Raw genomic sequence first — 72,089 nt, forward strand, 5'->3', positions numbered from 1 at the left:
CTTCTGCTCTGCCTCCCTGTTGGGATCCTTTCACAGTGCCTTTGATGTCTGCAGGGCTGTCACTGCTCCTTGGCCGCCAAGGCTGACCTGCTGCTGGGCCACTAAGGCTTAGCTGCTGCTGGTGAAAAATTCCATGACTTTAGTCTGATCCCCAGGCCTGGATGGCAGCATTATTTGTCTTATTTCTTCAGCAGCTCCTGGTGTCACGTTGTGCATAGTTCCTTATAGCACCTGCATGCCACGCAATGGTGCCCACCACACTAGAGAGAAGTCCCATTTTGTTACAGGGATCCCAAAAGAGATTCCTCTTACTCCCTTCTAACTTACATATGCTCATGGACAGTAGGCTGATGTCCCGTCCAGCGGGATCGTTAACACAGACCTCGGAGGAGGGGGTGGGAATTTAGAGAGACAAGAGACACAAGAAATGGAGACAAGACAGTATCCTGATCAAGTCCCGTTTAATGGCGGCGGTGCAATGCCTTATATAGGCTGGCAGGGAAGAGGAAGTGCGGCAGAGCAGGCGGGGAGGAGAATAATGAGAGGTGTCACCAGGCGCATGCTCCGTAGACTTAGTCTTTCCCGGCGCGGGAAGTTATCTACGCGAGAGCAGGAAAAGTTCGCGCGCACGGGAAAAGTTGATGATGAAGAACCAGGAAGTGCGCCATCTTGTCTCCGCAATGCGGAGCTTAAGCAACAGAGGCCGTGGCAATTTCCGGGCCTCACGGCTCCGGACAGGCTGATAAAAGTCTTCATCCTGTGTTCACAACCACCTTAAATCTTCTCCACTTCTGGACCTTGTCCTTGGGCCAAGCGGGGGTGCTCCTACTCTCACCCAGACTGGTGAGATTTTTTTTTCCCAGGAGGTAACTTTGTTTCTTCCCATGGCAGAAGCCTTGACAAGGCCACAGTGTGTCATTCTGCTCAGAAGTGGCTGCTTCCCAGAGTGAATCTACGCTTCAGCTAACCTCGTTTTTATTTGAAAGCTTTGCTTCCCGGGTCCCAGGAGTCACATGTTCAGAATGCAAGTCCTATTGCAACCATGATGAGAATGATGGTGATGATAATAATAAATCTTTCACACATATCAGACTGCACAAGAAGCACTTTTAGATACATTATCATATTTCATTTTCTCAACAACTCTATGTGATACATACTATTATTATCCTCGTTTTACACAGGAGAAAATTGTGATTTAGGAAGGGTAAATCGGTCCATGGTCATATGGCTGGCAAAGTGCAGAGCTCAGCTACTCCTCTACAACTCAGACTGGGCATTGAGCCTGCCTCACCTCGGCCTCCTGGCTTCCCTGGGCCTCCTTCCAACTCTGCTTTAATCCTTTCCAAGCCCTCTCCCCAGGGTCCCTATTGTGATCCACAGGTGGGTGGTCACACCTTATCTGAAGGCCTCCAAGATGGTGGAAACCCCTAAGCTTCCACCTCCTGCTTCCCACATCATCTCTGCGCTCCCTGGGGCTTCCTGGAGCAATAGGATGGGAAGCTTTATCAGCAATGGAGCCCCCTCTTCAGCCCTCTCAAGACTTCAATGCAGCAACCTGCCCTCATCTCCCTGAGTCTCTCCTCAGATCCAGTTCTGGAGCCAGAAGGTGGTTTCTGCTCCCAAAAAGGCCACCAGCATCCTGCATTACATGGTTAAATTTTGCCTGACCTTAGTGGGTGTTTTTAATTGAATAAAGAATTCAAGTCTGGGTCTTAAATGCCATAGAAAAATAAGAAGTTACTGTCTTTTCAGAATGCCCATTGTAATTTGTCCTTAGAGTTTCTCCTCCCCTCCCCTCCCCAATGGTCCTTTTCCCCCTTGAACGGACAAACTGAACTGCCAGAAAAATACAGCTGCAAAGTGAATAATATGGATATGATTTCTTTCCCTCATTCATTTGCCTTCCTAGCTTTACCAAGTCAAAAGAAAAAGATTGCTCACCCTTTCTTTGGCTGTGTCTTCATACCACAAAGCCAACAGCTAGTCAAGCAATCTTCATGATTTGAAACATTTGAAAGTGAAATGTAGGGAGTGACTTAGCCTGATCGATTACATTAGTCATTGTAACCAAGTTTCTGCCATGAGGCTCATCTCATGCAGGGTGGTGGCCTCTGTGTGTCCTCTCCGTACCTCAGTTTCTCTGTCTGTAATATGCAGGTATTGAATCCAGGATCTTTGAGGTCCCTGAAGCTTCTCGGGGTCTTCATTTTGTAGTTACAGAACACATCATTTACAAGTCAGTTGATTTAGGGGGTAACTTGGAATAAAAACGATCCTCCATAAAACTTTTACCACGTAATTATTTTATGGAGCAAGTTTCTACTGGGCACTTGAAGCAGGGTTTAGTGGACAAAAACCTGACTTGCAGCCAACTTTTAAGCGACACTTTCACTGTTTAAAGTGAGGCTTGCCCAGAGGTCACAGCTTCTAAATACACTGTCCTCCATTCCCTCCTCCACAGAGTCCTTGACAGTGAAGCGTTCGTAGAATATACTTTAAAATCATGACTTCTCTTGAATGAAGAGTTTTTCTCTTTCCCTTCTGTAAAAAACAGCACACAGTATTTACAACCCCACAAAAACTGACTTAGTGATCATAACCTACTGGTCCTTTTAAAACACAAACCAGATAATATCACTCCTCTGCCTGATTCTGCAGAGGTGTTCCATTGCTCTGCAGATCATGAGCCAGACTTTATGTATGCTGTTCCCTCTACCTGGAGTGTTCTCACCAACCCTCACTGCTACTCCTCCTTACCTCTGAACTCAGCTCAGTCACTGCTTCTTCAGAGAATTGGCCCCTGACTTCCTTGACTAGGTTAGATCTCTTTATTAGAACTGCAAGGTGTAACTGTAAGTTATTTGGCTGGGCATGACCATGAATGGACCGTACACTCTGCTGTTGCTGGCATAGCCACCCAGGTTGCCTGCTACATGCACAATGCTACATAAGCCTTGGGTTCCTAGCAGGGTCCCTAACTTCGTGGACCTTGCAGTCTTCTGGGGTAAACAGACAGTTATCAAATGTGAGAATGCACATGAACGCCACTGTCCCCTGCAAAGAGCTTACAGAGAACTGAACGAGGGATTGAAGTTAGCATGGGGCCAGCTGCATGAGCGAAAGGGTAGAATGGCAATACTTTGAGCTCTGATGCAGAATGAGGTTATGTCAAAATAGCATTTGCTCAAGCAGTCCTTTTAATACTGTCAGTCTAACAAGCTAGAGGAGAAAGGATGGCCGCCTTCACCATAGTGAAATAACCCAGGGGACTGTTTTCCTCCTCTTCCTCCATCCCAAGAATCTTCCTACTTTCTTGCACTAAACTACCCCACCCCAAGGCCAGGGCCTCTTGATTGCTTCTTTAAATGAATTTTCTTTTCCAACAGCCCATCCTCACCTATCGAGTACATGAGTAACATAGCCGATCATTTTCATTTAATTCCAGAATGTCTCTACTATCATCCCCATTTTACAGACAGGAGAATAGATTCAGTGAGTTCACAGCAGACCTGGGTTCTCAAAGCCAGGTGTCTGGTTCCTAGTCCAGCATTTCCTCCACCATGTCACAGCCTCGGGACTGAGCCAGGCCTTTTTCAAAGCCCCAGGAAGCTAGAGCTGGCCGCCTCCTGCTGGCAGGGAGTTCCTTCCAGGCTTCTGGTGCTACTGCCAAAGAAGGGAGGGTAGGAGAAGAGAGGGAGGTGGATTATACACAGAGAGGGTCCGCACTTCTGTTTCCCTTCCTTGTCACGGAAGGAGAGAATGAATTACATGGGGGACCCAGGGGGGATAGGAAAATCAATCATTCATGACAGTTAATAAATGTCAGAAAAGTATTTACTCACATTTATCCCCTGAAAGTCACATTCTTCATCTGTTCTGATTTGTCTTTCACTGATGGCATCAGCCAGGTAGGCTCAGCAAGAAACAGCAAAAGATTTTAGCCCAATGTTGCGGAGAGAGTTTCATTTAACTTCATTTTTTTCCAGCCAGGGCTGGCTCCAAAGCTAGTTTTTCTTACTAGGTTGTTTGCTACATGAAAAGCAGACTCCCAGAGGTTTCTGAGATTGCCGACATCCTATGCAAGATGACTGCTCCCACCACCCGCCCACCCACTCACTAATAAGACATAATGCCGTCCTATTTTTGGTAACAATTAAAGGGCCTCCCGGTGAAAGCAGAAAGCTGTTTATTTTCTGTGACATCACTTCACTTTGCCTTCGAAGGCTGGTCTGTGCTCAGTGTTTTCGTGGTGATGCAAGTCGGCTCTCTCCTCCAGCAGTTGGATCCCTCCCATCTCACAGTACCTCACAGGTCTCTTCCCCCGAGCAGTGCATTGCTGGAGCGAGGAGAAGCTCACGAATCAGCTGCAGGTCTCTGTTTTGAAAAAGCAGAGATACAGAGGCAGAGGAAAAGGGTGGACTCCTATGTGACCTGTTCTTAGAGCAAGACAATCACCATCTGAATTCCAGAAGCCCTGTTCATGGTTGGGGATATTTTCTCGACTGCATGGAATCAGAAAGAAGCAAAAGGATGGGAAATGCCTGCATTCCCCTGAAAAGAATTGCTTATTTCCTATGTCTCTTATCTGCGCTTTTGCTGACTGAGGGGAAGAAACCAGCGAAGCCAAAATGCCCTGCCGTGTGTACTTGTACCAAAGATAATGCTTTATGTGAGAATGCCAGATCCATTCCACGCACCGTTCCTCCTGATGTTATCTCATTGTAAGGCCCGTAAGCATTTTGATATCTAATTTACGATTTAAAAATTCCAGCCGGTGGATTTGGGGCTTTGCATGTATTTGTAGAAGGGCATGGAGAGAGAGATTCCTCTTGCATGCATGGCCATTTGACAGTGCTAACATTTGCTGCATTTAGAATTTTTGATTTTTTTAGCTGCTACTGAACATGCTTAGATACCCCCAGCCCTGAACATTATCATGAGAAACCTGTAGCCGATTCATTTCTCTTACTTCATCTGGGAAGGAATAGTATCGTACTTCATAAAATAGTGTCAAAATAGTCACTGTTATGCTAAACCGGATTAACATAAGGTTTGTTCTTTGTGTGTGTGTCTCTTTGTGTGTGTCTGTTTGTTTGTTTTCTGTTTTTTGTTTTCTTTCAGATCCTTTGTGAGATCTGGTTTTACTGAAATCTCAGAAGGGAGTTTTTTATTCACACCATCGCTGCAGCTCTTGTGAGAAATATTTATATCATGACTATTTTTAATATGGCATATATTTGGATAAGCCTTCTAGTAAAATGATCTCAATATTAATTTTGTCAAATGTGATTCTCTTTCTGAGAAAACAGAATATCAGTAAAGTGAGAGGTAGATGGGTTTGTTTGCGACTTCACACCAACAGTGCAGATTGAGTCTTACAATGGTAAATTTGTTAACCTGTCGTGCTGTCTACTTTAATGGCTATTTATGAAGTTGTTGGAATGTTGCAACAATGATCCCAATTCCATTCCACTATTTTACTTTCATTTTTAACTTGGGAACTTTGGTTCTTTTGCCCTGGAGTTTTTGAATTAGTCAATACAGAACCCAGCATAACATATGTGTTCAAGATGTTGTCTCCCGGGGATCTGGGGCAGGCTGCTACTCTGTATGATTTACCATGTGGGGGAAAAAAACACCTCAGCTCTTTCTAGGTAATTCCTTAAAATATCAATTCTCAAGAGACTGTTTTTAAATCTCATCTAATTTATAACTAGTTCCCTTACAAGGAGGGAAAGAAAATATTAATATAGAATAGTGCAAAGGATTACTCTCTGCTATGTGTTTTGAGTTGGCCACAAGGGAACCACATATTCAGTCTATGCCTGAAAATATTCAAAAAAATAATATTTGACTAAGAAATCAGATCTGTTCACAGGCATAATGGAACACGTAAAATTTGTTCTGATGTGTAATGTTTGGCAATTAGAGTCCTACTTCTTATAGCGGTATCACATGGGGGTCAAGAGGTCTCCCAGGACTTAGGTATCAGGTCACAGACTTGGCTTGTAGCTGGAGGGATATGGGCAGAACTAGCCAATTGTGGATCAGCTGAGTCTTGGCTATCTTAACTGCATGATTCAGGACCCAAGCCTTTCACTTGTTTGTTTTTTATTTTTTTTATTTTCTTGCCTTACCTGGCCGTTTTGGCTGTTTGAAGTTACGTACACAGAGGCAAACAGCGTGGAGTGAACGTTGGAGACAAGTGTTTAAACCTCACCCTGCCACTCATAGAACCTAAACATGTAGTCTTGTGCAGATTACTAAATCTAACTAAGCCTCAGTCTTCTTATCTCTGAAATGGAAGTGAGAACACATATTTTCAAGCTAAAAAGCTAAAAGTCACTCAATCTATTGTTTTGTCTATATGAAATTCCTAAACTGGTTTGACTGTTTAATTGAATTCACAAACTTGATCAGTTGTTTGACGTTATGTAATGTTGTTGGCTAATGTCCTTCTACTGGCTGATGTCTTCAAATGATTAACAATTGACTAGATATTCCTAAGGAGTTTATCTATTTGATTGATGGCTCGTGGTGTGACTGGGGGAAGTGTTAGTTAGCACATCAAACAAATCCAAAAAAGATAGATTCTTTCCCACAGAAAGGGACAGAGTCTGTAATGCTGAGATCCTTCCATAGGATAAGAATTTGCTGTGTCTGAGAGAGTGATAAGTTGTATTTATGGTGCTCACTTGTTAAATGAATAAATGGCTCATTTAAAAAGCATCCTTTTGATATGCTAAGGCACCTCCCTTCCCCTAGGATAGTTACATAGATCAGTCCTTAAAATTCTAGGAGTAGTGTCAGTAGACACTAGATGGACATTAGCTGTGGCACAGAAAGCCTGGAGTGATTAACCTAATCAGTTACCACATCTCCGCTTTGTTTCTGTTGGGTGGACCCAGTCACGGCAAGCACAGATGCTGGACAATGTTATAGAAATAGTTACCGGCTGCTGCAGGGTAATGTGATTACACGTATTTAGAATCACAGAGGGAAGCCAAGGGACTGGTTTTTAAATAGCCCAACCGAGTGTGTGCCATGCCCGTGTCCCATGCTCCAAGTTCCTATGGAACATTCCAGCCTTTATTTCTAAAAGCAGTTCAGGTTTCAGAAATAACAAAAAGCGAGTAATTCTCACCCTGTGTGTTCTCGGTTAACTCAGATTGGCTAACCTCAACATGGTAGACTTGTGCCAGTGCTGATCTTATGCAAAATTGTCAGGGGCCAAAGTTTGTCCCTAATCTCCAAGACCCTGTGCCTAAAGACTCTGCTCTCCATCCTTCCTGCCCAATGTTCTCTGCTTCCTCCTATCCTCAGGAAAAGGCCTAATAAACTCATGTGCAGTGAGTAGGAAATGGATGAGAAGGCTCTGAATACGAACTATGAAGCGATCATAACCATTGTGGGAATGCATGGATCCCAGACAGAAAGGTCTCTTCTGTGAAACAGGGCTGTCCAGAGCCCTGAAAACCCCATATGGGCCGCCAATCCCCCATTGGAACATGAAGACCAGCAGCATTGGACCACCAGATTAGGCCTAGATTGCACAAGCCGTTGAGGTTTGCAATGAATTCCAGCAGCATTTGTGATTGTGAATTACCGCACTCACCCTTCATACACTGTGAAGAGATAAATTTCAGAATCAATTCAGCGTGATTGATGTAGGAAGACAGTTCATTGGTTTCTTGATCTGTTGTTGGAAGGGTTAAAGCAAATGTCCTATTTCCATCATCCACCCTAAAAATCTGATAATGTTGTTATGTCCCCAGATGCTTTTTCAGAGCTTCTGCAAAAGCCATGATGAGAAGTACTTGTTGAAATGTCAGTCTGGGGTACTGAGGAAAACAGACATTGTATCTTCAGTTACATGCAGTGTTTGGGAAAAGATCCTGGTAGGCCGTGGTGGCTGGCTGTTTGTGTTAGAGAACAAGAAAAACAGAAACCCACATTCTGTAGAGAGGAGAGAGAAAGAATAAAATTATTTAATACAAATTCATCAGATTAGTTGTAAAATACATTTTTTAAAAAATCTCATTTATGGTTTTAAACGTAACAACAAAAACCTTTCCAAAGCAAATGCAATTTCATTCATGTTTTACATAGGACAAGTTTTGAAACATAACCAATGACAATGATTATGCATTCTAACTTGCTTTTAGTGATAGAAAGTGGTACTTTTAGTGAATGGAATTTAGAGAAATGTGTTTTCACACATTACAGCCCTGTTCCTTCTCAACTGCAGACTGAAATCCCCAATGATATGGGCTCATGATGGAAGTGAAATTCCAATTTAAGAGGACAAAATGTGGCCACGTCGATACCCATTTATAGCTTATTTTAATTAACTAAACCCCTGTAATTCCTGAGAGTGTTCTATTTTCAGGGAGTGATTTCCAGGGTAGTTTTAGTATCATACTCAAATAAAATAACAGAAAACAAAAACACTGCATGTAAGAATCCGATGTGACCAGAAAAAATTTCTTAATATTCCAACTGGATGTGGTCTTGTTTGAAAGACAGAATTGATCTTTGATCTTTCAGGGTCAAAGGGGGGGAATGGCATTATTTTAAAAAATAATCCACAATCAACACATAAATACATGATCCATAAGAAATTAAAAAATAAAAACAATGGAAAAGCAAAAGACATGAACAAAGGAAGGAATAAGTCCATCCTTACTAAGGCTTTATCATTTAGTCCTTCAAAATATGATCTGTCCAGGAAAAAATACCCATGGCCTCCTTTACCTTTAAAGCAATTGCTACCTTTTTCTCTTCCTCCATATATTACAAGCCTATAATTTAGCAGTCTTCAATGACCACTCAAGCCAGACCTATCAGCCAAGGGTGCTTTTGGAGGAATTATTAGCTGGTTATAGATGAGCATGTTTTGGTTTGTACCCAGCTGATGTCCCCATGATGGACCAAAAAGCATCTAGGCTGTTTTGTCTACAATTTGCCCGATGATCTAATATTTAACTTTTTAACTAATTACTTCTTTTTGTTTTTACTTTCTTAAAAATCATTTTAACTTTTATTTTAGATTCGAGGGTCCATGTACAGGTTTGTTATTTGAAGCAAATTAATTCTCATAACTGCACAAACTAGCGCTCACCACAGATGTTTTCTCTGAAAGCGTATTTCATCCTTTCAGTTATTCAGACAAGAAATTTCAGAGTTACCTGACCCCTCTCTTTCACTGTCCACTTCCACCTGGACACGTATCCTGTCCAACAGCATGAGAATCTGCCTCCTCCTCTTCACCACAGCACCATTGCCTTCATCGAGGCTGCATTTCATTCACTGTTTCACAGGCTATGGCAGGAGCCTCCACGCCTCCCTGTTTGCTTTCAGTTCCCATCTGACCCACCTCCATTAGCGTTGCCTTTCCTGAGACACAGCTCTCCGTGCTTTCATGACTCCCTAGAAACAGAGAAAATCCAGACACCTGAGCTGGCGTCCATAGCGTTTGGCCCTTTCTATTTGTCCAGGGTTATCACTCACACCATTGACTTTACACACACACACACACACACACACACACACACACGTGCCCAAACAAGTTCTGCAGGATCTCATTCTATGACCTCTGTTGATTCTCAAATTCTCTAGACTTTACTGATGTCTGGCACTGTGTGCCATTTATTAGAGCTATGGTGCTTATATCTGCCTGTGTCTTTCATGGAGGATCACCCATAAGCTGTGGTCCCAGAGAAAAGCCTAGACATGGCTTCCCATATATTTGTTGAATCCAGTTTATGTTTCCATTGATTTTGTGCTGAAGGCTCCTGTGTTACTCTCAGCAGATAGTGCTGGTCATGTTCACACTCTTTCTGATGTTTGGTGCGCCCTATCTGAGTTCATGTGGACTAATGGTGTGGAGGTCTAGGAAGGGAGCCAAACTAAAAAATCTCGAGGAGATATTTGCTCATGAAGTTGTGAATTCAAACTTCCTCAGCAGAGATTTCCAGCATACCAGATTTCAAACACAAAGCATCTAAGCCTTTCGTTAGACCCACCGCTTCAATCTCTTTTGTCCCACGCTGACTTCACATTTGGCCTCCTTGGTTTTTAGTTGGACTGCAGAGGCTGACTAGTCTGTCCTGGGAAGGGTAAGATGCTCCTTTATCCAGTCTGACAGGACATCCAGAGGGAAATGTTAGTTAAGCACTATTAATATGAAAACAAAAATCATTAACACAAAGATAATTTCTTTTTTGATTTATTTAAGTACCTGCTTAGCCAAAACAAGTATTTATTTATTGTATAGTTGCAAGCAGCAACAAAATGAAAACAAAAGCCTCCCATTTTAGCAGACATGTTTTGAGACTCTACTGGGTAGCAGGTAAAATGTTGGGCTTTGTGAGGGACACAAAGATGAGTGACACGCTGTCACTTTTCCCCCTGATATGGCAGTTCCAGGCTGGTAGTGATTCTTGATATGGTAAATTATACTTTGCCTATATTTGAATGCATTGGTTTCATTTAAAAAATTATTTTTATGTAAGTAGAGATGAGGTCTTGCTATGTTGCCCAGGCTGGTCTTGAACTCCCGGTCTCAAACAATCCTCCCACCTCACCCTTCCAAAGTGCTGGGATTACAGGTATTTGCCTGGCCTGCTTAAATGTATTATAATGTAGTCTTGATAAGCGTTCTCATTTTGTTCAAAATGATATTCAGTTGATTAGTGATGATGGTGATGCTTGCTGGTTGTTGATCCTGTGGCTAACATGGGCTACAAAATGTCTGCAAGGGCTTTACAGCATCAGCTGTAATATCAAAACAGCTGACCCTGGTGAGCTGGCAATGAGGCAGACAACACAGGCTTGTGGGCAGATAAGCATGTGTTCAAATCCCCACTCTGCTGCTTACTAGTTGTGTGATTTGGGGCAAGCTTAATCAAGCCTTGATATCTATATCTACAAAATGAGGAAGAACCATAGTACCTATTGCACAGATTTACAGTAAGGACTAAGTAAAACAGTGCATGGAAAATGCTTGGCAAGGTTCCTGTAATTCAATACACAGTAGCTTTACTACAGTATCTGAAAATCGCTTTAATTGGAACTACCGTAACATCAGATTCGTGTCTGATTGTATAATCTGCGTTTGCCAATAATCTCAGCTTTAAACATTTTGTGGTTCTATACACAGTTCTCCAGCAGAACTTGCTGAGAAATCTTTTCTTTAAATACTTCTCGCAGGAAACATGAACTATTTACCTTTCAAAAAAAAGTCATAACCCTCTCCTTTCTTCCTCATGAATAAAATGACTGGCATCACATTTTGTAAAACGTGCCAGATTTTGTTTAAATAATTAACATTGGCAGTCTTCAGGTGAGTGGATCTATGGTAGCATAGAAAGGGGCCTGAAGTAGAAGTCAGGAGATATGGGTTTGAAATTCAGTTTGGCCACTATTGGGCTGCATGACCTTGGGTAGGTCACAAAATATCACTGGACCTCAGCTTTTATTGCATAAAATATTAAAGGTAGATTAAATTGTGGTTCTGAAACTCAAATGCTAGTGGGGTTTGAGGTGGTGAGATCAATGAAGGAAGTAGTTGAGTATAAGACAATAGGGAGTAGTGGTGACTGAGGTAAACCAGAGAAGACATGTCTTACCTAAATATGACGTCCCCTGCTCCAACTGACTATTGCTGATGGGAATGTGGTACGTACACGTGGAGCCCTACCTTCCTAATTTTTAGGGGAAGGTGGAAATCTGGAAATAGATTTGTAAACAGGATAAAGACCAAACAAACATAAGTTGGCATTTTGAGACCCTTGCATTTGATTACATCTAAGGTCTCTTCCTATCTTAAAATTCTGTTGTATTCTACAGTTACTTTAATATAATAAAGAAATAGCATGGTTAAAGAAATGGACAAAGGTGGCTGGGCGCGGTGGCTCACGCCTGTAATCCCAGCACTTTGAGAGGCTAAGGTGGTCAGATCACGAGGTCAGGAGATTGAGAACATCCTGGCTAACACAGTGAAACCCTGTCTCTACTAAAAACACAAAAAATTAGCTGAGCGAGGTGACAGGCACCTGTAGTCCCAGCTACTTAGGAGGCTGAGGCAGGAGAATGGCGTGAACCCAGGAGGCAGAGCTTGCAGTGAGCCAAGATTGTGCCACTGCACTCCAGCCTGGGCAACAGAGCGAGACTCCATCTCAAAAAAAAAAAAAAAAGAAAGAAAGAAAGAAAGAGATAAAAAGAAATGGACAAATATTATTGAATCAGTTCTAACAAGCCGATACATTAGGTTGTTCATTGAAAGAACCTCATAATATGAAACTGGCTGTTGTTAAGATTATTAATACAATAATTGTCATTCCCAATCTCCCAAACAGTTCCAAAGGGACCTTACCAGGCTCTCCCTGTGGTAGTTGATGATAAAATGATGTTTCAGTATCCCTCTCATGAAGCAAGGATTGGAAAAAAATTGTTAGGCCCATTTTTACATAGCAAGATGGCAGGTGCTTGCATGTGTAAACTGTGATTAAAAGGCAATGAATCTTTAAAAATACAAACTAGAATGTATACGTACAAATCACTCTTGACTTCATGGAGGGCCATAGATTTTGCCCAACTGTGCTTCCATGGCTAAAGATTTCTGGACCCTCCTTTGAGAACTGTCTTTACTTCCAGTTTACAAGCCATGCAATAAAACCAGGCAAGGTTTATTAGAGGCATTAGTTATTTTTGTATTGCTTGGTGCTAAGCATTTTATAGATCCCATTTTTAATGTCATCATCATGGTAACCTTTTGAGGTAGATATAATTATCTCCATTTTGCAAATGAAGCACTGAGTCCTAAAAGGTAACCTCCTCAATGTCACGCCGCTATTAAGTAGAGAGCTGGGGTTTAAACTCATGTCCTCACTTTTAACCACTGCTGTCTACTTCTTCCTGAACATGAATCATCATGCTTGACTTTGCATAGTTTTGTTCCCAAAATCAAATCCCCTCTCAAAGGGTCAACCTTTGCCATTAACAAGGGTATTCAGGAGAATTTGCCCTAATTCCTGGAGACAATGACTGAAAGGAGTTTCAAAAGCCCTTTGAAAGAGTGGCCGCGTTGCTGGCAAGAGCAGCTAGTTTCCCTAGGTTGCAACTCTCATTTATATGTGTAAGCTCTGATCTCCTCGCTTAAACAAAAATAGAGAGAAAGAAAAGAAAAAAGAAAAAGAAAAGGACTTACTTACTTTAAAGTTATACCTTAGACTACTGTTGTCTAAACTTGTGTCCTGTGGAGCAGTTGACCTGAAAGAAAAGAGTTCTGTGCTCAAATAAATTTGGGAAACTGCATGTTCTATCCCCTGCTTGGTTATTTACAATGAAGGTACCTTGGCATAGAAACATCTCTGAAATTATTCAAAATTGTTTACTTTTCTTAACATCTCATAGAACATTGGTTCTATGGAACATACAGTACTTTGGAAATATATGCATATGGTAATTCACTTTATTTTTAGCTTAATTATTTATACCCCACCTCATTCTAGAGAGGCTGGATAGCAAAGGATACGCAGGTGGGAAGAATCCCATCCTAATGGATACATTAAACGGTCTGTCTCCACATAAGGAGCAACTCGAGACCATTTTGTTAGTGTGGATTTGTTGATGTGCCTCTGGGAGTCAGCCTCCCCAGTAGGCTCTCTACCTGTTCAAGGGATTTAGCACATACCCCTTCTTTAGGGACCTCCCACTAGATCCCCAACTTTTGGAGGAAGGAGATGACTGCTTGCAGCTCATTCAACAGGAAAAGCCTTCTGAGTATAAATATATACTCTCACTGTTTTTATTTGGAGCAGGTTTCATCACAGCTATTTTCTTTTCTTTTTTATTTTTTTAATTTATTTTTTATTTTTATTTTTTGAGACAGAGTCTTACTCTGTTGCCCAGGCTGGAGTGCAGTGGCACGATCTCGACACACTGAAAGCTCCGCTTCCTGGGTTCACGCCATTCTCCTGCCTCAGCCTCCTGAGTAGCTGGGACTACAGGCACCCATCACCATGCCCGGCTAATTTTTTGTATTTTTAGTAGAGACGGAGTTTCACCGTGTTAGCCAGGATGTTCTCGATCTCCTGACCTTGTGATCCGCCTGCCTTAGCCTCTCAAAGTGCTGGGATTACAGGCGTGAGCCACCGCGCCCGGCCTCATCACAGCTATTTTCTAAATGGCTAAACAAGCATTTTGCTGGGTATGTTCCATGGAATATTCATTTTGCAGGAAGCTCAATGATAAAAGAGTCCCATTATCAGTGAGGTCAGGAAACCATATATTGAATTTCATTTTGAAGAGTCTCAATTTACTTAAGGATAGAAAAGGCATAGTTAAGAACTCTGATTAACTTCTTTAACCCACTTTTCCTAAATGTATCCGCCAGTCTTTGTGCACATATGCTCTGGGCAAGGCTATTGTAGGTTTGCAGCAGATACAGGGCAGGGCTGATACTAAAAAGAGGGAGTTGGCTTCCTCATGGCCACTTATGAGTCCTGGAGAAGTCGGGAAGGGAGAGAACAAGCCTTAGCCTGGAATCCCAGCTCTGCCACTTTCAAGCTTCAAATCACTTCACCTCCCTCACCTTGGTTTTCTTTATCTCTTACGTGGAGAATGTAAAACCTACATCTTAGTGTTCATCTGAGGATTAAAATCAGATGTCAAACTGTTGAAGATGAGGCTGGCATGGAGTAGGCCCTTCTCCTTGGTGTTCCAGGACCCGGGAGATCCAGGTTGATTTTATAAACACATGGGGAGGGTGGGCTGCTGACTAGTTGTGCCAATTCCTAGAAGAGAAGAGTTTTCACTGCCCTGGGATGAGAGATAATCCCAGGAGGATTGGGGATTACCAAATAGGGGTTACCACTCAAAACGGAGTGGGTCCATGCTCAAATGTTTGCTAGTGTGCATGTCAAGGACATCCCTGCAAATCTAAAATCCACATCCTAATCCTAGCCCCACCACTGACAAAAGGTGTGACCTTGGTTAAATCTATTAACCTCTGCCAGCCTCATTCTCCTCTTCTGTAAAAAGAGGAGTTGGACTACGTATCTCTCTGGAGTGCCCCCACCCTCAGGTTAGTGTGGAACCAAATTTAGGTCATTCCAGTCAATCCAGTTTGAAGAGTTGGTAATCTAATTAAGGATCAGCTGAATTTTCAAGATTGAGAGTCAAAAAGAACTGTCAAATAATGTACTTGTGTGTGATGCTTCCAATTTTAATGCTTTTCTGTATTAGGAGCATATTTTAAAATATTCAAATGTAAATTATTCACATGGCACATGCACTTAGAATGTGTGCATTTAACTAAAGTGAATCATCAGCCTATTATTAATTATCATTTAACCAGCCCTATTCTTTTGGATAAAGGAGAATATTAGTAAAAACCAAAGGGTTTGAATCATTTAAGCAAAGCCAGCTTTAAACAATTTGGCAAGCCCCTGCAGCTATCCCTCCATATCTTCTAACAGCTGTAACCTGTGCATCTTGTGCTCTTTCATTTACATATATATATGCAAACAAGCCCATGTTCACTTGGGAGTGTGCACACTCATGTTTGTACACACTCTCCATGTCCTACCTAATATCCAAGATGTCAATCAAAGTCTTCTTGGGGCAGGTGACATCCTCACGGGACCTGAGTTTCCTTTGCAGTAAAACATGTGTCCTTTTCCTAGATCTAAGAGCTCTTCCAGCTCCGACATTTGATGTCTGTGCTCTTTGCTTAGCTATTCCTTGGCAGAAGCATTGGAGCCAAGATCATACACATTATCTCACATAATTTTAAAAATCATCCAGAAAGTCTTTTTGCATCCTCAATCCTATTTTAACAGATGATGAAACAGATTTACCTACTTAATGTGTAAACATACAATTATAACTGGCAGTTACAAGCTTAGAAACCTGATTCTCTATTCTGAATCCAATCAATTCATTCTCCAAGTGACAACCAGGTGCTAGCTACTCACTTCTCCCTTCTTAATCAGAGTGGTTTTCACGGAGTTGGGAATCGTTTGGAAGAACCCCCTAGATCATCTCCCTCCATAGCCAGGAAAACCTGCTCTGGGCTGGAAGATGGGATGCAGGCCACTCATGGGCCAGATACAATTCTAATGGCAATCAAGATATTACAGGTGACTGGAGAGGGTCTGAAGAAGTACATGTCATGAGAGCCAGGGTGCCTGGCATGGGACCAAAGAGCAGTCTAGTTTGAGACAATGGGAACTTTTCTCAGCAGGAGTCACCCTTCCCCCAACTATTCAGCCATCTGCAGACCCGCCTTTCCACTCCCCAGACTCCACATGCCTACTCTTCCATGAATGAAAGCTGCAGTGCTATAAGGATAGACTCATACATCTTTAGAGCTACAAGGGACCTCACAAATGATCTAGTCTAGTCTCCTTGCTTTATAACATAGAGAGAAGTGGTATGCTCTAGGACACAGAATTTATGGTCTAGTTTATATTAGGACCCAGGCTTCCTGATTCCCTCTTCAGTGTGCTGCTTCCCTGGCCTCTGGAGAGGTGAGGCCCCAGGGCAGGCAACCACCTCAGTGGCGCACCAGACTTAGCACCAACACATGAGCCTGCCCAGTCCTTTCGCTCTTATGCATTCCCGTCTCTGGGCTCTCACCTGGAATGTAGGCAGCCTTGCCCTTGACCCCCTGTAGCTATATCTTCATTCTTAGATCTTCTGCTTCTTCATTTACTTCTCTGTTGCTGGCCCTGGGTTCCCTCTGAACTCTAAGCTCCATGCTAAGCCTGTTGCCTACTTTTCCGTTCCTTTTGAAGTAAATTGTGTGTGTCCTACCTCTCCGTTCAACCAGGAATCCCCTAACAGCTTTATGGCCTTAGTGTGAAAGTGTCACTTAGTCATGACGCATCCCTATAGACAGCGGAATCTGGAGGAATTAGAGCTTAGTGTTAGCATTTTACAGGCCACATCCTCTGATCCCAGTTTAGTATTAATAATGAAATTATGAAAGCTTAAAAAAAAACAATTACAGGGAATTTTAGGAATATTACTCTAAATTCCCATTGAAATGAAATACACAATTTAAAAAGATGAGCATGGAGCAAAACTTACTGGATACATTACACAAGGTAAAGTTCCATTTCTAAATACTTTCATTTTTTATTCAGAAAGAATAAAAGTATATGATTGAGCACTAAACTTAGTAAGTATCCTAAGAAAATTAGGAGAAAAGCAGTAAAGAAAAGATAAAATAATAAATTAGAAAACAGTGGGAATAAAAAATAAATCCAAGATTTGATCCCTGGAAAATGGCAAAAAAAAAAAAAAAAAAAAACAATGGCAGACATTTGAAGGATATCACACACTTGAGTAGGGGAGATTCTGTAAATTCTGTTAATTATTCAACAGAAAGCTTTGGGTAAATTTAGGTAAATATTTAGAAAATAACAAGGCAGTGTCTTCCCTCACATCATACATAAAAGTAAGTCCCAAATGTATTGAAGAGTTACATATTAAAAAGAAAATGTTAAAGGGAAGATGTAGGCAATATTTCCTCGATCTGAAGACAGGAAAGGATATTTAAAGAATGAAATCATGTCTTTTGCAGCAACATGGATGGATTGGAGGCCATTATCTTAAGTAAAATAACTCAGAAAGTCAAATACTGCATGTTTTCACTTATAAGTGGGAGCTAAATAATATGTACTCATGGACACAAAGTGTGGAATGATAGACATTGGAGACTCAGAAGGGTGGGGGGGTAGGAGGAAGGGAGAGATGATGCAATACTTAACGGGTGCATTGCACACTATTCGAGTGATGGTTATACCAAAAGCCCAGACTTCGCCACTACACAATATATCCATGTAACAAAACTACCCTTACACCCCCTAAATTTATGATTTAAAAAAAAAAGATTAAAAAAAGATTTTAAAAAAAGAATAAAGGCAGGCCGGGAGCGGTGGCTCACGCCTGTAATCCCAGCACTTTGGGAGGCCCAGGAGGGTGGATCACCTGAGGTCAGGAGTTCGAGACCAGCCTGACCAACATGGAGAAACCCTGTCTCTACTAAAAATACAAAAATTAGCCGGGCATGGTGGATTACATGCCATGGTGGATTACATGGATTACATGCCTGTAATCCCAGCTACTTGGGAGGCTGAGGCAGGAGAATCACTTGAACCCAGGAGGCAGAGGTTGCAGTGAGCCAAGATCATGCCATTGTACTCCAGCCTGGGCAACAAGAGTGAAACTCTGTCTCAAAAAAAAAAAAAAAAAAAAAAATTAAAAGCAAAGAAATAATACATAATAGGAGTTGATATATTTTGTTAAATAAAAATTTAAACTTCTTTTTTTTTTTTTTTTTTTGAGACGGAGTCTTGCTCTGTCGCCCGGGTTGGAGTGCAGTGGCCGGATCTCAGCTCACTGCAAGCTCCGCCTCCCGGGTTTACGCCATTCTCCTGCCTCAGCCTCCCGAGTAGCTGGGACTACAGGCGCCGCCACCACGCCTGGCTAGTTTTTTGTATTTTTAGTAGAGACGGGGTTTCACCGTGTTAGCCAGGATGGTCTCGATCTCCTGACCTCGTGATCCGCCCGTCTCGGCCTCCCAAAGTGCTGGGATTACAGGCTTGAGCCACCGCGTCCGGCCATAAAAATTTAAACTTCTCTATGTTAAAAATCATTAATGAAAAGGCAAATCGGTAATCAGTAAGAAAAAACTTTCAGCATCAAAAGAAATAAGAAAAGACTAAGTAATATCCTTAATAAATAAAAAGTGCTTAGAAAGCAACAAAAGGAGTCAAAGAACATGATTTCATAGAAAAAGAAATAAAATGATAATTTTATATGTTGGTGAGGATATGATCAGATAGGCATTTCCATACTCAGAGTTGGACATGTAATTTGGTACAAGTCAGCAGTGAAGAACTAGAGATTTAAAAACCATCTGTAATCTAATAATGGTACTTTTAGAAATCTATCCTAAGTCTATCATAAGGAAATAAGTAGAGATAGGAAAAATATTTATATATGGGGATGGTTATAATCATTTTTATAATAGTAAACATTGGAATCAATATTAAGAAAAAATTACATCATGATATATCCATAATACAAAACTTACTAATCTATGGAAACTGTATTTTTGAAAAATTGATTGTCATGAGAAATTGTTCATGATATAATAAGCAAATGAAAAGGACACACAATAATATAATATGATGTCAATTTTAGAAATACATTTGTGTATATGCCATATGTGTATTATGCATATGCATATCAGTGTCTTTGGGCAGTATGATTATGGTGCACTTCATTTTCTTCTTTAAGCTTTTCTGTGTTTTCCAGAATTTCTACAATGAGCATATATTATTTATAAGCAGAAGTCACCAAAGTGTATTCAAGGCTGGTTATGGTGGCTCATGCCTGTAATCTCAGCACTTTGGGAAGCCGAGGCAGGTGGACCGCTTGAGCCCAGTAGTTCAAGACCAGCCTGGGCAACATGGTGAAACTCCGTCTCTCTAAAAAAAAAAATACAAAAATTAGCCAGGCTTGGTGCTGCGCTCCTGTGGTCCCAGCTACTTGGGAAGTTGAGGTGAGAGGATTGCTGGAGCCAGGGAGGCGGAGGTTGCAGTGAGCCGAGATCATGCCACTGCACTCCAGCCTGGGTGACAAAGCGAGACTTTGTCAAAAAACAAAAACAAAAAACTGGAAAAACCTCACAAAGTGTGTTCAAAATTTTTAAACTTTCTACTTGAAAAACACAGATTGATATGATCTGGATGTGATTTTAAGACTGCTTACGCTGATTAATTAATTCCTCTAAGAAAGGCTTTATTGTTTAATTACATTTCTTAAATCCATATGAGCTGAGTGGTGGCATTATGGCTGCTCGCCAGAACGTGGTTATTATGTCATTATGTGACCTGGGACCTATGCTGAGAGGTCACTCAGTGTATGGAAAAGGGTACTGAACCGGGGGTCTTGGGCCTTGTGACCTCAAGGAGAGCATTTAGTAGCCTTCTGGGCCTCAGTTTCCTCTTCTGTCAAGTAGATCTTACCTGCTTTACTACTTTCATAGAGTTGTTCTAAAGACCAAATAAGATAATCCAGGCAGGAGTCTATGACATGTAGGCTATTATGAAGGCAAAGGAAAAAATCCTCCCCTCTCCTCCCACAGCCCCTTTTTTTCCTGAATTAATAAGTGCACAGCCCTTGGGGGAGGGTATAGACAGATCAGGCACACCCGTGTCCACCTCCACCAAAATTCTAGGGGAAAATGCCTGGCTTCTTAGGAAAATGCTTCCCTAAAAAAAGAGGAGAAACCTCAAATGTTCCCATGGAACTGGGGCAGAGGGCAAATTCTGCACCACCTCTGCACAAACCCACGGGCTGACTGCTCGGCAGGCCTGTAGGGTCCAGATCACTGATCTGTGGCTCAGAGTAATGAGGTCATTTGGACAGTACATTGGTTTCACAAACCCCTCCATGATGCTGCTGCTGTTGTGAGGACAGTTGTCACTTCCAACTCATATTATTGCAGACTCCAGGCTACATGTAGTTATAGGGACAAGAAAGTCCACAGCTCCTCCACGCCCCACAGCAACTGCTCCAGGCAGACTTGCTGCAAGGAGCAGAGGCCCCTTGGTCACCACAGGTAAAGGGGACAGTGTTTTGACTGACCTGAGAAGCTTACCATGTGCAACCCTGGCTGCATATGAGTCACCTAGGGAGCTTTTCAGTAACCCAGGCGACACCCCAGGTTTAGAATTTAACCAGAATCCCCGAGAGTGGGAACCAAGCATCAGTATTTTTAATGCTGTCCAGGTGATTCCAAGAGCAAGCAGCATTCAGAAGCATTGGCTCAGGTTCCAACACAGATCTAGGAATCTCTCCCATACCAGTCTTCAAAAAACTTCCCTTGGTGAGGTCTCCACGACCATTCTGCACTCTCCCAAGCATTCTTTGCACATACTTTTACCTACCATGGATCCAACTCAACCCTAAGGCATCCTTTATCCTTTAGCTTCTCTACCAGGTGGCTGCATTTCTCAGTCAGCCAATTACAGATCCCCAACAAGGGTCTCATCTTAGCCCAACTCACCTTTTTAAACCAGGCTACTTGGGCCATGGGATGCTGGTTGATTTAGAGACTGGCTACCCTGTGGAAAGGGACAGAGGTTGTGTAGTGTAAAACACGGCCACCCTGATCTGCCCCAGTTCTGTTTTTTGTGTAGGTGGAGTGGGTTGGGCACAGTTTCCCTTAATAGAGACTGTGGAATACTTTAATGTGTCTGGTTCAATAACAAATTATAATAATGAAATCAAACATATTTAGAAGAATCCATACAAATTAAGGGTCAGAGTTTCATCCTCTGTATAGAATATGATGTAGGAGTCTTTTTAAGTATATGTAGGATAATAAAATGGATAGCCCACTCAACTATCTTTAGAATGTATGTCTAATTTTATACATCTTTTTCCATAGAAACTACAATTGAATTTAGAATTGAGAGATTATGGTATTCATTATTATCTTAGCCAGAGGGTGTTTTTTTTAGCTTTTATAAGAAACTTCTAAATTGAAGTATAATATACGTAAAGAAAAAGTGCACATGTTATAAATGTACATCTCAATGACTTTTTACAAAGTGAATACCCTTGTAACCAGCACCCAGGTCAAGAAATTCAGTATTATCATTACCCCAAATGATGCCCCTTGTGTTCCCTTCCAGTTGCTCCTTGCCTCCAGGGGTAACCACTCTCCTGATTCTAGCAGCATACATTAGCTTTTGTACTTTATATAAGTACAATCATATAGGATGTACTTTATTGTGTTTTGGCTCCTTTCCTCGAGTATTCATCCATAGTTTTGCATATGTATTTGTAGTTCTCACCAGAGGTTTTAGTCCTTGAAATGTAGCTCAACAAACATTATTCCACCAGGAGCTGTGCTCGGGGCTGGGGACACAAAAACAAATAAGGGCAAATTCCTGCTGTAAGAAATATTTAATCCAGTAATTTGGTAAGGATCAGAATTTAATGTCAAATGAATTCCTCTTTGTTCAACAAATATTTATTCAATGTCTACTATAGGACAGGTGCTGTATCACAGGTGCTAGGGATAAGAAATGAACAAGCAGACAAAAAATCTAGCAGACATCCTCTCTTTTCTTCCCGTGACATGCATGGGCAAGTTCCGCCCACTGATACTCATTTCCCACTCTGTCCTGCATCTGATTTAACATAAAGGGAAGTAGCAATGGAAACTATTTCTTCTAGCAACTTGGAGTATGAGATTATGAAGTCCATGGTCCATGGGCCATTTTTCAAATCAGTGATTGTGAGAGGTATAATATTTGTATATACCAATTTCTGCCTTATTCTATTCTCTCCACCACTGATGCTGCCTGTACTGAATGCAATGAAAGTCTGGAACCTAAGGAAGCCTTTGGATGTTAGCTTACCTTGGAGTCAAGCTGAGGAATCTTCTTGATTTCCAGAACCATGAAGTGAGAAGAGACACAATTGCCAAAGCTGTGATGGAAATCATACAGCTTTGAATTTGTTTTAGTAACATGGAATTCTAACATGTATCACTATTCATTAGTGCTGGCTTTTCAGAACCTAGTGAATTATCTGGGTACAAAGCCATGACATTAGAGGCCTAAGGGATTAGAAGACAATCCAACACCACTCTAGGATTGATAGTTTAGGAAGAAATGCAAGAAATCATCTCCTTTTGTTTGGTTGGTTCATTCCTATCCCTCATTCTCCGCATTTTTATGAAAAATTTTAAGTATATGTAAATGTAAAGAAAATAGTAAAATTCACTTTTATGTATCCATCTTTCAGCTTCAAAAATTATCAACTCATGCCAATTCTTCTCTAACCCCTTGCTGTCCCCCTCCTCTGATTATTTGAAGCAATCCCAGATGACAAACAGATGACTCATAAATGTTCAGAAAGTGAGATCTCCTAGTTTTAATTCCTCTAGTTCACAGGTTCAGAGGTGAATTCAGTGAGCTAGTTCGTGGTAGTTATATTTAATCCCCGGTTTCAAAGTAAAAGTGATAAGCTTTACTAACAGAATTACTATTATTATTATTACATTATGACATAATATATTGTCGTACAGTTTAGCCTAAAACTACCTCTTTTAAGCCTCTCATTCAGTTCTCCAAGGAGTTCAACAGGGTGTGAGATGGCTGATTGATGTTCTTTTTCAGCAGTAATTTCAAAACCAAATCCTTGTGGATTTTGAAATTGCAAATATATTTGTCCAAGTAAAAACTTCAACTATTCAGTGATAAAATGGGTCTAAGACTCTTCCCGAACCTCATGTTTCCCATTTTCAGTCTGTTTGCAAAGGAGGAGGCTGGTTGGTGTTCATGGAGCCAGTGTCAACTGCCTGTCTTTTATGAGATATCACAGCACAACTGGGCATGCAGCTTAATTTTTTTAGGTTTCCCAGGCTCAAAACCCCAAGCACCATTGTTTTTGCCAGTCAGAACACTCCAAGGTTTCTAGAATAAGTAGAAAAGATTGTTAGTGCCTTTGTCATGAAAATATGTAAAATCTTGGTTTGGCTGCTTCGGCTGCTCTGATTGTATCTCAAAATGCCACCCAGGGCAGGTGGCAGTCATTGTGAGGAGTGGGGCACCAGGCACCCCTTGATGAGCCTTTGATGAGGAGATGATTAGGAGTAAAAAAATGCTGCATAGATTATCTGCATAACCAACACTGTAGCAGACAGCCATGCAGGCATTTTTCTGTATACAACTCCCACTCATTTTTCTGAGAGATAAAAGCAGCCAAGATTGACAATCTGTCAGTTTCACCATTTTCATTGTGTACTTTTTCTGGGCAGGTTATTCACATCGAACTCCTTTGATGTGATCAGTGATGATGCTTTTATTGGTCTTCCACATCTAGAGTATTTGTAAGTAAAAAAGCTTTTTTTAAACATGATGATTCAGGACAAGTACTCTCAAGTTCCTATAACTGTTTGACAAAAAATATTATAACTTATTGCAGATTCATAGAAAACAACAACATCAAGTCAATTTCAAGACATACTTTCCGGGGACTAAAGTCATTAATTCACTTGTAAGTATGAATATTGCTATTACGTTTTAAGCTTGCTAATGGACAATGCAGTTTGATCACCTGTGGTTAATGCACCTACTTTATGAGTGTCCATAAAAATTTCAGAAACCCAAATGATTTCTTTCCATGCACACTTGCCATCTTTCCCTGTCATCTGTCAGAGGGTGTTCAAGAAATTGATTACTATTAATATTTGTATCCTAAACCAACCATAATTAGAAAAGCAATCTAATGCAGGGAAATTGTGTGCCTGAAATAACTTTATTTATTATCTACATCATTACTTGCTTCATGGATCATTATGGGTTGACTATGTAATTTGATATCAGCTTTTCTTTTTCCTCTATAAGCCCTCACTTTATATACATTTAAACATAATATAGCCACAGACAATGTCTTCATTAGTACCCGATCAACTTGTTTATCAGTGAAATATTTAATTATTCAATGGGTGATTACAGCTAACAGCAGTTGTTCTTAACAGGGAACAATTTTGTCTCCCAGGGAGCATTTGGCAATATCTAGAGACATGTTTGGTTGTCACAACTGGGGAATGTAATTGGCATCTAGTGGGTAAAAGGCAGGGATTCTTCTAAACATCTACTGCATAGGACAGCCCCTCACAATAAAGAATTATCCAGCCTAAAGTGGCATCGTGGGCAGGTTGAGAAACCCTGAACAACATGACCCAAACAATTTGTTTCTTCTAGCCTCCCTCACCCTCTACAGAGAGACACATTCGCACACACACACACATGCAGGCGCACACGTGCATGCACACGCACATGCACACACACATACACACTCTTACATACGCACAGATTGTTTTAAGGAAACTAGAAACACATAGAAAGAAAAGGCACTAACATTTACATCACTTTTCATTTAATCCTCTCAATAATCCTGCCAAACAGGCACAATCATCCCCATTTCAGAAATGAGGAAACAGTCTTGGAGGGGATAGATGCCTCATGAGCTGATCAGTTATGGAATTATGAGAACATCTACTTAACAGTTGAATTGCAGTGACGCTTCATCCTTTCAACAGCTGTTTCTCAACCTACCTAATAGGTATCTTATCAGTTCTAGATACAGATGCAAGAGATCCAAGTGTCATAGTCATTCTGTCAAGTTTAACCTGTTCTCTCATCATGCTTCATTCCCAGCTCTGCTCTAGGCCCTAGGACGCAGCAGGGAACAAAGGAGACAAAAATTCCTGTCCTTTGACTGAGCCTGATTTCCAGCGTGTCCATGCGGTTGTCCCTCTGCCTCCACCAGGCCCCTTTCTCTCCTGTTGCTTGTTTTGTAGCAAAGAGAAGCTAATGACCAGATATGTTTTACAAAATCATACCTTTCAAGGCTTCTGTGTAGAGTTATTATAATAAAAAAACAGTGTTTGCAATACTACTCTTCATGTCAATGACATGATATGATTCTAAGATGGCTGTTTACAGAATAAATGTTATGCAGTTTTGTCACAGAGCCTAACACTGCCAAACCTCATTTTTCAGACAAAATTAAACAAAAGAAGCAAACATATGGAAGGAGAAATGGAAGTTCATGACCTCAACTTGAAATCCACTAGATTTACATACATCCCAACCCACATGGCCTCTGTCCAATGCTTAGCATCATGAGAGCTGTAGGGAGGATATAGGACTCAGGTGTCCTTTTGAGGAACCCAGATATAAGCTTCACCTGCCCAATTCAGTTCAGCTGTGTCTCCTCTCCAGCCTAAAAGCCTGTGGTTTCCCTCAGGCTCCATGCACAGAACAAGAAAAAATGTTTCCCTGTCTTGGAAGGAAGGAAGGAGGGAAGGAAGGAAGGAAGGGAGGGAGAAGGGGAGGGGAGGGAAGGAAGGGAGGAGAGAGGAAAGAAGGGAGGGAGAAAGAAAAAGAGGAAGGAAGATGAGAGGAGAGAGGAAGGGAAGGGAGAGGAAGAAGGGAAGGGGAAGAGGAAAAAGGCAAATAAAAAAGTCTGTTTGACATCCTAGTGTAGGACACCCATTTTGTTTAGTGGAGCCTATTATGTTTATCAAATGAAAAAGGAATTTAAATGTGGGTCTTAATGATGCCCTTTCTTTAGCAGTATGGAGCCCATAAGAGAGAGAGACTGGTACAGAATACACTTAATATCCAGAAAATTTCAGGTTCAAGGAACACCAAGGGCAGCCCTCAAAGAGAGGCATGACTCTTACAGGCAGTGAGAGAGAAGTCCCACCTCTCTGAGCTGGTGCTGGAGGTGGGAAGGTGTTATGAGGGAACAGGGGTTAAGGCTGGCTAAATGAATATGACCCTTAGGTCTCTTGCATCTTTAGCTAACACTTATTAGGTTGACTCATATGGCATTGCCAATGTTAGGCTATTTTTTATCTACAAAAATGGCAATGCCATATGGTTCATCTTAAATAGTTTCTAGGATGTGACACATGCTTTACAAGGAGTAGGGCCTACAAAGATGAGTAAGAGCTAGTCCCACCTTAGAGAAGCTCAGGCTAGCAAGAGAAATTGGACAAATATTTTCTCACTGAGGGCCTTTGTCCCCAAGTTATGTTCCCCTTTTGAATTATGCTATTCTTCATTTTACAATTCCTTCCTTCCATTCTTCCTTCTTTCTTTCCTTTCTTCCTTCCTTCCTTCTTTTATTCCTTCCTTCTTTCCTTTCTGTCTTTCAAGGAGAGATGGAGTAGGGAGGATCTGAAACCCAAATTTCCCTCTGCCGACTCAATAAGTCAGATTCATTTTCCATTATTTATGGCTTATTAATAAATCTGGCATTTGTCTGAGCCATTAGTTTCCTTTTTAAGACATTAGGCTTCAAAGTGCACTTTTCTCTACCTCAGATCAATCCTTCCCAATCAAGGCAAACATTTGAGCTGTGAGGAATTAGCACCTCACCCTCTAATCTGTATGCGCTGCAGGAAGAGGTTACAAAGCTTTCTCATATTCTTGGCTTCATCATAGTCTCCTGATGACCCCATGAAAGAGACAGGGCAGTAGCACTACATTCATAGACAAATGAGCAAGTGGAGGTACACCATGAGTTTAAGCTGCTCCCCAGTTACTAAGTGGTAAAGCCAGATATCTCCCACAGTCTTTGATGAGACGTCCGGTGCTAGCTCCACTGTGTCAGTTAGAGCAGGACCAGATAGCTTTTATTGAGCTGGCTGGATCCTTCCATGGGACATGATTTGAGGAGGAAATACGACTAGAGAAGAAAGAAAAGATCCTGAAAACAGGAGCCCCACCCACATACTTCATCTCAAAATGCAGATAGTTGGGATTAGACGTATACTTTCAGGTCCAGCTGGTTCCCACTCTGGCCTAACATTAAAGCCACTCCCTTACCTGTGCATTTATATAAATTTAGTTCATGCCTAAAGGAGCAACGCACTTTCTCACCTTCTTATACAGAGATGTCAGTAGATTTCTCTTCTAAGAGACATTTACAGACAACTTAAAAGTTATTATAGGCCAGGCGCAGTGGCTCACGCCTGTAATCCCAGTACTTTGGGAGGCCGAGATGGGCGGATCATGAGGTCAGGAGATCGAGACCATCCTGGTTAACACGGTGAAAACCCGTCTCTACTAAAAAAATACAAAAAATTAGCGAGGCGTGGTGGTGGGCGCCTGTAGTCCCAGTTACTCGGGAGGCTGAGGCGGGAGAATGACATGAACCTGGGAGGTGGAGCTTGCAGTGAGCTGAGATAGTGCCATTGCACTCCAGCCTGGTCAAAAGAGTGAGACTCCATCTCAAAGAAAAAATAAAAATAAAAATAAACAAATAAATAAAAATAAAAAAGTTATTATATATACCCGGCTATCAGGCGAGATCCCCAGTCCCCTGCAAATTAACCCTTAAAACCCTACAAATTAACCCTTAAAAAGAGAGAGAGACTTCTTAAAGTTAAGTCCTTTCAAAGCCTGTCAAATCCTGAGATTCTCAATTACTTTATTTTGAATCATTGTCCTAATGTTATGCATGTTTCACTTTAATGTTTGAATGGTTTGTATATTTTAGCAATCGTTTGTATATTTAAATTTTTCTGATGAATATATGTTATTTTGGTAATCAGGAAAACATGAATAAAAAATAGTTTATGAATAAAAATTAGTTTATGGCCAATGATGACAAAATCTTCAAACATTATGTATTGGCTTCTAGTAATACCCACGAGTCTTTAATAATGATTGCTTTGTGTGCCATGTAAGTGTCACTGTGGATAAGGCCCAGTGGAACCAGCATTGTTTGCATGCATATATATAAATATTTGGAGAAAATTATCATCAATCTATATGTATTGTAGAGTATCCAATGGTTGCTCAGCACTGAGGGCGTACAAAGAACTATATAACAGTCCCCAAACTCGGGATGCTTGCGTGTTCCCAATCAGTTGCACAGGATGCTTTGTTTTAGCCTTCACGTTGCCATGTATTTAAAGAGGTAGTGCAATGTAGCAGCTAAGAGGGTGATCTCTGCCACCAGACTGCCTGGGTTCAACTGTCTCTCTGCCAGCTCAATAGGTCAAGTTTATTTTCCATTATTTACTGCTTATTAATAAAGCTGGCATTTATCTGAACCATTGGTTTCCTTTTTAAGGCTTTAGGCTTCAAAGTGCACTTTTCTCCACCTCAGATCAATTCCTCGGCTTTGCACCTTAACAGCTGTGGAATTTGGGGCAGGCCATTTAGCTTCACTATGCTACAGCCTGGGCATGTAAAATGGGGTTATAATAATAATCTTTTAAAATGGGATGAGGAATAACAAGGCAATTAAGAGTATTAGTGCCTAAGGTCTTGAGATTAAGTGAGTTAATATATGCAAAGCGCTTAGAACAGGGCCTGGTATGTAGTAATCACCACTGTGTAGGAATAAACTAAAATTCACTGCATAACCTCCATTAGTCCTGAATCAGGATTCTAAATGGTAGAGTGTATATCCCCTTTAAACACTTTCTATGAAATTAAAGTAACTGCACTTGCACCGCCGCAGGCTCAGAGAGACACAAACCCAAGCTGAGAATCTGCATTGCAGAGGGGCTGGGTGCACCCCAGATGGCTGTGGGCGATGCTCTCTTAGCAGAAGAGCCCGGTGGCACTGAAACAAATGTGGTGTTTGAGCCAGTCTGGTTGCCTCAGAGAGAAGACTTTCCAGTGGCTTCCACAGTCATAATTGGAGGTTTTATTGAGTAAACGATGAAAACACCAAAGGGCAGGAAATGGTCATCATTTCTGTCAAGAAGGAATGGCCACCTGCCTTTGAGAACACTTGACCTTACTCAGCCAGTTTCAAGGTAACTAGACGTTGAGCTGTGCAATATCTCAGTTGTTTTAAAGAATGTTTCTTAGGTAAACTGTGAATCGGGACCTAGAGAATGGTACTTAGTTGAAGGCACACTTTAAAGAGCCTCCACATTGCCTTGGGATTTCTACCACAGTGGGGCTGTGGGGAGGGAGGGTCCTTCCTGAAGGAGTCCACACCAGCTGGTGGGGACTGCACTAGTCACTCACGGGGCTTTGAGCTTTCTCCCTCAGTGCCTTGGCACAGGGGGCCTCAAAGGAGCATCCTCTGCTCTTTTCTTTGCCTAGATATGTACGCTTCCTCTCATCTACTCCAGCCTGCCTCATTCATTCATTCATTTAAAAGTGTCTATCATGCCTGTAATCCCAGCACTTTGGGAGGCCAAGGCGGGCAGATCACTTGAGGTCAGGAGTTCGAGACCAGACTGGCCAACATGGTGAAACCCCATCTCTACTAAAAACACATAAAGTAGCCGGGTATGGTGGCGCATGCATGTAATCCCAGCTACTTAAGAGGCTGAGGCAGGAGAATTGCTTGAACTGGGGAGGCAGAAGTTGCAGTGGGCCAAGATAGCGCCACTGAATTCCAGCCTGGGTGACAGAGTGAGACTCCATCTCAAAATAAATAAATACATAAATAAATAAAAGTATCTATTGAGGGCTTACTTTGTGCCAGGCACTATACTAGACCTACAGATAATGGAAAGAGAACCATCCTTCCAGTGCTCATTGCAGAATTATCCTAGAAATAAAGGAACATTGATTAAATGTTTCCTCAAGTCTCTCACTGACTGTGTCTTCACCCCTGTCCCAATCAGCTCCACCCCACCCCAGTCGGATATTCTGGTGCGACCCAGTGCGACCTCCATCTCCTGGAAAAGCCTGTTGTCAAACACACTGACCCCTAAGTATGTGGCCTAAAGTATCACCTATCCTAGTGTCATCTATTAATTTTAAAGATGAAGCCATAAGCCTCTCAGTGAAAATGACAAAGATGTGATTCAAGAGCAAGAATAGAACTTGGAGATCGTTCTGACCCAGTGATCATTCACTTTATAGAAAAGGGAACAGCCAGAGCTCAAACTCAGATATCCCCTTCCCTGTTCACGTCACCCCTGTACTCTGTGGCTGAGTTCTGGGCCCTAAAATGAGTCTGACTGGCAAGGGTTCAGCTTCAGCCAACGCAGGAGCCTGGTACTCCTTAAACCATACCATATAGAAAGTCTTTTTCCTGACAATTCTGGTGGCTACCTGGGACTCCTTGCCTCTCTGTCCTTCATAATTTTTCTTCCTCCTATTCCTAAGAATCAAGAATTCTTACATCTAGTATTAAAATTCAGCTCTGTTTAACCCTCACCCTTGGCTAACAGATCTTTGCAGAGGAAGGAGGGTCCCCTACCGCAATTCAGGGTGACACTCTCTCAGTCATGACACTCTAGAGGTAAGAGAAGGCGTAGACACCCTGGGGGGCAGGACTAGCAACATGGCTTTCCAGAATCCCTTGCTTTTGATGGGCTCTGCGTTAATGGCCGGAAGAAAACATGACTAAATCTTAACAGTGGTTACTTCTCCTATGATAATTATTATTTCTCTCCTTTTTTAAAAAATAATTTTTGCACTTTCCAGTTTTTCTTGAAGCGAAGAAATAATTATTATTACATATATATGTGCATATGTAGTATGTGTATATATGTGTGTATGTGTATATGTGTATCAGTAAAAGTAAAAGATGGAACTTTTAAGAATACCAAGGCATAGGATTTTCCTTACTAAGAGAGGCAGAAAGAATAGATGATCTCAGCTTCCTGAAGTGAATATTTTAAAGTGTTTAGATATTTAATATCACTGTTTAATGACTATAACAACAAAGAAAAAGATTAATTTTGTGGTGTTAACACATAAGGTTTAAAAATTCACCTGCAGATACAGTTTTTCCTGGAATCCATTACAAAGATAAGTATATAAAAATATTAGTAACTACATGTGTTAATTCTCACAATAAGTGAAATTCATACCCTTTACTCAGTTTTGCAGATGTCAAAACAGAAACCCAGAGAGGTTAAATTAAGTTGGCTAAGGACACATTCCAAAGAGTGATGACGTTCAAATTTAATCCCTGGTGGATTTGGATGAAGTTGGCACTTAAACCACTACACTACACTAAGTGATGCAGGAAAGAATAGCTACAACCAGTTTTACAAACACATAGCACATATAGCAACGAAAGCTTCTGTTGAGGAAAAGTTAATAATAATATTAAGTCACTACTCTGTGAAGCTGGGAGTGGGATGAAGGCAGAACTGCGAAAATTTTATCCAGGTATTTTGCTTTCTGGTGGCAAAACTCAACGCAGAGGTGGAATCTGAAGAATCAAATAATCCTAATATCAACCCTAAAATAACCTTAACTCTAACCCACAAAGTGCTATCTCAGTCTCTCTAGCTGTTTAAATTCCCTGATAAACACCAGATTTCATTCTATTTACCCTGTTTTTATGATTAAATGCTGAGGAGGTTTCAGGGAGCGTTGCGTGACTTGCCCTTTTTTTTCCTGTTGCCCCTGGTCCCAATGCTCTCAGCAGCTCTCTCCTGCAGGGAATCTCCCTAAAGCCCTCAGATGCCCATGATGATTTGTGGAGGCAACAGGCCCTCATCACAGCTGACTTTAAGCTGGGGCAAAGAACCATAGCAGTGGCTTCAAGCCTGGACAACCTTGTAGTCCCAATCTCCATAGAGGGTGAGGGCCTGAAACTGCATGGGCATTTTTTAGAAAACAGGCAGCTCCCTCCTGCAGGAGATCTTGTGAAAGACATTTGCATGATCTGACCACTCAGGCCCTGGAGTTCGGGCCGTGACAGTAATTCCTAATCTAATCCTGTAGGGAGCTTTGGAAGTTGAAGAATGCAGCCAAATGATTGATTTTGAATGACTGAACCCTCACTGGACAGAACCATACTTATTTACAAGTACTAAGTAACAGGATCCTTTCAAAAAGTCAACTCTATTCTTTGTTTCTTCTGATTATAAAATAATAATATATGCTTGATGATAAAAACTCACAACATAAATATGTATTTACATAGAAAAGTGAAAGATTCCAGTAACCATACGCCAAGATACGACCTCAATCAACAGTTTTTATATCTTCTGATAGAGTTTTCTTTGTGTATCCACAGACATCTATCTGTCCTTCTTGCTCCAGAGAGATGACACTCTATACTTAGGTATCACTTCATATTAAATCATAGAGACCTACCTCATTTTTAAAATCTCCTACAAAATATTCCATGTTACATATGGACCATCGTTTATTTACATAATCCTTTATATATATCTTTTTTTTTTTTTGAAACAGGATCTCACTGTGTCACCCAGGCTGGAGTGCAGTGGTGCAATCATGACTCATTGCAGCCTCAAGTTCTGAGCTCAAGCCATCCTCCCACCTCAGCCTCCCAGAGTAGCTAGGACCACAGGCACACAGCACTCCCAGCTAATTTTTGTATTTTTTGCAGACACAGGATTTTGCCATGTTGCCCAGGCTGGCCTCGAACTCCTGACCTCAGGTGATCCATCCACCGCTGCCTCCCAAAGTGCTGGGATTACGGGCGTGAGCCACCGCACCCTGGCAACCTGTTATATTTTTTGCAGAATAATTCTCAGGCTCTGTCAACATTGCTTTCCTAAGTCGTTCTCTGCCCAAATCCCACTGCCTGCTTTACTTTTATCCAAATGTACCCTGATGTCACTGGGACCTCCCAGAGACTTAGGGAAGCTGTCTGAACTCCAGCTCCCCGGCCTTGGGTGTCTGGAAGCCCTGCTCTCATGTCTGAATCTTACTTCCTCTTGATTCTGCTTCTCTTAGTGAATCCAGGCAGACTTCTCATGCCCATCACTCACCAAACCTAGACATGAAGCTTCATCCTTTCTCCTCTAAGAGCAGTCCATTGTGGGCAAGGATTTCATTGAATTTTTGGTAGCGAAGCAGCAAAGGGTTGACACTGGATTCAGCGAATCCACCCACCATTTCTCCCTCTGACTCCCCTGCCTCCCCAACCCTTTGGTTCCCAAGGCAAGAGCCTCTGTCACAAGAAGTTGTCAGGAAATGTAATGCCTCATCCCACAGCCCATCAGGCCAGCCTGTCTTTCTCAGCCCCATCTTGCAGTTCTGGTGAATTAGAAGCCCTCCATCTTGTCATGCAAAAATACTGCCTCTCCATTCTGGAAGCCCCGTAGCTCCGAGTCTGCAGCTCTGTTTTGCCATCTGTTCTGTGGGTATCTTGCACGTGGATCGTGTGAGGGCTAAAGCTCTGCTCCTTTGGGTAGGAAGTAGAACTTCCAGATTCACCCATTGTTTAAAAGAATCCCACAGGGTAGGTGGCTTAAACCTGTAATCCCAGCACGTTGGGAGGAAGAGGCGTGAGGATAGCTTGAGCCCAAGAGTTCAAGACAAGCCTGAGCAACATAGCAAGACCCTGTCTCTACAAATAAAAAAAACTTAGTTGGGCATGGTGGCACACACCTGTTGTCCCAGCTACTGGAGAAGCTGAGCCCAGAGGATCACTCGAGCCAGGGAGGTTGAGGCTGCAGTGAGCTGTGATCGCGCCGCTATATTCCAGCCTGGGCAACAAAGTGAGACCCTGTCTCAAAAAAAAAAAAAAAAAAAGAATTCCCCTCGGACAGTAAGACAAGCACAGTGCCTTTTCCTGTGTAGCCCTATTGGCAGTAGTAATTCAGGATTTGACTGCTTAATCATTGCGTACCCACTGTCCTGTGACTCAACCTCCTCTAAATTTATGCCCTGCAGCCAGTTGCAGTTTTTGCCAGCTTCAGAGGAAGGGACATCCACTTAGAAGTTAGTAAGATAACTTTAAGCCACATTATGCCAGAAAATAAACTGAGACACATAACATGGGGAGTGACTCTGGACTGGTCCAAGACATCAGAAAATCTCTTCATTCAAACACCAGTCAGTAAGATGAATTATGGAGACATTCTCTTGAATAGTCTTCCTCAGTGGCATTTTGTTAATTTTGCTGTATGTGGACAGCCATAGCAGCTCATTCGTATGGTCTGTTTCTAAACGTTGTTTCTTGGACAATGTACATACAGAAGCCATTCTCCTCTTCTGACGCCAGCCACTCTACTGAGAGTAGTACAGATGACTGCACCATCCTTGATTATCTCATTTTCTTTTTCCAATAATCTTATGAGATAAGGTATTATTATCTTCACTTAAAAATGAAACAACTGAATTTCCAAGAAGATACATTACCAAAGTCACACAACCAGTAAATGCTGGAGTCAGGATTCAAACGTAGCTCAGAATCACTCCAAAAGCCATGCTCTTTGTCACAATTGGACCACCATTGAGAATGGAACGTTCTGACTCAGTTCCTATTCTTACATTCCAAGGTTCATTGAGAACCATTTAAACTAGTAGTAATTTCTAAAACCCAGAAAAACAACGTAACTAACTCAAAAATAAGTTCTAAAAGTCTTGAATGTTTGCACTTGAGAAATCTTATATTTAATTAGTGGAGGTAGAAGACATAGACTTTTGAGAATGTTTTAAAGGGAAGTCGAGAGAATTTTCAAGGGTTTAGAGGCTAATGGTATGGGCTCTTTACTTTTAGTTTAGTTTTTTATTTTTATTGCGAAAAAAAAAACCTCTAAGAAAAGTTTATAACGTGTGTATATATATATATGGTGCTGGTAAAAAATAGAAAATTACACTACCTGGTGACCTTCCCCGGTCATACAGCATTAGCACTATGCTATATTTGTGTACTAGGGACACATTTCCCTTTCCTTGGCATTATCAGGACAATTTTTTACTCATTAACCTTGATTAGAATCATTCTAGTGATTTGTGGAAGAACAAATAGAAAGGGAAAGGGAAAATCATTCTTGTGATCACAGGAAAAGAACCAGAAGAAGGAGAAAGAGGGAGATGATTAAAGAGAATGGTTGGATAGGTATTTATAAGAAAACTTTTTTCTGAGGTGGAATGAATGGAACTAGAAAGGAAAAGGCCGCGTGGGCTTCAGAAAGGAGAAAGGATGTGCTGGGGAAGGGATAGAGCTATTGGCACTGTGGGTTGGAGGTTTGGCTGCTCTCCGGAGCAAGCAAGGAGGAAGGGGCAGCCCAGGCGGGAGGAGAGGGGGCATTTTGGAGATGGACACTCACCAGCTTGGTTAGTCATCATTTGGGAGATATCCCCTAGACTGAGTGTCCAAGAGTGTGACTCTCCCGTGTTCTGTTCTAAATGGAAAGATCAATGCCCAGGAATCGTTGTTGTTTTTAACCAACATAAAGTGTTGTTTAAATATTGAGTGCGCCTGTAATCCCAGCACTTTGGGAGGCCGAGGCGGGTGGATCACTGAAGCTCAGGAGTTCATGAAGCTCAGGAGTTCAAGACCAGCCTGGCCAACATGATGAAACCCTGTCTCTACTAAAAATACAACAATTAGCTGGGTGTGGTGGTGGGCACCTGTAATCCCAGCTATGGGGGGCTAAGGCAGGAAAATCACTTGAATTCAGGAGGCAGAGGTTTCAGTGAGCTGAGGTCACACCACTTCACTCCAGCCTGGGTGACAGAGCGAGACTCTTGTCTCAAGAAATAAAAATAAAAATAAAAATAAATAAATACGGAGTGGGTGTTGAAGTGAACAGGTTAGGAACTGAAAGGACAACAGCAGGAATCTGAATAGTATTTCAGAAGTAGAAAAAGGACCACAAGTCATTTAGTAGGCTGGAAATGACAAAAGAGACTCATAACTAAACTTTATCAGTAAATTCCTTTGTTTAATTTATGACTACAGCTTACATCACTTTTTTTTTTTTTCCAGGAGCCTTGCAAACAACAATCTTCAGACACTCCCAAAAGATATTTTCAAGGGCCTGGATTCTTTAACAAATGTGTAAGAGGACCTAAGAAATCACTGAACAATTAATTAATTTGCAGTCATTAACAAGGAAGCCTGGTATTGATTATTAGAATTTTTAATTGGCTTTTAAATTAAAATTAGGATTTGTAAATCTGAATTTTAACTGGCCAAAAATTTAAATTTACATAGACTAACATTTGAATCTTCTGTGGTATTTATCATTGGAAATTCTGAATATATGGCACCCAGGCATTCCTTTGACAAAGTGTGTGTCTATATGGCAGGAAGCAACGGTAAGGGACTTTGACAGGGTGGGAAGAGACCCGGCTAGAAATTTCAAGATCCCTTTTTTCTCATGAGGTTCAGGAAATAGGGCTACAAAGGGAAAACATAAAGGAGTCTGGGAAACTGACAGAATAAAGATGAAAGGTTACACCCTTGGGTTGGTCAGTCAACAGAGAAATGGAGCAGGAAGTGGGGGAAGGGAGAAAAGTTTGCCTTTTTTCTCATTAGACTGAACAACAACTCTAAGCTTAATCCCCAGGAATTTGGCGTAAGCCCCAGGAAGGGAATGAATTTAATTATTTTTGACCCTTTTTCAAACAAAAGAGCTTTCAAACTTTGACTTTTAAGCCTCCGAGTGAAAGATCTTTGCAAGGAATTTGTATATTTTGCTGTAAGCAAAGCAAGTAATATATGCCTAAACCTCTCAAAAGCAATTCAGCTTCATTATTTGCCTTCCAGAACATTAGAAAGGTATTTAAATGTCATAAGGTGGAATACAGGAACAAATGAAAGGATATATGAAAACAAAAGCTTTTTTAAAAAAGTATTCAGGTACTTTGCTGTAGACTATATATTCAAAACAACTTTTCTCCAATAACAAACAAAAAGAAAATCTGAGTCAAGTACTTTTTTCCAAGCCCAGTATTTAACTTCAAATCAGTAGCCTAATGAAAAACTTTCTTTGTTCCTTGCAGTATTTCCCCAGCCCCTCCTCCATGTCTATTACCCCAATTCCTGAATGATGGTTTAATTCCAGGAGAATGCCCAAATCAGGATTCATCCAAGAGAGTCCTGGACAGACCATAGTTATCTTCTCTGGTTTACAGTAGCCTGAAAGGTTGCCACTCATTAGTGTGGGTCAGGGTTCTCCTGGGAGACTAGGTCAGTTCTGGAAGTGTCTTGGAAGTTAGAACACACTCCATGGGTGACGTGGGATGTAGCTTGTTGGGGATCCTTTATCCCATTTTTGTGTCAGTCTATACCCTACACTAGTGAAAAACAAAACAAAAAAATATTGAAATTGGCTCAGTCTCCAGGGAATCCCAAGATGGGTTTAGCCTTTTGGACCTACTCTAATATGCCCAAATCAAGAATTATCTTAGAAGTACAAAGATCCATGCCAACTTGCCTTTTAGTGGATTTCTTGGCTTTCTTGAAAGTATCCTCTAAAAAACATTTTTAAATGTTTGGGCGTTTAAAAATTATTTATGTGCGGTGTGAAGAGTAGGCAGCACCTATCTTAAGAATTCTGTGTGACCAGGAAAGGAGGTGGAATTCCTGAACAGAAGCAATGCAAATACACAGAGAACTTGGTGAGTTGGGGTCATATGTGGAAATGTAAATGGTCTATGCTGTATAACTTATTACAGGCATGAGCGATTGTATGTCTGTGGTAACTCTGCTGTGTCAAAGTCATTTCCTATTTAAACTGAATTTGTAGACCACAGAAGAGGATCAGGATTAATTATGTCTGTGAGGAAGAAGAAAAGCAAACAGCTCACTTGATTTAATTAAATACATTACAGTAATCACTACATTCTGTCCTTTAGACCTGTGCTGTCCAATAGGGTAGCCACCAGACACCTATGGTCACTGAGCACCTAAAATGTGCTCCTAGTACAACTGAGAGACTGAATTTTAAATTTTACTTAATTTTTTAACAGTTAAATTTAAATTTAAAAGCTGATTCTCAGTTCAATTATTGGAAAATGTTAAGTATGTTTGGAACAATTTGGGTATATACATCTATTTTTTTAATTATGAATTTTATGACATCTAAATATAGATCACCTATTTCTGGTAAAATTTAGCATCTGAATTAAGATATATAAAATACACACTGGACTTCAAAGACTTAGTATAAAAAAGGAATGTAAAATATCTCAATAATGTTTATATTGATGATGTGTCAAAATGATTATCTTTTGTATGTATTGGGTTAAATAAAACATATTATTAAAATGAATTATACCTGCTTCTTTTTACTTTTTTAATGTGGCTATAGAAAATTTTAAATTACATTTATGGTTCATATACTGTTTTTATTGACAGCACAGCCCTAGACTAAGCCACTTGGGGATCCAAGAGGGAGTAGGTGATGAGGTTCCATTGACTGGGCAGTCTTCAAGTGTGCATGGTGCTAACTCTCTGAGCCCAAAGTGAGTGGTCAGTCAGGTTCCAGGCAGGTTATAGGGCAGGATGTAAAGCCGGGTAAGGTCATTCTGCACATGTTAATTGTTCATGTAGAACTCTCTCCTGTGTGGGTAGGGCCCTTGTACAGCAAAAGCAGCTGAAGTTTGTCTTTCAGGGACCTGAGGGGTAATTCATTTAATTGTGACTGTAAACTGAAATGGCTAGTGGAATGGCTTGGCCACACCAATGCAACTGTTGAAGACATCTACTGTGAAGGCCCCCCAGAATACAAGAAGCGCAAAATCAATAGCCTCTCCTCCAAGGATTTCGATTGCATCATTACAGGTAATGTACTCATCATTCCACCTCATAATATTAAAATAAGAGCTACCTTTTTTTTCATATGCAGAAACTGATATTTTTTATATCTTAAAAACCAGCTGAGCAATTTAATTTTTAAAAAATTATGAACCATTGACAATGCTTCATGCGTTTAAAAGAAAAGTAAAATGGCCATTTTACTATTCTCTGAAATACATGTATTTCTTATGAATATTTGAGATCCAGCCAAGGAAAGAGGTATTAGCTCACAGTTATTTATCATTTCCTCTTTTTGCAGAATTTGCAAAGTCTCAAGACCTGCCTTATCAATCATTGTCCATAGACACTTTTTCTTATTTGAATGATGAGTATGTAGTCATCGCTCAGCCTTTTACTGGAAAATGCATTTTCCTTGAATGGGACCATGTGGAAAAGACCTTCCGGAATTATGACAACATTACAGGTATGAAAAGCCCAATAATATTTTGAGTGGGAAGTTAAATAGCTTCAGCCAAGGGCAACAAGGAAAGATGAGTGGTATAGGGGAATGCTTTAGCAGACCTAAAGTCATTTGAATTCCAACTCTACCATTTGCTAAATGACCTGGAATTGTTCTCTAAGCCATAATTTCCCCACTTGTAAAACGGGAATAATATTAATACTTAACTCACAGGGTTGTTAATAAGATCATGTGAACACATATTCAAGAAACTTAGCATAGGGTCTAGTATAATACATAAACAGTAAATATTTGATTATTTTTCTTCAAAGAAAAGTATTGGATGGTGAATCAGAAGTTCTAGTCCAGGTTCTGCCACAGTCTCTTTGGGCGAGCCGCTCATACTCACGGATACCCCCCAACCCCTTTTTCTTAACTATAAGATAAGAAGGTTATTTTAGATCAATAAGTCTCAAACTTTGTTGCACAAACATTTCTTCTACAAAATGTTAATGTATGCCTTGTAACAAAAAAGATTTTGTGGTTCAATAAATTCGTGAACTATATCTTGGTCTTGTAGATTCGTAATACATACATCTGTGAATCTGAGAAGTCCTGCAGTGAGGAAATTTTTCCCGTATTTTTCACCCTTGATTTGGCCATGGAATCTAATTCTTTCTTTTTCTTTTTTTTTTTTTTGAGATGGAGTCTCACTCTGTTGCCCTGGCTGGAGTGCAGTGGCATGATCTGGGGTCACTGAAACCTCAGCCTCCTGGGTTCAAGCAATTCTTGTCCTTCAGCCTCCCAAGTAGCTGGGACTACAGGCATGTGCCACCATGCCCCAATAATTTTTGTAGTTTTAGTAGAGATGGAGTTTTGCCAAGTTGGTCAGGCTGGTTTCAAACTCCTGGCCTCAAGTGATCCACCCACCTCGGCCTCCCAAAGGTCTGGGATTATAGGAGTGAACCACCTTGCCTGGCCTTACTTAGCTGATCTCTTAAATTTCTTTCCCATTTTAATACTTTTTAAAATTATAAGTCATTAATTAGAACATAGGGCTCCCTCTACAATTTTTAATATCAGCTTTAGCTTCTAATACCATTAAATCTGCTCTCAAGAGCACTCACATCTCCCCATAAAAGGCAACCCTTTAGATAAGGCATGAAGGGTCATGATAGATTTTGCTGGTAGCCATCACCCTCATTGCTCAAAGGACCAAGACAGGTCCAGGGCTTGCTCAAGGCTGGGGTTGCTTAAATAAAGGGATCCCTTCCAAACTGAGACCATTTTAGAATCTAAAAGAAACTCCTTTCTTTTAGAATCCTCCTTTCTGAAGGAAGAAGGTCATGGTTCCCTAGGCCCCTGTAAGTTTTCCAGCGGACTATAGCAGGGTTTTGTGCAGTCGAAACAGGCTCTTCTTACTTGTGTATGGTTCATCAATTTCTTTGAATGGCTGTTTAGATGAGCACTTACAAGAGAAATAAATCATACATCTGCAAACTTTCAGAGGGCACCTCACAGCTCATCTTGTCTAGGATGATGTCTTAGTCCCTTCCTGCTGCTGTAACAAAAAAATACCTTGACTGGGTAATTTATAAGAACAGAAATTTATTCTCATAGTTCTGGAGGCTGGGAACTCCATGATCAAGGCACCAGGAGATTTAGGGTCTGGTGAGCGCTCACTCTCTGCTTCAAAGACGGTGCCTTCTCTATGTCCTAACGTGGCAGAAGGGCAAAAAAAGATCTAACAGACTCGTTCAAGCCCTTTTCCAAGGGCACTAATTCCATTCATGAGTGTGGAGTCCTCATGATCTAATCACCTCCTAGACACCCCACTTCTTAATACTATTACACTGGGGATTAAACTACAACATAAATTTTGGAGGGACACAAACATTCCAACCATAGCAGATGACAAATATGTGTCCCATACTCAGTCATTATCCCTTCCTTCACTCTAGACAGGCACCACTAATCTATCATGGTAATCGTTCATGTAGAGTGCAGACACCGCCACAGAATCCTTCTCAACACAGTTCCCCAGGCAATCACGCTCAATGAGCCAATCAGTATTGGCACGTGTTGGAATCTGGTGGCCATCCTTAATCTAGTCTAAAGTCTCATTGTACAGAAAAGAAAACTGAGCCTCAGAGAAGTTAAATGATTTTCTTAAGATCATACAATCAGTTTAGCCCTGAAAAGAGTCACAAAGAAAACTACCTTGCCTATGGATGAAACCAATTAGTAGAAAGAGTTAATGTAGAACTTTCTGCCCCGCACTAGAGCTATAGTCAGCAGAGGCCTAAAGCCCAGATTTGCCCAGCTGTCTCTGGATTTTCTAGAGCCAAACTCCTTCTGTGAGATCAGAATCTCACAGGTCAGATAAATGTCAAAGTCTTCCCCAAAGGATATCAAGCTAGGCCACTGACAGATCCCACATCATTTTCTGTGATTTCCCAAAATAACTTTCAGGAGCATTGCCCATGGCTGACCCCGTCTTTCGATTTTCTTAAACACTCCTCTTCCTTTTCTTCACTCCTGCCACCAGTGACCTAAAGCTCCAGAAAAGTGAAAGGTGGCATCTCCTTTCTTTGCAGGGGAAAGGCAAGTTATTCTAGAGCAGGAAGCAGTTCAGACTTAGAGCAAAACAATTACAGTAGAGCCATGGGCTACCCAGACCACAATGCTAGCCTTTGGTTATCTAAGATCTTAGATAACCCAAATTTGAAGTCCTGGAATAGCTAACTTGTCCCCAGCTTGGGTTAAAAGCGTAGACACACCGGTAGGCCTGGCTTTGAATCCCCAACTCTGCCTTCTGCTACCAAAACAGCCTCTGTGAGCTTCAGTTTACTCATGTGGAAAAAGAGATAATATTTATCTCTTAAGATTGTTGGGAAAATTAATGAGGTAAATTGAGAAAGCACATAACAGATGTTCAGTAAACAGTAGTTTTCATTAGAATTATGATTAACTCATGATGTGTCAGGGAAAGTAATGCTTTCTTTCTGCAAGAAATAAGAGAACACTCGGGCCATAGCTGTGTGTCCTGAATGTCTAAAGCAGGCTGGATATGACGTTAACAACTCAATTGTTGGTAACAAGGCCCCATGAGGCACAAAGGCACAGAACTTCAGGACACTGCTGCCATTGGGTTTTGGAGACCAGCCTTGCCTAATCAACCAAGGAGATCTCTTGTTTCAGGCTGATTTGGGTGGAAGTTGTATGGCCCCAGCCTGCATGTTTACATGCTCCAAAAGAGGATGGCCACACAACTAACCTCTCCTTTGTCTTTTCCCAGGCACATCCACTGTAGTGTGCAAGCCTATAGTCATTGAAACTCAGCTCTATGTTATTGTGGCCCAGCTGTTTGGTGGCTCTCACATCTATAAACGAGACAGTTTTGCAAATAAATTCATAAAAATCCAGGATATTGAAATTCTCAAAATCCGAAAACCCAATGACATTGAAACATTCAAGATTGAAAACAACTGGTACTTTGTTGTTGCTGACAGTTCAAAAGCTGGTTTTACTACCATTTACAAATGGAACGGAAACGGATTCTACTCCCATCAATCCTTACACGCGTGGTACAGGGACACTGATGTGGAATATCTAGAAATAGTCAGAACACCTCAGACACTCAGAACGCCTCATTTAATTCTGTCCAGTAGTTCCCAGCGTCCTGTAATTTATCAGTGGAACAAAGCAACACAATTATTCACTAACCAAACTGACATTCCTAACATGGAGGATGTGTACGCAGTGAAGCACTTCTCAGTGAAAGGGGACGTGTACATTTGCTTGACAAGATTCATTGGTGATTCCAAAGTCATGAAATGGGGAGGCTCCTCATTCCAGGATATTCAGAGGATGCCGTCGCGAGGATCCATGGTGTTCCAGCCTCTTCAGATAAATAATTACCAATATGCAATTCTTGGAAGTGATTACTCCTTTACTCAAGTGTATAACTGGGATGCAGAAAAAGCCAAATTTGTGAAATTTCAGGAATTAAATGTTCAGGCACCAAGATCATTCACACATGTGTCCATTAATAAACGTAATTTTCTTTTTGCTTCCAGTTTTAAGGGAAATACACAGATTTACAAACATGTCATAGTTGACTTAAGCGCATGAGACACCAAATTCTGTGGCTGCCATCAGAAATTTTCTACAGTACATGACCCGGATGAACTCAATGCATGATGACTCTTCTTATCACACTTGCAAATGAATGCCTTTCAAACATTGAGACTGCTAGAACCAAGCACTACCAGTATCTCCATCCTTAACTGTCCAGTCCAGTGATGTGGGAAGTTACCTTTTATAAGACAAAATTTAATTGTGTAACTGTTCTTTGCAGTGAAGATGTGTAAATAAGCGTTTAATGGTATCTGTTACTCCAAAAAGAAATATTAATATGTACTTTTCCATTTATTTATTCATGTGTTCAGAAACAACTGCCAAATAAAATGTTTACATTTTCTTTCATATCCCAAAGGTAATTATTTACAGGAGCTGTTTTATTCTTGTTGTTGGTATGTTGAAGAAATAGTTTTATATAATAGCTTTGTATTTGGATCAAGGATTTACAGTGTGAAGAATGAGTGAAGATAAAATTATGGGTAATCTGATATTGATTACCCATAATTTATGACCAGGTTTATATGTGGCTGGATCAGATGATTTTGAACATTCAAAGGTATTTCCAAAGGTCATGGCCTTTCGGGATAATTTGAGGTGAAATGGTGACAAATTAAAAGAAAGGTAGAGAAATTTGCCTACTACAAGAGGACTGATTGGAAATTAGTGACAGCAAGACCCATCCTTTCCTGACTGATAGCCTCAGCTAAAATCACCACTCAGACAACTTCTAGGAGAAAGTAAAATCAAGAATTAGGATCTCAATACCCTATTTAGGGTCTTTCTAAACGTCTGACAGCTGATAGAGACTGTAACCTTACAGCGTTTGCTGCAAATGTACCTGTCATGAAGGCCTCTTAATCTGACCAAGGATGCTTCACTTCTAGATACAATTTTGATTTGTTATTTACCTGCTGCAGAGTGCCCAAAAGGCTCATACCTGATTTTCTAAATTTCTGCTTCTGGATCACATGGGTCATTAGCACAATGCCTGTGATACAGTAGGCTCTCAAGAAATGCTTTTAAAGAAGCGTGTGTCCTCCTGTTATAATGTAATAATAAACTTTCTGAGGCCTTTTGACCTAATTATTGCCTACCTCCTAAGAATGGGGTATTGTTCAGCAGGGGTGGGGGATTGAGGCAGAATAGGGCATGGACCTTGCCCTCTGAGGCCTTAGAAGACTAACTGGGGTGTTAGAACACAAAAAGCCTACAGAGCAAGCAGTGAGTGCCGAGTACCTTCTAAACTATTCCAGATTTTAAGTATCCTGGGAGTATCAAGATGACTTTCTGGAAGTCTAGGTTCTTGTTTGAACTTAAAGGGAAGATGTAATGTCAAAGGGGGATCATGGCAGAGAAGATATTCCTGGCACGAACTGGTTCTGTGTGCTGCCTTCACGGAGGGGGTCAGAGCTTGCTCCTGCTCATTGTTTGCTGGACTCTTTTGCCATGTAAGTGTGGTCGGGAAGGGCAGACAGCAGCCCCTGGCACACAGTGCATATCTGGAAGACTGGAGGCATCAAAGGTACACACCTACTTACATAGTTTCTGTGAAGCAATTCCCTGGAGAGTTATACACAGGAACCAGATTCCCATATGGGAAAGATAATAGCTCTGACATCAGGATTATGGGAGAGAAGAATACCTCACTCCCAAACTGGCCTTTCCATGTCTTATTTTTTTCAGTTCCCTTTTCCTGTAAGCAGCATCATATGCTATTGGAGAACACCCGCTCTGTACAGACTAGGTTGAACTCCAGCTCTGCCATGTACTGGCCTTGTCCACAGGCCAGTTGCTTAGCCCCTCTGAGCCTCAGTTTCTTGCCCTGTAAAGAGGGACAATAATACCTACTTCCAAAGATAATGGAAGGATTAAATGAGACAGTACATGCACGGCGGATTTTATTTCCCAGATATGACCACAACAATAGCTGCCATCCCATGTGCTCTGTGACAGCCTTTCCCCCATCCCCTCAAGAGGCAGTACCTAGTTCACCTACTCTTAAACGTGAATGAATTGATGACTTGCTCGTAATAGAATGTGGTGGGAATAATATAGTTGATTTCTGAGGCTAGGTCATAAAAATGGTGAAGCTTCTCTCCTACCTTGTAAACTGAGACACTTGATTTTGGAGCTGTGAGCAGCCACCTTCCAAAGTCCTACTAGCCTGAGGCTACTGTTCTGTGATGAAGCCCAGCCCCCATGGAGAAACCACACGTAGGTGCCTTGGTCAACAGACCCAGCCAAGGCCATCCTCAGCCACCGGTTCTGTGAGTGAAGATGCCTCTGGGTGATCCCAGCCCCAGCTGACAAGTCACTACCAGACTTCAGATCTTCCCAGCAGAGGCTCCAGGCATTGCAGAGCAGAGACAAGCCATCCTCACTGTGTCCTGTCCAAATGCCTGACCCACGGACTCTATGAGCGTAATAAAACGGCTTAAATTGTTTTAAATGGCTAAGTTTTTGGGTGATTTGTTATACAACAGCAATAGAATACTTAACATGGAACTGGCACAACTAAGCACTTACCGAGTGATAGTTATTGCTAACAGGCACCCCATACTCAGAATATTGCATACTTTGGGATCATGCTCTACCTTATTATCTTAATGTAATTCTCCATCATTTCATTTTTTAGAGAATAACTCCTTTTTTTTTTTTTAATTTTGAGATGGAGTCTTGCTCAGTCACCCAGGCTGGAGTGAAGTGGCGCCATCTCGACTCACTGCAACCTCCGCCTCCCAGGTTCAAGCGATTCTCCTGCCTCAGCCTCCCAAGTAGCTGGTATTACAGGCGCCTGCTGCCACACCCAGCTTTTTTTTTTCTTTCTTTTTTCTTTTTTGTATTTTTAGTAGAGATGGGGTTTTGCCATGTTGGTCAGGCTGGTCTTGAACTCCTGACCTCAGGTGATCCACTGCCTTGGCCCCCCAAAGTGCTGGGATTACAGACATAAGCCACCATGTCCAGCTGAGAATAGCTCCTTTTAAAAAATACATTATCAGTGTTCTTTGTGCCAGGCATTGTGCTGAATTCAGGAATGCAGAGATTTAAAGACCCAGATTCTGCCCTATTTGTTTTTATTTTTTAATTTTAGGGTTCTGCTGTGTTGCCCAGGTGGTAATGTTGTGGTGCAATCGTAGCTCACTACAGCCTTAAACTCCTGGGCTAAGTGGTCCTCCTGCATAACTGAGATTGCAGGCATGTACCACCACACTCAGCTAATTTTTAAAATTTTTGTAGAGACAGGGTCTTGCTATGTTGCCCAGGTTAATCTCAACTCCTGGCCTCAAGAAATTCTCCCACCTTAGCCTCCCAAAGTGCTGGGATTATAGGTGTGAGCCAAAGCACCCAGCCAGCCCTTCTTGTTTTCAGAAAAGCACTGACTGTTGAAGCTAGCAAACTGACTCTCTAATTTACCTTAAAGCTGGAGACCCAGAGGTGTGTGTGAAGTAAGCTAGCTGAATTAGGACCATCTTCCAACCTGACACTCAGCCCAGTCCTTTCTCCATCACGTGGTGCCACTTTTCAAATATTCACTATCTGATTAGAACTTGGCACGTAGATGGGAAGATTGATGAGGGGTAAAGAGAAGACCAAGAAAATGAATTCAAGAAAGACTGAGGAGGAGGACACAGGTAGGGGACTGAGGAGGAGGACACGGGTAGGGTTCACCTTTGCAGGAAATGACTAGCCTTTTCTGAGAGTTGTCCCCTCTCCCTGTACCCTTCATCTACCCTATACTATTTAACTCTGTCCCCTCTGCAGCCACAGAAGTTTGCACCTGTAATGCGTTCCCAATGTTCACCTGAAATGAACTCCAGGTGTTCGTCCTAGATGCTGGGCTGAGCTCAGCCTGAGCCAAGCTGCACACAGGGAGCACTGGTCTTTGAATGGGAGTTCAAAGAGAAAGAACTCTAAGAGAATTCTGTCTCCTGGATATTTGGAATTAGGACAGCAAAGGCTGAGCCAATTTGCCACAAGCACAGGATCTGTAAGGAGATGAGCCTAAATCAGGCTCCTTAGAGGCAGAGGGATTGATTGAGGGAGTGCTCTCAGGCTACACCTGAAGGGAGTGAGAGGAGCCGCATGGGACAGGGGAAGATGCTATGCAAAGACAGGAAAAGACAGGCTACACCTGATCTAGGGGGCTGTCCAGAGTGTGAATTGTACCATGGAGTGTGTCCTGCCTTGAGGCAAGGAGGATGGACTTTTGCACACCCCCACCCATCTGACAGTCATTGGCCAAGGAGTGTGGGGCAAAACCTTTTGGGCATCTCCAGGAGAGAAGCTTCCAGTTGGTAAAGGATAGTCCTCCAGAGAAGGGTACACATAGGAGCTGTTATTAACGGACACCCACAGCAGCTGCAAGATGAGGACATCAGCCCAGTAAAGGCATCGGGGTGAGATACCAACAGCATCTACCACAGTGATGGTGACTGGGGAGCTGAAGACACCATTTGGGTGCAGCCATGATGGTCCATGTGCCAGAAGAGCTGAGGAAATTGGTCAGAAAGTGAGAATAGAATGACATGAGAGCTCAGAAAGGAGCTGAGATGAGAAACTCCACAGTATGAGGGAGAGCAAGAGAGAGAATAGAGAGAGGAAAGAAGATAGGAAAAGGGTGAGAAAAAGAGGGAGGAAAAGAGGGAACAAGGGAAAGCAAAAAGGAAGAGGAAGTGGGGAGGGAGGGATCGTGAGAGGAAGATGGGGAGGTACAGTGTTCCTGGTTGGGTTATCTGGTAACCAAACTCTGAGAAGTTACTGTACAGACATTAATTAAGGATTCCTCTTGAGGTCATCACCTGGGAAGGAGAAAATGGAAATAGGATTGGATGGAGGGAGGCACTGAACTGTGACAAAATTCTAATAAAAGCCTCAGGCAACCTGGTAGCTGCTCTAACTTGAGACAGCTGAGCTGGGATGTCCCTTCTCAGTTGTCTCAAGTTAGAGCAAGGGGACCAGGTCTTTATATGTATGCAGTCCCCATGCTGGTTAGCCATTGGATGCAGCTCCCTGCCCTTGAATTCCTCAAGGGATGATATGGTTTGGCTGTGTCCCCACCCAGATCTCATCTTGAATTGTAGCTCCCACAATTCCCGTGTGTTGTGGGAGGGACCATGTGGGAGGTAATCGAATCATAGCGGCGGGTCTTTCCCATGCTGTTCTCATGATAGTGAATTGACCTCATGAGATCTGATGGTTTTTATAAAGGGGAGTTCCCCTGCACAAGCTCTCTCTTGCCCCTTGCTCTAATGCCGTAATTCTGAGGCCTCCCCAGCCATCTGAAACTGTGAGTCCGTTATAAATTACCCAGTCTCAGGTATGTCTTTATTAGCATAAAAGTGGACTAATACAAGGGACTTCTATAACCTTCTAACAACAACCCATGCACATATACATTTTGTTTTGTTTCAGCTTAGTTTGAATGGATTTCTGTGCTTGTCCCAATATTATCTCCAACGAATTCAAAATGTTTAGGCATAATTTACTGTAATGTAGATATGACGGTAAGTACTAGATATTTCCATCCTTTTTCTTTCCACAGTTCAGACTGTCTAATTTCTATTGCTCTGTCTTCAAGTTCATTTTCAATCTCAAATGTCTTCAAAACATAATATTATTTCAATCAGATTAATGCTTCTAAACTTTTATGTAAAAATTCCAATGTATGAAAAGTTTTGAACCATCAAAATTTTAAAATTTCCAGTGTATTTTGGACCAATGTATTGTGAACCAATCTTTTTGGAAGTTAAAAAGGAGTTACTAGAAAAACGATCACACATTTGGTTGCTGTGGCAATGTCTCAAGTTCTGTACTTATCCCAAACGGATTCCAAACTCTTCCTGGACTGGCATTTGTCCCAGGACCACATCTATAGCTAACTGAAACAACTATAGCTCAACTCACTCAACTCAGCTCTTATCATTACATATCAATCAGAATGTGGATATAAGGCATTTTAATATGATTTCTATCAACAGCATCAGGGCCTCCAGGGACACCACATTTCAAGAAGACCTAAAATGACCCTAGAAAGTCCTGAAGGTGGAGTTCAAGATCTGGCCTGCTGTTTCTCCCACTCCTGTATCCTCTACCTTGCCCACACTCCAGTTACCCACACAATTTGCCAAACTCTATTAATCTAAGCACTGACATGCTTCAGCAGCTCCAACCACCCACAATGCCCTTTCCCCACTTTTCTACCTTTTGAAATCTTAGTCCTTCTCATCCAACCAGTTAGGTGTGATTTCTCCTTCCTCTGGGTTTCTCGGCCCATTGCTTTGTACCATAAGCAAGGCTTATGTTTCACTCGACCTTGCATTATGGTTAGCTGTCAATATATCCATCTCTCCCACCAGGTTACACATCTCTGAGGTTCAGGACTGTGTCTTAGAAACCTGTGATTCTTCCATCCATCCCACCCCTGAGTTCCTAGAACAGTCCTACTTTTTGAAGAGGGTCCAAAAACTTGGTGGAAATCAACTCACTTAAGCCCAGAAGCTCCAGTGCTTCTGTTTGCATCTCTGACAAGCAGCCACATCCCCTGTGGTGAGTTCCCAGCTCCACAAAAAATCCCGGCCATGGATTGCCCCGAAAGAATAGGATTTGACAGTCTGCCAGCTCCCCACCAGTACCAGGGTAGGCTTGAAGGTGAAAGAGACACAATTTATTTCCTGAGTAAATCCTTATTAAACACACACACTGCAGATCTACCTGTGGTTCACAAAACTGAAGGATGGGAACTGACTGAATTAAGCCATGGGGAGTAAAAAGGCAAGAAGCTTGACACCAGCACTTTCAGATAGTCTATGCCCTTCGAAATTTTTATCCCCAGAGAGGAATCCACACCTGTGGTCAGTACTACTCAGAGATGCCCCAGAGGGAGCATCCTCCCTAGCTGGAGCTTTTAACAGTAATTCCTAGCGAATCTGTATCCCAGAAATCGGTCCTCTTCATAATGCCAGATCTCAGGATAATTGTTGTTCGTACTTCATTCCCTTGGCCTTGCCTATACACACATATTTAACAATTCTAAAATAAAATTTCTTTAATATAGGACATATTCTTTAATATTTTAATTTAATCACAGTAATAGGTGACATTTACTGAGCACTTACTATGAGTCAGCCTCTATCCTAAGGGCTTTATCCATACTATCGTCCATCATCTCTAATCCTATAATAGTATTATTTTACAGATGAGAAAGCAGAGTCTTAGAACAGCAAAGTAACTTTCCCACAGCTATATAATCAGTTAAGAAGCAAAGAAAGATTCATTTGGATCACGTCTATCAGTGGCACCATGCTACGAAGTGCCTAAAGACAAAATATATATTAAAAATTCAGAACTCTGTAAACTGCCAGATAGACAGATACTCCACTCAGAAATCTGATGTGTCCCCAGTATCATAGCGCTTTTGGTAAGTATTTACATGTATGGACACAAGACAAGCTCAATTTCACTGAAGATGTTTATTGAACACCTACTATGTGCAAAGCACTGTGGTAGATGATACAAAGAAAATTAAAATGAGCAAAAAATTGTCCTTACCCCTAAATAATTTACAAACCAGTGGCACTTATTTCTAAAAGCCAGCATGCAAAAAGTTTGACTTGAAAGAGGCAAAAGTAACTTCTATAAGGGTCTAAAGAAGAAATGAATCATGACACGTTTTCTGTTTTTTTTTTTTTGGCCTGTAGGTCAATCCTGTTGGTGTCCACAATACTTCTCTCTCTGGGGCAGTGGGCATAGTGGTAACAGCATGTCTTTAAGAGTCAGGCAGGCCGGGCGCGGTGGCTCAAGCCTGTAATCCCAGCACTTTGGGAGGCCGAGACGGGCGGATCACAAGGTCAGGAGATCGAGACCATCCTGGCTAACACCGTGAAACCCCGTCTCTACTAAAAAATATAAAAAACTAGCCGGGCGAGGTGGTGGGTGCCTGTAGTCCCAGCTACTCGGGAGGCTGAGGCAGGAGAATGGCGTGAACCCGGGAGGTGGAGCTTGCAGTGAGCTGAGATCCGGACACTGCACTCCAGCCTGGGCGACAGAGCGAGACTCCGTCTCAAAAAAAAAAAAAAAAAAAAAAGAGTCAGGCAGACCTTGGTTTGCATCCCAATATGGCCTTCTCCAGCTCTAGGACCTGGGACAAGCTAATCAAACTCATCTGCAAAATGTGAATAAGGATAGTCATAGAGTGGGTTTGCAGATTAAATACTGTATAAGCCTCACAAGTATCTCAGGAGGTGGTTACTCTTAATACCTCTATTTTACTAATGAAATTAGCAACTTGTCCATGAACATACAGCTAGCAAGTCTGACCTAGGAGCCTGCATCTGACCACTCCATTCTGCTAAGCTGGTATGAGTTGCAGAAGTGGTACATTATTGTATAGGAGCTGTAACCACTGATCAGGATAGGTGGAAGATGCTTATGCCCCATCACATCTTTCTCTGTGAGACCTGAGGATGTCTGTGGACTTCTAGAAGAAGAGGTGGAATAGAAACCCAGGTGAGGCAGTGGGACCCACCAAGAGGGTACAGGTAGAAGACGGCAGTGAAGTGAGCAGACCACCCCAGCAGCCTTGGTGTGCTCCAACATAGAAGACGACAGGAGTCACAGTGTGTGATATGCATGCATTCTTATTGAGGAACATCGAGGGACTTTGACCTCTAGAAAATTACCTATGTTCCAATAAAACTTGCTGTTGTTAAAATGTGATCAATGTTTATAGAAGTGGAAAGAACACTGTGTGAAAAAAAGCTCTTCAAATTTCTGTCTAGCTTTTGCATCAAGAAAAGTCAGATATCCCTGAATGATAAAAGGAAGCAATTCTACCACATCATCCCTGTCAGCAAATTTATGTTAAGTGATGTGTGCCTTTACTTTTTAAAAGTATACTGTGTGTTTTTTTTTTTCCAAAAAGAAGATAGAATCAAGCTCACAAGAGGTTTACTGTATTCTAGCCATGTGACTTTGGCCAAATTTCCTCAACTAGCTTAAGTTATTCTCAACTAGAAGTGCTCCACTGAGTAAACGCATACTCCCATTTCCTGTTTTCAAATCCTGTCCACTCTCAATGAATGTATCAGAATTATCAGGATTTTTCTAAATGCATAGCCCAGATTCTGATCCCTGAGGAGTCAAGGCAGCCACGATTTTTTTTTTTTTTTTGAAACATCTAGCTTCAGAAATATCTGGACCCCATGCTCAGATGATATTTTCATAAATCTGTCATTCCCTAACTCTTGGCCCTATTTTCCTCTATGTTGACTTTTTCCTAAGTCAATCCCTCCTTTCATGGTGGAAACATACCTACCAACAGCTCCAACATTAGTCTTGCTGGTATAGCCTTGCCCAGCAGAAAGGCTGGGAACTCCTCTTCTCCAGCAGTTCTAATAAAAGCTCAGGGCTGGTGCTCATTGGCCCACCGCCCATCTTGATGCAATTGTTGTGGCTAAGGGTAGAATGCTTATTGGCCCAGGTTGGGTGATGTTCCCATCCCTGGAACCCACGGATGAGAACCACGTAGAGTGAGAGTGAGGTAAGAGTGATTCCCTAAAGTGAAATCGGAGTGCTATTAAAAGGAAGGAAAGAATACCAGACAGGCAAAACAACAAATACTAACAGTAGGAGGTGTGGTCTCTTTTGAGAACCTCTGCTTAGAGAGCCAGAGTTACTAAAGGAGGGCCACACCCTCAGACGTGTCTAGAATCCCTTCACTAAAAGGTTTCAAAGATCCCTTCCAGCTCTTATTTTTCAAAAGCTGGCAAAATATAACCTCCCATCTTGGTCTATTATTTATAATGATTTACTGTTACCTTTTCTATATGCAGTTTTAAAGTGTGTTCCCTCAAACATTCTGTTTTAAAATATTTAAACTGGTATCCTTTGTTTCAGAAGACGTTTTCCTAAGTGAAGTCAAGCTGCCAGTTCTAATTTAGTGGCCACCCGTCTCTGGGAGAGGAGAGACCAAGTGTTCTTAGATTACTTTCCATTCTGTACTTGAATGTACTTCCATTTCAAATCAATCTGTATCTGGCAAGGGCAACACTAGCTCCCCTCTCTCTATACTTTAATCACCTTGAGGTTGGCCTTGCAGATTAAAATCTTAGACACTCCTTAGTGGTCCAAGACTTTTCCTAATTTAGCTTTCCTGCAAATGTCTGGTCAGTGGCTAAAATTATCATAGGCCAATCTCAGCAGAGAATAGAACATAAAATGCTGACTTCTGTTCAAAATGGTCCCCCAGTCTGGGTGCCCCACACCAAAATCACCTAGAAAGTTAACTAAATATACAGATTCCTGGAGTTCTACCTCAGACCTATCAAACCCGAATTTTCAAAGAATGAGACCCAGGAATTTTTTTTTTAAATGTTCCTTGAGTGATTCTGATGTTGATAGCCCATGACCAGCCCACTAACTGGGATTCAGGAGACTCTGATATAAATAACCACATTGGACTAACCAGTATCATGTTAGTAGCTCCAAGCCTGTGGTTAGAAAAAGTTATCCAAAAGCTCTAGAATGTACTAGTTTTAAGCATTACCCTAGGCAAGACATTTAAGTTTCTTGGTGCCTCAATTTTCTAGAAGATATTGGAACTGGACAAGGTCATCCCAAAGGTCCCTTCCAGTTCTGAAAATTCTATAACTATCTGTCATAAAGGAGGAAAAACAACAGCTTGAGGGTTTGGCGACCTTGACCCAATGCCACCTTCTTTATAGTAGATGAGTTCTTTATTTCCTAATTCTAAGACAGCTCTAAGATAACAATTAGCATTTAGATAACCCTTCAGAATAATCTGTTGAGATGTGCAGTATGAACAAACTGAGGAAGATCCAATTTCCTGTTGACTTGGGTTTGCTGGGTTGAGTATGTGGAAGCAGCATTTGGTATGTTGGTGTTTAATGGATATGACATTTCACTGCACCAAATGAGAAAGAAGTATTTTTAGCACAGAATTCATCAAGGTTTGGTAAAGAGGGACTAGTACTCTGAATGGAGCGTGAATAAGCGCAGATACTATTTTCAAAGACCAAATAGAAAGACCTCTTTCCCACTACTATTACAAAATAGTCATGTATGCCCTTATTTTCACCCAAATCTTGAAGAACTTACTCTTTTCCACATCTCCTAAAACACAGTATTCCATCTAGTACAATAACTCAGCTGCCTTACACACATTCCTCCTGTCTTTAGATAGCCTGAGTACCTATGTTTCATAGGCTAAAAATGTTGTTAATGATTGAAAGCAATAAAAATAGTTACAATTTATTAAGTATTTACAATGTGCAGGACATGTACTATTTTACATGCATTTAGTCATTTAATCCTTACAACAATCCTACTATTATCCTTATTTTCCAGAGAAAGAACTGAAGTTCAGAGAGGTTCGGAAGCCTACCCAAAGTCATGGAGCTAGTAGATTTAGTAGAGAGAAGAGCTAGGATTTAAACCTTTGTCTCTCTCAAATTAGAGCCTTAGTGGTTTGTTTGTTTGTTTGACAGAGTCTCACTCTGTGAGGCTGGAGTGCAGTGGCATGATTACAGCTCACTGCAACCTCCTCCTCCTGAGCTCAAGCGATCCTCCTTCCTCAGCCTCCCAAGCAGCTGAAACTATAGATACACACCACCATGCCTGGCTAATTTTTTAAAATTTTTTTGTGGAGACGGGGTCTTGCTATGTTGCCGGGGCTGGTCTCAAACTCCTGGGCTCAATTGGTACTCCTAATCCTCCTGCCTCAGCCTCCCAAAGTGCTAGGATTACAAGCATGAGTCACCATGCCTGACCAAGTATAGTAATTGACTGCTATACTCACGTGGATTATATCAATCAGGGTAGGCAGGGTTATTTGATAACCCTTTTCTAGGTTTATTTGTAACTCTCAAATCTTAGTGCCTTAAAATAATAAAGGCTTACTTCTTATTCATGAAACTAAGAACTATGTGCGAGTTACAATAATCATCACACATTCATGTATGCATTGGTAGTCAGTATATGGAACACTGGTAAGTCACTTTAGCAGAAGGAAAAAGAGGTATGACAAAAAGGCATGATTGGCTCTCAAAGCATCTCCCTGGAATTTGACACATCATTTCTGTTTACGTTTTGCTAGCTAATGCCAGTCACATAGCCATGCCTAAACCAATGAGACAGTGAAATGTAATCCCACTATGTGTCTGAAAGGAGATAGAAATAAACAAAGATTTGCCAACAGCCCTAATGAAAACCACACTGATATAATATAATATGAAGGTTATAGGTAGGGGCGGTGTTTTCTTCATGCCTGTATCTCTGTCTTTTAGCAAAGTGACTGGTATATGTAGGAGCTCAACACATATGTTGCATACATGCATGAATATATGAATAAATGAAAGAAAATATTAATGACAAGGAAATATGGCAATATACTTTGATATATAACCAGAAGAGACCTTTGCTTAGTTCTGCTTTTAACTGTAGCCCCAAGAGTACTCTGTCATAAGGGTGATGTTTAATATACATTTAGGAATTTTGTATATGAGGGGCTCAGGAGTTGTAATGGACAGGTCGGAAGGTAGAGCTCAAAGTTGCATTTGCATGGTACATTTGCAAGATTAAGAAATTACGTACTAGTCATAGTGGCTCACGCCTGTAATTCCAGCATGAGCCACCTTGACTTTGGAAGGTCAAGGCAGGAGGATCACTTGAGTCCAGGAATTTGGGACCATCCTGGGCAAAATGGTGAGATCTCATCTCTACAAAAAATTTTAAAATTAGCTAAGTGTGGTGGCGAGCACCTGTGGACCCAGCTACTTGGGAGGCTAAGGCCAGGGGATCATATGAGCGTAGGAGTTCAAGGCTACAGTGAGCTGTGTTCATACCACTGCACTCCAGCCTAGGTGACACAGCAAGATCCAATCTCAAAAAAAAAAAAAAAAAAAGGAAAAGAAAAAAAGAAATTATCAATTATCCACATCAAAAAAGGGCATAGCATAGAAATAAATAAATGCATCTTTCATGTGCAGTGGTGATTCAATATTAGAAACAGCTGCCTCTGGGGCCTCTTTATTTAAGTTCAATTATTATTATTATTATTATCATTATTATTATTTTTTGAGATGGAGTCTCGCTCTGTTGCCCAGGCTGGAGTCCAGTGGCGCGATCTTGGCTCACTGCAAGCTCCACTTCCCAGGTTCACGCCATTCTCCTGCCTCAACCTCCCAAGTAGCTGGGACTACAGGTGCCCACCACCGCGCCCAGCTAATTTTTTTGTATTTTTAGTAGAGACGGGGGTTCACCATGTTAGCCAGGATGATCTTGATCTCCTGACCTCATGATCCGCCCGCCTTGGCCTCCAAAGTGCTGGGATTACAGTTGTGAGCCACTACGCCCGGCCTTAAGTTCAATTATTAATTGAAAACAACCAAACTAATGAAGGGACTTTTTAAATCTGCAGTCACTTGGCTGTTGTATTCATTCTTCCCTTCCCAATTTGCCTCCTGTTTGAAATATTTGGATTAAAAATGCTAATTATAGGGGAATAAATACACCTTTATGATTTAAATGATTTAACAGAGTGAAAAAACTGCCGCCTAAGGATTGGCAGAGGGAACATATCAAAAGTAAACCACACGTTGCAACGGTAAAACTCCTAGGAGAAAACACAGGGAAAATCTTCATGATGTTGGTCTGGGCCATGGTTTCGCAGATATCATACCAAAAGCACAAGCAAAAAAAGCAAAAACAGGCAAGTGGGACTACATCAAACTGAAAGAGCTTTTGCACAGCAAGGGAAACAATTAACAGAGTAAAAAGGCAACCTACAGAATAGGAAAAATTATGCAAACCATATATCAGATAAGAGGTTAGTATCAAAAATATGAATTCCTACAATTTAATAGCAATAAGACTAATAATCTGAGTTTAAAATGGGCTAAGGACTTGAATAGACATTTCTCCAAAGAAGACATACAAATGGCCAATAGATATATGAAAAGCTGCTCAACATCACTATAAGGCACATGCAAATCAAAACCAGCAAGAGCTATCATCTCACACTTATTAGAATGAATATTATCAAAAAAAAAAAAGACAAAAAGTTTCGGTGAAAATGTGGAGAAACTGGAAACCTTGTACACTGTGAAATGCAAAATGGTGCAGCTGCTGTGGATAACAGTATGGAGGTTCCTCAAAAACTTACAGATAGAACTACCATACGAACCAGCAATCTCACTTCTGGAATTGTCCAAAAATTTGAAATCAGGATCTTGAAGAGATATTAGCACTCCAGTGTTCACTGCAGCACTATTCATAATAGCCAATGTGTGGAAACAACCCAAATGTCTATTGACAGAGTGGTCAAAAGAAATGTGGTATACGCGTACAACAGAATGTTATTCAGCCTTAAAAAGAAAGAATCAACTTTTTATTGAAATTCCTTTATTTGATTTTTAAAAATTATTTTCATATAATACTTGCATAACTTTCTTAAAGGAAAGTTTTCCCCACAATGAAGATTAAAAGGGACTAAGTTGGCCGGGCGCAGTGGCTCACGCCTGTAATCCCAGCACTTTGGGAGGCTGAGGCGGGTGGATCACCTGAGGTCGGGAGTTCGAGACCACATGGTGAAACCCTGTCTCTACTAAAAATACTAAAAATACAAAAATTAGCTGGGCATGGTGGCATGCTCCTGTAATCCCAGCTACTCGGGAGGCTGAGTCCGGAGAATCACTTGAACCCAGGAGGCAGAGGCTGCAGTGAGCTGAGATTGCACCATAGCACTCCAACCTGGACAAGAGTGAAAAGAGTGAAACTCTATCTCAAAAAAAAAAAAAAAAAAAAATGTGGGGGTTCTGGGCATGGCGGCTCACGCCTGTAATCCCAGCACTTTGGAAGGCCGAGGTGGGTGGATCATGAGGTCAGGAGATCGAGACCATCCTGGCTAACACGGTGAAACCCCGTCTCTACTAAAAATACAAAAAAAATTAGCCAGGAGTGGTGGCAGGCACCTGTAGTCCCAGCTACTCGGGAGGCTGAGGCAGGAGAATGGCGTGAACCCGGGAGGCTGAGCTTGCAGTAAGCCGAGATCACGGCCACTTCACTCCAGCCTGGACGACTCTGTTTAAAAAAAAAAAAAAAAAAAAAGGGACTAATTTCCCTCCCCATCCCACCTCAGCCATCTCTTGGATTTATCACTGTTTGATGAGTGTTTTACTGTTTCAGCCTCCTAAACTGAGGCCAATATGCCCTGCAGACATCAGTAATATCAGCCAGATGCTCATGTTTATAATATTTACACTCATGTAGGGGCAAAGTGCCAACCATTTTATAACACACCCATCTGCTAAAAGGCTCCTCCACAGCAAAGAAAAAAGGCTGCCTAGTAAATGGATCCTCCTAGAAGTACATTCCAGGTATCACACTACCAATCTGCTTTAGTGTGCTCAGAAGGGCCAGAGAGAAGCCCGTCCAAGACTTTGAGGAGATATTCGTGGTAAAATAAAAGTTGGCATGTATTACTGATTCCCAATAAGTTGGCACATCAGGGTATCTAAACCCAGTCTCCTTTTTCTTCCAAATACCTGATTTTTGCCCCCATCAGCATACTGCCAAATCTTCTCCCCTTTATTTCTTGTTTAAAGGTTCAAGCTGATGCTGATGTTTGAGATTTCTGCAATTCTCACCACTTAAGGATGCAGTAGCAGATTAGTCATAATAATAATTATCATTATGCTACAGTAGGGGCTTTGTGTTTTGAGGCTTCCAGATAGAAACTACCACACTATGTAAGGGCAAGATCCAGAGATATCACTGTCTGACAACAAATCAAATGAGAGTCAGGACAGAGCTGATGAGCTCAGACATTTTCTGACCATATTTCAGGGCCATTCCCAGAAACAACTCATGATCCCTATGCTAGATATATTGCTAGAATCATTCACTTGGGGATGTTAGATAAACTCTTCATGGGAGCTGCAATGTGGCTTCATCCCATGCTTCTTAATAATAGGAAGATTTGGTACCTGTTAAGAAATGCTGAGGAAGGCGAGTTGGAGGGCGAGAACTGCAGCCTTTTGCCAGAGGTGGACACCACCCAGTAGTTAACAACCAGACCAAGTCTGCTGTGGCCAGCAGAGGGCAGCAAACCCCCCCTCCCGCCGCCATGCACGTGGCCACAGTGCCCATGTGACCACTACTATGAACATCTGTGCTCCAGGACACTGGGACCACAAAAGGGTGGATCCCAGAAAAGGTATAACTATTGTGAGCAAGGAGGTTTGGAGAAAGAAATTTTCTCCTAGACAGTGGCCAGCAAGACTGTTCTGGAGATTCCAAAAACAGAGTCCAGGGATTCCCAAGGTTCTGATAATTTGTTTTGCTGAATAAGGTTTGCCAAGGTCCTGCCTCAGTCAGATGATAAGGAAGGCAGTAAAGGACAGAGGAAAAGAATGAAACTGAAGAAAGTATTTAAATAGCATCTTGCTTTGGTATTCTAAGTAGACTTTCCTTAGCAAGAAAAGAGTACTTATATCTATGTCTCCCTCGTGAAGCTTCTGTTCTTCCCTGAAATCGATCCACTGGCCTGCCTTGGGAGATTGGATGAGTCCCCCAAAGCCTGGTCATCCCAAGAGGAAAATCAGAATAACAGTCATGGAAGTCAGCTTTGGATCATGCAAAGCCAGAGACTGTAACATAGATTCCTAATGACTCAGCCAAGATATAAACAATTAATTCAAATCAGCATGAACAACCACCCTTCTTTTAGCATGTCAGCAGATTTGCCCATGCGTCACCTATATCACCAATGCCCATCACCTCCACAACAAAGGGGGTGTGGTAACAAACACTTTGCTTTCATCTTCCGATAGACCTTTACCCTTGATCCTCCTAGCAGGAAGGTCAATGATCTGGCTCAGGTGATGGTGAGCACAGCAGGCGTTATACATGCAATGAGAGAGCTGGCTTCATACCCACACAGACTACTTCGCTTTCCTCCTTGGTTAAGGGCAGGCAGACTGAGTGTAGTTGAATTTTACTGCCCTTGAACACAGCAAAACTCATCCAGCCTCATGTGCAGCAGCTTAGCAAGTACCAAATACCACTCAAGGTCGCCACTAGGTGACATGACTGTCCCAACAGGTCTGGACTTACAGGAAACTTACATTTTGAGACCAAAAATATAAGTTTAATCAGGCAAAAGTGTTGTTGTCAACGTGTTCCTGGCCTTCTGGTTGCCCTACAACTTAAAGAAGGTTCCAGCTTTTTCTAGTCAACTTCTTCCTCTCCTACAGCCTTCCCAGCACAGCCTTCTTTAGGGGACTCCCATGAAGCAGAAGTGGGAGAAGAGGAGAATAACACGAAGTAACTCACATGTTAGACTGTAGGAGGGTGTCAGAATTCATACTCTGAAAGAGACCAGAAGGAGCTGTGTATAGGAAGTGGAAGGGTGAGGACATGGGGATTTTAAGAGGAGTTACAGCCCTTTTATGACATTTGAAAAAAATGTTACTGGACTGCGTTCATTTGATGCAAGTCTTCTTTGAGAATGGACCCTATGAATCATCATTTCAATAGAATTATAGAAGAGACTAACATAATTCTGCTTCCTCCTTTGAATGAGTATTTACATAATTTGAGTAGGTTATCCCGTATCTCAGAAGCAAAAAAAATTACCTAACTCACAGAATCTCAAATTAGTAGAAACCAAACAAACCAACATCCAAATATTTATCGAAACACTGCTGTTTCTGATCTTTGCTTCCACGTTATTTCACCATAAGCTTTCTGGAATCACCTTTGCTGCTTAGACACTGTTGGAGATGCTTCCTCTCCACCTCTCTGGGAAAATCTTTGCCTGTAGCCTCTCATTACGGGGCCCTGGGCTTTGGACACATCTCCCCGTGGCCTGGACTGACTTGGTTAACATTTTCTGTGTCACTGTCTCCCCTGTGTGACAGAGCTGGTGCTCTTCGTTCAGTTCATTTTTCTGTCCTAAAAGGACCCTTTTGACTCCATAATTGAAGGTATGCAAAGAAGCAAACTTGCTCAGTGTTGCAGTCACAAGGCCAAGAGGTGTTTAGTTAACTTTTATAAGTGGATTTAGGTTTACGCCAGAGTAAGAGGCAAAGTCGGGAATAGCTTTGCCTCATAAAGAAGGAAAACAAAAGAAGAGGAAACATTGATTGGAGAAAGTCTCCTGGTAACAGAAAGAATTCTGATATCTGAGCTGCTGGATGCATGCGCTTTCTTTCTCTCTGATTCTTTCCCCCCCATTGAAGGAGGATAAGGGCAGAGATAACTGAGAGGAGGTGGAATTCACTGGGGAAATTACCTCGGAAGCAGGCTATGGAAGAGGGCATCACAGAAACAGGTCACCCTGTAACCATAGTGACGGCTGAAGAAGGAAGGGGACAGTGGAGAGAGGGAGCAAGGACAGGGACACGGGAGAAGCTGGGAGCAAAGCGGACCCCCAGGTCAAGGGGGTGAGTGAGAGGAGCTGTGACTAGTTGAGGCTAAATTCAGGTTTTTAAAGAAAGATGAATTAATTTCTAACTGCAATTATTTAGGGAGGCAAGATGCATGTGATGTTATGGATTCTTTTTACCTTTAAAAGGAGTATAAATTTTTTTAAATTTTAGCTATTTTACTCAAGCACGATTAGGAGAGAACAGTGGAAAGTTGTGGCTAGAATTGGAAATGGGTGTCACGAGAGTTCGAGAGGAAGGTAGACTCAGAGCTCTCTAGAATCTCAGACACTGTCCTCATCTTGGGTGGACGCAGCGCCCAGCTGCCTCCTGGTGGCAGCTGGTTCCAATTAGCAGGGAGTAATTAGGAGGAGGTTCCACTCGCTGACGCTGAAATGGCAAAACCCAAGCCACAGACATAGACGGATGGCCAGATTTAGCACATAAAAATACAGGGTGATCTGTTACATTTGAATGTCAGACAAACATGAACAATATTTTAGTATGTGCTTGCTCCATGACAGCCTTAATAAGGCGGTACGTACGGATTCAATGTCTTCCTCTTGCTCTCTCGCCCCTGCATTTTTATTTTATTTATTTATTTTTATTTTTTTGAGACGGAGTCTTGCTCTGTCACCCAGGCTGGAGTGCAGTGGCACGATCTCAGCTCACTGCAAGCTCCGCCTCCCGGGTTCACGCCATTCTCCTGCCTCAGCCTCCCGGGTAGCTGGGACTACAGGCGCCCGCCACCTCGCCCGGCTAGTTTTTTTTTTTTTTTTTTGTATTTTTAGTAGAGACGGGGTTTCACCGTGTTAGCCAGGATGGTCTCGATCTCCTGACCTCGTGATCCGCCCGTCTCGGCCTCCCAAAGTGCTGGGATTATAGGCTTGAGCCACCGCGCCCGGCCTCGCCCCTGCATTTTTAAAAAAGAAAGGAGATGACATTCAACCAAAGTGGACAGTAAATAAATAAATAAATAAATAAGAAGGAAGGAGAAGAGAGGCAGGTAGGGAGAGAAGGAGGAAGGCTCTGAGCCCCAAATGATCATTTCCTCTAATTCTCCATTCACAAAACTCCATGCCTTCTTGCCCCTTCACCAGCCCCCTCTTTTGACCATCATGGGGACACTTTGTAACTATTCCCTACAATATGTCTTCAAAACATTAAATCAGAACCAAGTCACACACAATGAAAGCAAACTTCACCGCTCTGGTTCCAAAAACCACCGGGGTGTCTTCCTGGGCACTAAAGGGGTATTCTGACCCCTCCCCACCCCAACCCATGAGCCTCCACCTCGGCAGCATGACTTGCTGCTGCTAGATCTGTACCTGCCAGCTCACCTCACCTCTGAACCCCCTGCTTGCATTTTCTTCGGGTTCTTGTCTTTGATGCACAGTTCTTAAAGTATCTCCTAATTAAGTGCTCTGAAACAGGTGCCAGTAAATCTGGTTACAGTAATATTTCAAAGAGGTGTTTTACAAAATAAATCAATGTTTATGGTTCAGTACGTGGTGTATGGTAATGGTGTTCTTTAATGGATTTTTCTTCACACAGTCCACCTCAGCTCCAGCTGAGGCTGGATGCTTCCAGCCCCCAGCCCCTAGCCCCTAGCCCCAGTTCCCAGCCCTAACTGAACACTACTACAGAAAAGTCCAGAAACAAGACAGCAGTTCACTTATCATCTTGAAACTTCAATCAGATCATGCCATTCTGCTTAAAACCCTCCATTCCTCTCCTGTAACATTTAGAATAAGATACAGAATGTCCACAATGGCCTCTAAGGTCTGTGGGGTTTTCCGCTACCCACAGCATCCCACCCTATTCCTTGTTCACTGCTATCTAGCCCCATGAAAACTCTTTCTGTTCGTGGAAGATGCAAGGCCTTTTCCTGCCTCAGACTCTTGCACTTGTTTTCCCTCCTTTCTGGAATGCTTCCCCATGCCCGGCTCTGTGGATGCAGAGGTCATTCTAATTCTTCAGGACCAAGTTCTAAGGTGTTAAGAACATTCTGTATCCTGGAATTTGTGCGCTTTATTGTATGGACGTCACATCTCGGTAAAAGGTAAAATGTAATGTATTACTACTTCACTCCTACCAGATCACCTTTTTATTTCCTTCCCGACAATGATTACAATGCGTAATTATCATATTTACTTGTTTACTTGTTTACTGTCTGTCTTCCACTTAAATCAGGAGGTGGCAAACTATGCCATCAGCCAAGTCTAGCCACCATTTATTTTTATAAACAAAGTTTTATTGGAACCTAGCCACACCCATCCATTTACTATTGTCTGTGGCTGCATTTACTAAGCTACAATGGCAGAACTGAGTAATTGTAACACAGATTGCACAGCTTCACAAAATCTAGGATGCTTACTATCTAGCCCTTTCCAAAAAAAAAAAAAAAATATTTGAAACCCCTGCCATGGACTGTAAGTTTCATGAAGGCAAGAACTGTGTCAGTCTTCTCCACCTGTATTTCAGGATCCAAAACAGTGTCTGGCACAAATTCCAGCAACCCCTCAATAAGTGTTGGCTCCTGTCCGGCCCCTACCACTGGCTCCCCTAGCGCAGTCTCCTAGCTTGCCCTTTCCCTCATCTGATCCTGGCGCCCGGCCATTTGCCTGCAGAGTGTAGGTTCTTGCCATCTGCCAGTCCCTTGTAGCCCTGCCTCCTTGCTCGATGTCACCAAACTGGTGCTTCTCGTGCCCTGATGCTGAAAATCCGTCTAATCACAACCAATAATCTCAACACAAAAGGTTCCTCTGCTGTTTGTGTGTTTTAGAAGCAATCATTTTGTGGTATGCCAATCCGTTCTGTATAATCATGAAAGATGTCTGTCTTAAAATGTCCTTCTATCATTTAGCTTTTCGTTAATATATTCATTTAGGTATCTTCCTATTATAAAAGTGATTCATATACATAACATAAAATTTTGAAAATAAAGAAAAACTAAGAGACAACCATTTTTAGCATTTTGATGTGGTTTCTTTTTATTAGTCATTCTATGCTATTTTTTAATGCATAACTGTATAAAACAACAAAAAATGGGTACAATTTTCTCCCTTGTATTATAATAAGCATTTATATATTCTTTATAAAGCATTATTTTAGTAGCTGCATAGTATTACATTCAATGGAAATATTAATATTTATTTATTGTTGGGAAATACTTATAATACATTCAGATCTTTACAATAGAAAGTAATACAGCCATGAACATCTTTGTGCTTGAAGTTTTTTCCCCTATTTTTTGGATTACTTCCTCTAGAAAGATTTCCACAGAATTACTGAATCAAGGACCATTGTTTTGAGTTCAGATAAATATTGGCATTCTCACTTTTTAAAAGGCCTGAAAACTTCTTTTTTTTCATTTTTTTATTATACTTTATGTCCTAGGGTACATGTGGCGCATATACACCATGGAATACTATGCAGCCATAAAAAGGATGAGTTCATGTCCTTTGTAGGGACATGGATGCAGCTGGAAATCATCAGTCTCAGAAAACTTTTTTTTTCTTTTTTTTTTTTTTTTTGAGAGGAGTCTCGCTCTGTCCCCCAGGCTGGAATGCAGTGGCACAATCTTGGCTCATGGCAAGCTCTGCCTCCTGGGTTCACGCCATTCTCCTGCCTCAGCCTCCCGAGTAGCTGGAACTACAGGCGCCCGCCACCACGCCCAGCTAATTTTTTTGTATTTTTAGTAGAGACAGGGTTTCACCATGTGAGCCAGGATGATCTCGATCTCCTGACCTCGTGATCCGCCAGTCTCGGCCTCCCAAAGTGTTGGGATTACAGGCGTGAGCCACCATGCCTGGCCCAGAAAACTTCTTAATAAAAATATCAGAGCATATACATTCATAATCCTCCTTCCTGTGCTCCAAATCCATAGGAATGAGAGGTTAGATATTAAATACATATTTCTATGCTTCTCTAAAAATGCAAGAGGAAAATTTCACTGGCTCAAAAAAGGGAGTAAAACTTAAACAATAAGCAAACTGTGAAACCACAGGGACAAATAGTGAGACTGGAACTAGGCAAACAAGACTGGCGTTCAGCACCACCAGAGGAAGGACTGAATGCAGCTCTCGGTAGTGGGAAGCTACCCAAGAACAGGGGATGACAGAACTTCATCTATACATCTAGAACAGCGGCAGAAAGACACCACTTGCTCAGGGTCCGTGTCCAAAGCAGAGTCCTATATTAGTCCATTCTCACACTGCTATAAAGAACTAGCTGAGACTTGGTTATTCATTAAGAAAAGGGGTTTAATTGACTCATGGTTCAATAGGCTCTACAGTTTCACATGGCCAGGGGACCTCAGGAAACTTAACAATCATGGCAGAAGGTGAAGGAGAAGCACGCCTTACCAAGGCAGAGTAGGAGGAAAGAGACAATGAGGGGGAAAGTGCCACACACTTTTAAACCATTGGATCTCATGAGAACTCATTCACTGTCACAAGAACAGCAAGGGGGAAATCCACCCCCATGATCCAATCACCTCCCACCAGGCTCCTCCCCTGACACGTGAGGACTGCAATTCGACATAAGATTTGGGCGGGACCTGGAGCCAAACCATATCAGTCCTATTCCTGGTGCTGAAGAGGAAACACTTTACTTTCATAGAGTCAGTGCCTGGGGGCCTGCGAATTGAAACCATCAAAAGATAGATTAGCAAGAGAAAAATAAAGAGTTGATGTAAGCATGCAATGTGCACACAGGAGTGCTCAGTGATGCACTCAGTGATTGTGCTCACTGTTAGAATTCAGGGCTTATATAGCTAACATAGTAAGGGGAAGGAAAAAAGGAGAAGAACAAATAGGTTTCCTTAGGAAAGACAATTGGATTTTTATGAGAATAAATGGGAGATAAGAAAGTTTGTGATGTTTTATTTACACAGCTGCTAGTGGCCTTTCTCTCTTCTTCACAACTAGGACTCTCCCTAGGAGAAGGGATTTATGGTAGCCTCATTGCCCAAAGTTGCTGTTTTTCGTCAGATTAGGAAAGCTCCGAGAAAGCCTTTTTCTGTATCTGTTGAGTCTCAAATGTCTTCAGCTTAAAATAATCTTTACAACAACTCTGTAATTGCCTGATGGGTTCGTCTCATCCTCTGCACAGACAAAACCAATTCACCAAGATCGTGGTATTGCAGTAGTTTAATTGATGCGAGACTGGTCACAGGGTAAATAGAATTATTACTTAAATCAGTCTCCCCAAAGGCTCGTAGGTTAGGGTTTTTCAAGGATAGTTTTGAGGAGTGGAAAAATACTGAATATCAGAGGTCAGAAAAGTCAGGAAACTCCCCTTAATGCTAAAACAACAAGGTTATCTGCAAAGCCCCTAGCAGGGCAAGCGGCCGTTTGTGGTTTGGTCAAAGGGCGGGAGCCAATGAACGACTGACTAATGTTTAACTTTAAATGTCAGCCAATTGTAAACCTACAACTGTAAAAATCCCCAGTGACTCTGTAACTTGCTGTAACTTGTTTGTGTCTGACTATAAAAGATGGCTGAACACTGAGCTCGAGGTCTCTCCCTAGGATCTGATACCTAGCTGGAGGGAACCGAGTTTGAACTCGAAATAAAGCGATCCCTGCCACTTGGCTTTGTCTCTGGACTCTGGTGGTTGCTTTCGGGTCATCGCGGGTCTGGGCATTACAGTTTGCTGGTTAGGGGATAGAGAACGGGTGCTGCTGACTGGTTGGCAATGCAATCACAGGGGTGTGGAAAATGGTTGCCATGTGTGCACTGAGTCCACCTCTTGGTGGGAAAGGAGGGCACAGGAACAGTTGAGTTATGAGTCATGAGTCCGGGTGGAGTCAGTCTGAAAAACATCTCAAAAGACCAATCTTAAGTTCTACAATAGTGATATTATCTGTATGAGCAACGAGGGAAGTCATCAATCTTGTGATCTCTGGCCACACCATTCCTGAGAAGTAAGGGATCATAAAAACTATATCCACATTTTAGCAGAATTCAGGCCCCTCCCATAATCCGAATCTTATGGCCTTTCATTAGTCTTGTGAAAGTAGTTTCAGCCCGCCCCGTGGCCCCAACAAGGAGAGGATTCGTTTCAGGGAGAAACTATTATCATCCTTGCTTCTAAGTTAAACTATAAATTTTAATTTGGTTAAAAGTAAAAATATGTCAGCTTGTCCTATGCCCAGGATTGAGTGAAGACAGCCAATCTGTGAGGTTAGAAGCAAGATGGAGTCAGCCATGTCAGATTTCTCTTATTGTCCTTATCTTTGCAAAGGTGGTTTCAACTTAGGGATTCTGAGTGAGTCTTTACACCAGTCTGTACCATGTAGATTGTGGAGAATTTTCACCCCAGAAATGAGCAGCTCTGAGTTGAGCTGCAAACATATGGCATAGGTTGAGTCTAGTTAACCTATGAGATCAAGGCTAAGGGAGCCAAGAAACTGCCTCACAGGCTAGGGAAGTGTGGGAGAAAATTCTCACACAATATGTACTTTCCAGCAAAAGTTAAAAGACACACAGCACACTGAAAGGTCATCACAAATCAAATATCTACATTCTAAAGTGACAGAAGAATCTAAAAAGAACTTTGAAATGAATCTGTTTAAAATTTTCAGGGAAATAAAAGAAGATAACATCAATAAAACCAAAATAGGACATTATAAAACTGGAATAGGCAAGTAATTAAAAAAACAACAGAAAATTATTCACCCCACAACTTTAAAAAACAAGATAGCCATCCCTTAAAGGAACTGCACTTCACTACACTGACAGAAGAGGGTGGTCTTGAACTAGAAATGGTAAATTACTCTAACTTCATGAAATCCAATGCAATGAAATGAAGCATCTTAAATCCATGTAAAGCTACTTTAAGGGGGAATAAAAATTAGAATCAGAGCCAGGCACGGTGGCTCGAGCCTGTAATCCCAGTACTTTGGGAGGCCAAGGCAGGCAGATTATTTGAGGTCAGGAGTTCGAGACCACCCTGACCAACATGGTGACACCCCGTCTCTGCTAAAAATATATAAATCAGCTGGGCATGGTGACACACACCTGTAATCCCAGCTACCTGGGAGGCTGAGGCCCAAGAGTCACTTGAACAAGAGATGTGGAGGTTGCAGCGAACTGAGATGGCACCACTGCACTCCAGCCTGGGTGACAGAGCGAGACTCCATCTCAAATTAAAAAAAAAAAAATCAGAACCAAACCCTTTAGCTGATGAAATTCTTCCAAAAAAGAACCACAAAGCAACAACAAAACACACAATTTTAAACGGAATTGATATCTTCAAACATTTGGAAATATAAAAAACCACCTTGAATCAGATATTTGCAAACCAAGAACAGAAATGAACAAAACAACAGAGAAGTACACATTTTTTAAATTGATTGATTGATTCAACTCAGGAAAGAAAAAGACAAAATCATCTTAGGAATAAAGGCCAAGTTACAAAACACCCAATGGAAAGTAGACTGAAATGAAAAGTTAAGAAAGAAGATTGAAGAGAGGCAGGAAAATGAACAAGAAAATAAAAACGAACTAAAAAAAGAAGCAAAAGGGTTCAGAGAGAAAGTGGTTGAAATGGAAGATAAACAAAGAAAATGAAAGATACAGATCACTCGAACCCCTGAAGAAGACATATAAAACAATGGAATAAAACTCACATTTAAGCCTATAATCGAAAATGGAGAAAGAGACTATGTTCATGTACTGGAAGATTCAATATTGTTAAGATGTCAATTCTCCCCAAATTGATCAACAGATTGGACTCATCAAATTCCCAACAAATTTTACTGTAGAAACTAATGCGTTGTTTCTAAAATTTATACTGAAATGCAAAGAATCTAGAAGAGTCAAAACAGCTTTGAGGAAAAAAACAAAGTTGGAGGATTTGTACTGCTTGATTTCAAGACTTACTATAAAATGAACAGTACTCAAGAAAGAGTGTTATTTGCATAAGGATTTACATATAGAGTAATGGAACAGAGTAGAAAGACCTAAAATAGACCCACATTCATATGGTCAATTACTTTGTTATAAAGGAACCAAGGCAATTCAATGAAGAAAGAGTAGTCTTTTCAACAAATAATGCTGGAATAACTGAATATCCACATGAAAAGAATTAACCTCAACTCTTACTTTATATCATACACAAAAATTTATTATTGAAAATGAAACATAAACCTAAACATAATATTTAAATATATAAAACTTATAGAAGAAAACATAGCAGAAAATATTTCTGATCTGGGATAAGCAAAGATTTCTTGGCTGGGCACATTGGCTCACACCTGTAATCCCAGCACTTTGGGAGGCCAAGACAGGTGGATCACTTGAACCCAGGAGTTCAAGACCAGCCATGTGCAACATAGCGAAACCCCATCTCTACAAAAAATACAAAAATTAGCTGGGTGTGGTGGCTCATGCCTAGAGTCTCAGCCACTCAGGGGGCTGAGGTGGGAGGACTGCCTCAGTTGGGAGGTCAAGGCTGCTGTGAGCCATGATCGTGCCACTGCATTCCAGCCTAGGTGACAGAGTGAGACCTTGTCTCAAAAACAAAACAAAACAAAAAACAAACGGATTTCTTAGATTGGGCATGAAACACACCAAAAAAGAAAACGATAAATTGAACTTCATCAAAATTGTAGACTTCTCTCTTTCAAATATACCATTAATAATGAAATAGGCCACATGATGAGAGAAAATATTCATAATACATACGTAGGGCCAAAAACTTGTATACATAATATATAAAGAAATACTCAGTAATAAGACAAACTACCCAATTTTTAACATTGGCTATGTTCAAATACTTTGCAAAAGATGATAATGAATGTCCAATATACACATGAAAAGATGCTCAACCTTGTTGGTCATCAAGGAGCTGTAAAGTAAAACCACAATGAGATGCCAATATACACTCACTAGAATGGCCAAAATTATCACAACTGATGATACCAAGGATTGGCCAGGATATGAAGCAACTGAAACTCTCATATGTTGCTGTCGAGAAGGCAAAATGTTACAACCACTTTGGAAAATAATTTGTCTGCTTCTTATATGGTTAAACCCACAGTTATGATACAATAGAGCAAGTACATTCCCACGTTTTACTTGATAAACATAAAAACGTGTCTACACGAAGGCTTGTATACAAATGTTTATAGCAGTTTTACTTATAACAGCAAAATCCAGAAATAACCTAATGTCTATCAAAAGTAAAAGGATACACATTGTGGCACACACTAAGTAATAAAAGTAATGAACAATTGACCCAGCAATGCAACAGCAAGGATAAACCTCAAAATATTATTCTAAGTCAGAGATGCCAGACACAAAAGAGTACTTATTGTATGAAATTCGACAAAAGGTAAATCTTATTTACAGCAGCAGAAAGCTGCTCAGTCAGTGATTGGGTAGGGGGAATGATTACAAAGTGCCAGGAGGGAGGTTTTTTAGATAATGAAATCTATATCTTGGTGGTAATGGTAACATGAACATATACGTTTTTAAAATTTATTAAACTGGGCCAGGCACACTGGCTCACGCCTGTAATCCCAGCACTTTGGGAGGCCAAGGCAGGCAGGTCACTTGAGGTCAGGAATTCAAGACCAGCCTGGCCAACATGGTGAAACCCCATCTCTACTAAAATACAAAAATTAGCCGGGCGAGGTGACATGCCCCTGTAATCCCAGCTACTTGAGAGGCTGAGGTGGTGGAACTGCTTAAGCCCAGGAGGCAGAGGTTGCAGTGAGCTGAGATCACGCCACTGCACTCCAGCCTAGGCGATGGAGCGAGACTCCGTCTCAAAAAATAATAATAAATTATTGTTATTAAATTGTATATTTAAAATTGATACATATTTATATATGTGAGTTAAACTTCAAAAAGTTGATGTTGGCCGGGCGCGGTGGCTCAAGCCTGTAATCCCAGCACTTTGGGAGGCCGAGACGGGCGGATCACGAGGTCAGGAGATCGAGACCATCCTGGCTAACACTGTGAAACCCCGTCTCTACTAAAAAAAAATACAAAAATTAGCCGGGCGAGATGGCGGGCGCCTGTAGTCCCAG

The 72,089-nt window shown here is 41.5% G+C and overlaps 1 protein-coding gene and 1 long non-coding RNA gene across 3 annotated transcripts; one reads left to right on the forward strand and one right to left on the reverse strand.

Annotated features, from left to right (window-relative positions):
- Positions 1-863: 863 nt before the first annotated feature.
- On the reverse strand, positions 864-4,082 carry LOC117091936. Its single transcript, XR_004440577.1, has 2 exons — positions 3,846-4,082; positions 864-2,544 (listed from the first exon to the last, which is right to left on the reverse strand). It is a non-coding gene; the product is annotated as an uncharacterized LOC117091936 (long non-coding RNA).
- Positions 4,083-4,140: 58 nt separating this feature from the next.
- On the forward strand, positions 4,141-43,965 carry LGI1 (leucine rich glioma inactivated 1). 2 transcript variants are annotated; one of them, XM_033224943.1, is made up of 8 exons: positions 4,141-4,724; positions 5,125-5,196; positions 23,858-23,929; positions 24,025-24,096; positions 36,244-36,315; positions 38,876-39,045; positions 39,320-39,484; positions 42,759-43,965. In XM_033224943.1, the coding sequence occupies exons 1-8, from the start codon at positions 4,510-4,512 to the stop codon at positions 43,592-43,594; spliced, it is 1,674 nt and encodes a 557-aa protein (XP_033080834.1). In that variant the 5' UTR covers positions 4,141-4,509; the 3' UTR covers positions 43,595-43,965. The 2 variants fall into 2 exon arrangements, with proteins under 2 accessions (XP_033080834.1, XP_033080842.1); XM_033224951.1 differs by having other exon boundaries at positions 43,540-43,965.
- Positions 43,966-72,089: the final 28,124 nt, after the last annotated feature.

The sequence above is a fragment of the Trachypithecus francoisi genome, unplaced genomic scaffold, assembly GCF_009764315.1.
Source record: "Trachypithecus francoisi isolate TF-2019V2 unplaced genomic scaffold, Tfra_2.0 Contig01436, whole genome shotgun sequence".
Lineage (NCBI taxonomy): Eukaryota > Metazoa > Chordata > Mammalia > Primates > Cercopithecidae > Trachypithecus > Trachypithecus francoisi.

Coding starts and splice junctions, on each gene's coding strand:
- LGI1 (XM_033224943.1), top strand. CDS start 4,510: ATGGAATCAGAAAGAAGCAAAAGGATGGGAAATGCCTGCATTCCCCTG. Junction 5,197..23,857: donor ACACCATCGCTGCAGCTCTT/GTGAGAAATATT, acceptor TTTTCTGGGCAG/GTTATTCACATCGAACTCCT. Junction 39,046..39,319: donor TTTCGATTGCATCATTACAG/GTAATGTACTCA, acceptor CTCTTTTTGCAG/AATTTGCAAAGTCTCAAGAC.